This window comes from Chlorocebus sabaeus, chromosome 23, assembly GCF_047675955.1.
Source record: "Chlorocebus sabaeus isolate Y175 chromosome 23, mChlSab1.0.hap1, whole genome shotgun sequence".
Lineage (NCBI taxonomy): Eukaryota > Metazoa > Chordata > Mammalia > Primates > Cercopithecidae > Chlorocebus > Chlorocebus sabaeus.
The window spans coordinates 25,157,356-25,229,444 of record NC_132926.1 but is presented as its reverse complement, the minus strand read 5'-3'; the positions used below and the strand labels follow the sequence as shown (position 1 = coordinate 25,229,444).

General features: G+C 43.3%; 1 protein-coding gene across 6 annotated transcripts; it reads right to left on the bottom strand.

Annotated features, from left to right (window-relative positions):
• Positions 1-19,394: 19,394 nt before the first annotated feature.
• On the bottom strand, positions 19,395-51,521 carry HAVCR1 (hepatitis A virus cellular receptor 1). 6 transcript variants are annotated; one of them, XM_038005618.2, is made up of 9 exons: positions 51,182-51,521; positions 50,495-50,552; positions 46,196-46,528; positions 43,105-43,653; positions 39,783-39,890; positions 33,437-33,492; positions 28,120-28,234; positions 23,473-23,506; positions 19,395-20,056 (listed from the first exon to the last, which is right to left on the bottom strand). In XM_038005618.2, the coding sequence occupies exons 2-9, from the start codon at positions 50,538-50,540 to the stop codon at positions 19,912-19,914; spliced, it is 1,386 nt and encodes a 461-aa protein (XP_037861546.2). In that variant the 5' UTR covers positions 50,541-50,552; positions 51,182-51,521; the 3' UTR covers positions 19,395-19,911. The 6 variants fall into 6 exon arrangements, with proteins under 6 accessions (XP_037861546.2, XP_072866660.1, XP_072866659.1 ...); XM_073010559.1 differs by having other exon boundaries at positions 39,783-39,887; positions 51,182-51,439; XM_073010558.1 differs by having other exon boundaries at positions 51,086-51,414.
• Between the last annotated feature and the right edge of the window lie 20,568 nt (positions 51,522-72,089).

The following is a 72,089-nucleotide window of genomic DNA, read 5'->3' as shown; positions in this document are numbered from 1 at the left end:
AGATAGAGGAAACAGAATGTGCAAAGACACTCAGCTGAGAAATAACTTGGAATTTCCTAGACATATAAAGAAAGCTGGTATGACCAGAAAACAGTGAGTGAGGGAAAGGTGATGTGGGCCATACTTGAATAACTACCAGAAAAAAGCCATATGACACGGGCCAAAGGAAGAACTGGGGGTTTATTCTAAGGACTATGTCTAGATAGATTATGTAATATAATTCACATTTTAAGGTTGTTGCTTTGTCAGAAATGGAAGAATAATGGCCTTATAGTCCATCAAGACCTCCTCTTGTTGGCTATTATCAAAAAAGGCATCAGTGAGGCTGGGAATGGTAGCTCACACCTGTAATCCCAACACTTTGGGAGGCCAGGAGTTTGAGACCAGCCTGGGCAACATGCAAGATCCTGTCTCTACAAAAAAAATTTTATAAAATAAATTTTTTTTAATGGCAGAAGGGCTCTTTTCACTCTAAGGGGTCATTTCAGTTACCTATTGCTACATACAAAACACATCAAAGCTTAATGGCTTAAAACCACATTATATTAATATTTCTCATGTTTCTGGAGCATTCTCATTTGGGGTCACTTATGCAGTTGCTATCAGATGATGACTGGGACTGCAATCATCTGAAGTCTTGACTGGGCTGGACATCCAAGATGGCTCCCTCCCATGGCTTGCAGTTGATACTGGCTTTTGGCAGAAAACTCAGCTGGGCTGTCAACTACAGTATCTACCCAGACTCTTCATCTGCCTTGGGCTGCTTTCATTATGACAGTTGGGTTCTGAATAAGAGCATCAAACAGGGAGCATCTTAAGAACAAGTGTTACAAGTGGTCCAAGTGAAAGCTGCAAACCTTTTGTTTTAGACAGAGTTTCACTCTTATTGCCCAGGCTGGAGTGCAGTGGCACGATCTCGGCTCACTGCAACCTCCACCTCCCCGGTTCAAGCGATTCTCCTACCTTAGCCTCCCAAGTAGCTGGGATTACAGGTGTGTGCCACCATGCCTGGCTAATTTTTGTATTTTTAGCAGAGACAAGGTTTCACCATATTGGCCAGGCTGGTCTTGAACTCCTGACCTCAGGTGATCTGCCCACCTCAGCCTCCCAAAGTGCTGGAATTATAGGTGTGAGTCACTGCACCTGGCCTGAAAGTTGCAAGGCTTCTTATGATCTAACTTCAGAAGTTCCCATAACATCACCTCTGCCACATTCTATAGATTGAAGATCACTGCGGCTAATCCAGATTCAAGGTGAGAGGAATTATATTTCACCTGTCAATGACTGGACACTGTGTTAGTTATCTACTACTGGTAAAAACAAATGAACAAAAAAAAAAGCAACTATACTGACTTTAAATCACATATATTTATTAACTCATAGTTTCTATGGGTCAAGAATCTGGGCAGGGCTTGACTGGGTCTTCTACTTTAGGGTCTCTTATGAGCAAGCAACCAAGGTATCTGCCAGGGCTGGGGTCTTATCTGGAGGCTCAACTGGGAAAGCATACACTGCTCATTTGCATGGCTGTTGGCAGATTTTAGTTCCTTGTGAGCTATTGGACTGAGGGGGCCTCATCTTCTTGCTAGCCATCACACAAAAGCTTCCCTGAGTTCCTCGCCATGGGGGTCTCTCCGTATGATGATATCTTACTGCATTAAAGCCAGAAAGCAAGAGAGCCATTATAGAAACTGGTAGCAACACAAAAGTTGCAATCTCATTTGCTTCATTCTGTTGGTTAGATGCAAATCACTAGGTTGGTCCACACTCATGAGTAGGGGATTTCACAAGGATGTGAATATCGGGAGTGTGAATCATTAAGGACCCTCTGAAAGTCTGCCCACCACAAGTACAAAAGAATGCAGGGCTGTCTTCAATCTGCCACAGGAGCTTGCTACTAAAGACTAAAAGGAGACTGGCAAATATTAATATATTCGACAATATTTACTGAGTGCCAGTTATGTGCCATTCAGGCATCAGAGCAGGCCCAAGAAATACAGGGATGAATAAGACATCACAACTGCCCCCAAGGAGATCATAGGCCAAAAGGAGAGAAAGACCTTTAAGGAAATTGCAGTGTAATAAATGCAAGAATAAAAATACATGCAATGGGGCTGGGCACAGTGGCTCACACTCATAATCCTAGCACTGTGGGAGGCCAAGACAGGAGGATCACCTGAGCCTGGGACTTCAAGACCAGCCTGGGCAACATGGCAAGACCCAGTTTCTATAAAAATAAAAATAAAAAACACATGCAATGTATAGAATGGCAAAGAGGATGATATAGAGGGGTCTGTCAGGAAAAGACGAAGCCTGACCAGGGTATTGAGAGGTGAATGGGAGTTTATGAGTTAAACGAAGTTACGCTAAGCCATGGAACTAGCATTGCAATAGAACAAAATGAGAAACAGCATTGTGTATTTATAGGATAATGAACCTTTTGGCTTGTCTGGAGGATAAAGTCAAAGAAACAGGAAGAACCAAGAGTGGAAAGTGACCCAAGAAAAGGTGTAGTACCAGGGGCCACATTAAGATGCATCAATTCTCTAGGTCATGAGGTAAAAGACAGAGTCCTCAGTAGGAGAGAAACATAATACATACATACTTTAATCTCATCTCTGCAGGGGTTGCATGGAGAATTAGCTGAAGGGAAGTGAAGGGAGAGTAGACAGGAGAGGCTAATGCAGTAATCTAGTACAAGTTAACCAAATTAGAACTGAAAGCACAGCTGTGGGGAATGGAAAGCTAGTTATGGATTAAAGGCAGTCATGGGATATAATCAATAGGCTGTACTTACTGCTTGTAGTGGATGAAAGAAGAGCTTTGGGAAAGAATGAAGCAAGTTGGAAAAATCCAGGCTACATCTTGTTTTTGGACTCAATGCTGTTTGTGGAAGAAGGAGGGGCTAAAAAAGGTTAAGTGCTCATCTGGACACAGAAGGCTGCAGCTGACTGTGAAATACTCAGGTGGAAATGTGAAGCTAGCAGTTTACAACTGGTTCTGTAGCTCAGGAGAGACACCTGACTGCAATAGAGATTTAGGACTCTCCAGTGAGTAGGGAGAAGATGCCTAGAAAGAAGTACAAAGCAGGAAGAGTCCTGAGGGACATAAACACGAAAGGACATAGAAAAAGAGGATCCAGCCACCGCTGCTCAGAACAAATGTAGAAGATGTGTTAGTTTGTTTTGCGTTGCTATAAAGACATACTTGAGGCTGGGTAATTTATGAACAAAAATGTTTATTTTGGTTCGCCATTCTGCAAGCTGTACAAACATAGTACCAGCATCTGTTCAGCTTTTGGTAAGGCCTCAGGAAGCTTTTACTCATGGCAGAAGCCACAAGGAGAGCAGGCATGTCACATGGAGAAAGAAGGAGCAAAAGAGCTGCCAGGCTCTTTTAAACAATCAGCTCTTGCATTTACTATTAGAGCAAGAATTTCCTCATTACCACAGGGAGGGCACCATGCCATTCATGAGTGGTCTGCCCCCAGGATCCAAATACCTCCCACAAGGACCCACTTCCAACATTGGGGATCACATTTCAACATGAGATTTGGAAGGGACAAAAGTCAAAATGATATCATTCTGCCCTGGCCCCCCAAATATCATGTCCTTCTCACATGGCAAAATATAATAATGCCTTCCCAATAGTCCCCCAAAGTCTTAATTCAATGCAGCATTAACTCAAAAGCCCCAAGTCCAAAGTCCAAAGCCTCATCTAAGACTCAAGGCAAGTTCCTTCCACCTATAAGCCTGTAAGATCAAAAACAAGTTATTGATTTCCAAAATACAATGGTGAACAGGCATTGGGTAAATATTCCCATTCCAAAAGAGAGAAATTGACCAAAGGAAAGGGGCAACCGGTCCCATGCAAGTCTGAAACCCAGCAGGACAGACATTAAACCTTAGATATCCGAAGTAATCTCCCTTGGCTTCACGTTTCACATCCTGGACACACTGGTGGGAAAGGTAGGTTTCCAAGGTTTGGGCAGCTTCACCCCTATAGCTTTGCTAGGTATAGCTCAAGTGGCTGCTCTCATGAGTTGGAGTCTGATGTCTGTGGCTTTTCCATGCTAGGGTTGCTGGCTGCTGGTGGTGCCACCATGCTGGAATCTGGACGGTGGCAGTCTCATTCCAACAACTCCACTAGGCAGTGCCCAGCTGGGGACTCTGTATGGGGGCTCCAACCCGACATTTCCCCTCAGCATTGTGATAGTAGAGGCTCTTTGCAGGGAAGGGTTCCACCCCTGCAGCAGGCTTCTGCCTGGGCACCCAGACTTTTCCATTCATCCTCTGAAACCCAGGTAGAAGCTGCCAAGCCTTCTTCACTCTTGCATTCTGTGCACCTACGGGCTTAACACCACATGGGAGTCATCAAAGCTTATGGCTTGTGGCTTCCAGGTTGCATTCTCTGAAGTGGCAACCAGAGCTGAACTTGCAGCCCTTTGAACTCTTTTTTAGTCATTCTAGTCTCTCTAGCAAGCAATCGCTTTGTAGCCTGTTTGAATTCCTCTCCTAAAAAAGCTCTTTCTGGGGCCAGGCGTGATGGCTCATGCCTGTAATCCCAGCACTTTGGGAGGCCAAGGTGAGGGGATCACGATGTCAGCAGTTCAAGACCAGCCTGACCAACATGGTGAAACCCCATTTCTACTAAAAATACAAAAAAATTAGCTGAACCACACTGGGATTACAGGTGGTAGGTGCCTGTAATCCCAGCTACTTGGGAGGCTGAGGCAGGAGAATTGCTTGAAACCGGAAGGCGGAGGTTGCAGTGAGCCGAGATTATGCCACTGCACTCTGGCCTGGGCAACAAGAGCAAAACTCTGTCTCAAAAAAAAAAAAAAAAAAAAAAAGCTCTTTCCTTCTATACCACATGGCCAAGCTATAGATTTTCCAAACTCTTACACTCTGCTTTCAACTATAAATTCCCACTCTGAGTTACTCGTTTGCTCCCACATCTGATCATAGGCTGTTAGGAGCAGCCATACCACCTCTTGAATGCTTTGCTGCTAAGAAATTTCTTCCACCAGATACCCTGTCATCACTCCTCATTTTAACCTTCTACAAATCCCTAGGGCACAGACAAAATGCAGCCAAACTATTTGCTAATGTGTAACAAGGGTGACCCTTGCCCAGTTTCTCATAAGTTCCTCATTTCCACTTAAGACTACATCAGCATGGCCTTCACTGTCTGTATTTCTATGAGCATTTTGGTCACAACCACCTAACAAGTATCTAAGAAGTTCCAAACATTCCCTGGTCTTCCTGTCTTCTTATGAACCCTCCAAATTCTTCCAATCTCAGCCCAGTACATAGTTTCAAAGCTGCTTCTACATTTTCAAATGTCTTTATAGCAACACCCCACTCCTTGGTACCAATTTTCTGTGCTAGTCTATTTTGTGTTAATATAAAAGAATATCTGAGACTAGATAGTTTATAAAGAAAACGGTTTATTTTGGCTCATGGTTCTGCAGGCTGTACAAGCAAAGCATGAGCATCTGCTTATCTTCTGATGAGGCCTCAGGAAGCTTTTACTCATGGCGGCAGAAGGCACAGAGAAACAGGCATGTCACATGCCTAAGTCACACATATCCATCTATCAATCAATGCAAGTTTTTTCTTACTCTTAATTTTGTTGAGGTGTAGTGTAAAAACCATAAAATGCACCAATTTAAATTAGTTCTTAGTATATCCGTAAAGTTGTACAATCATCACCACTATCTAATATAAGAACATTTTTATCATCCCAAAATGAAACTGCATATCTCTCTATATTTCATTAACAGCCACTCTCTATTCTTTCCTCTTTTCAGCCCCCTCAAGCCAGTAATCTTCATTCTGTTTCTGTATTTTCCTAGTCTGGATATTTTATGGAACATAAAATATACTACATTGTCTTCTGTGTCTGGCTTTTTTCACTTAGCACAATGTTTTTGAGGTTCACCTACGTTGTGGCATAAATAAGTATTTCATTTCATTTTATGGCTGAGTAATATTCATTAGACGGATATACCAAGTTTTATTTATCCACTTATCAGTTTGGGACATTTATTTCTGTTTTTTCCTTCTATAAGTAATGCTGGTATAAACATTTACGTTCAAATTTTTGTATGAACATAGGTTTTTTTGTTTTTGTTTTTGTTTTTTTTTTTTTGAGACGGAGTCTCGCTCTGTCGCCCAGGCTGGAGTGCAGTGGCGCAATCTCGGCTCACTGCAAGCTCCGCCTTCCGGGCTCACGCCATTCTCCTGCCTCAGCCTCCCAAGTAGCTGGGACTACAGGCACCCGCCACTGCGCCCGGCTAATTTTTTTTCTATTTTTTAGTAGAGACGGGGTTTCACCATGGTCTCGATCTCCTGACCTTGTGATCCGCCCGCCTCGGCCTCCCAAAGTGCTGGGATTACAGGCGTGAGCCACCGCGCCTGGCCTGAACATATGTTTTTAATTCTCTTTGATATATACCTAAAAGTGGAATTTCTAGATCACATGGTGACTCTATATTGAACTTTTTGAGGAATGACCAGACTAGGCTGCTTTCCAAAGTAGCTGCATCATTGTACATTCACAACTGAAATGTATAAGAATGTTATCTTCTGGTTTTTGTTTGGTTGGTTTTGATTTTCCTTAATTACAGCTACCTTAGAAGATGTAAAGTAGTATCTCATTGTGGCTTTAGTTTATAGTTTCCTAAGAACTAATAATGTTAAGCAGTTTTTCATGTAATTATTGGTCATTAATATGGTTTTGTTTTGATTTGTTTTTGAGGCAGAGTCTTGCTCACCCAGGCTGGAGAGCAGTGGCATGAGCTCGGCTCACTATAACCTCTGCCTCCCGGGTTCAAGTGATTCTCCTGCCTCAGCCTCCTGAGTAGCTGGGATTACAGGCACCCATCTGGCTAATTTTTGTATTTTTAGTAGAGACGAGGTTTCACCATGTTGCCCAGTCTGGTCTCAAACTCCTGGCCTCAAGCGATCCACTCGCCTTGGCCTCCTAGAGTGCTGGGATTACAGGCATGAGCCACCGTGCCCGGCCTGGTCATTTGTTTATCTTTTTGGAGATATGCCTATTCAAGTTTTTGTCCATTTTTTAACTAATTATTTAGCTACCGGGGAGGCTGAAGTGAGAAGATTGCTTGAGTCTGGGAGGTGGATGCTGGACTGAGCCATGACCATGCCACTGCACTCCAGCCTGGGCAACAGAGCAAGACCCTGCCTCAAAAAAAAAAAAAAAAAAAAAAAAGTTTGAATCTATGAAAAACTAAGCAAAGCAAAAAAGTGTGAATCTGGCTGGGCGCAGTGGCACTTTGGGAGGCTGAGGTGGATGGATAGCTTGAGGGCAGAAGTTCAAGACCAGCCTGGCCAACATGACAAAATCCCCCCTCTACTAAAATACAAAATAAAAAGCTGGGCGTGGTGGCATGTACCTGTAATACCAGCCACTCAAGAAGCTAATGCAAGAGAGTTGCTTGAACCCAGGAAGCAGGGGTTGCATTGTGCCAAGATCACAGCACTGCACTCCAGCCTGGGTGATCCTGTTCATTTGGAATGTGCCAAAGAATCAAAGACTCCCAGCCTCATGTAACTAACTTATTATTATTATTATTATTATTATTATTATTATTATTTTTCTGAGACAGAGTCTCACTCTGTTGCCCAGGCGGGAGTGCAGTGGCATAATCTCGGCTCAGTGCAACCTCCACCTTCTGGGTTTAAGCAATTCTCCTGCCTTAGCCTCCCTAGTAGCTGGGATTACAGGCATGCACCACCACACCCAGTTAATTTTTGTATTTTGAGTTTTTAAATCTACAAACAACCTGCAGCTAATGCCATACATAATGGTGAAAAACTAGATGCTTTTTCACTAAGATTAGGAAGAAGGCAAGGATATTCCCTCTCACTACTCCTTTCCAACACCATACTGAAAGTCCTAGCTAATGCAATAAGACAAGAAAAACAAGTAAAAGGCATACAGATTGCAAAGGAAGCAATAAAGCTCTTTGTACACATGTGACATGATTGTCTATAGAAAATCTCAAAGAATTGACAAAAAAAAAAAACTCCTGGAATCAATAAGCAATTATATCAAGGTTCAGGATACTAGGTTAATATCCAAAGTCTATTGCTTTCCTATATGCCAGAAAGTAAAAACTGGATTTTAAAATTAAAAACAATACTTTATCACCAAAAGAATAAAATAGGTACATCTAACAAAATATATGCTAGAGCTGTATGAAGAAAACTTTAGAAAACTGATTAAAGAAATTGAAGAACTAACTAAATAAAAAGGTATACTATGTTCACGGATAGTAAGAGTCAATATTGCTGTCAGTTCTGTGCAACTTGATGTATAGATTCCAATCAAAATCTTAGAAAGTTGTTTTTGTGAAAATTGACAAACCGATTCTATAGTATATATGGAGAAGCAAAAGACTCAGAGAAGCCAATACAATATTGAGAGGTTAAAACGAAGTCAGAGGACTGACACTACCCAACTTTAAGTCTTACCATAATTGAACTACAATAACTTTGAGCTACAGGAATCAAACTGTATTATTGGTGAAAAAATAGACAAAGAGATGAGTGCAATAGAGAACCCAGAAACAGACTTATACATATATAGTCATCTCACCTTTGACAAAGAAGTAAAAGCAATAGAACTGAGCAAATGAAGTCTTATCAGATGGTGCTGAAGCAATTGGATGTCCACACATTAAAAAAGCGAACCTAGACACAAACTTCATTCCTTTCACAAAAATTAAATCAAAATGGATCATAGCCCTAAATGTAAAATGCCAAACTACAAAATTTGTACAAGATAAGAGAAGAGTATCTAGATAACCTTGGGGTTGGCAATGACTTTTTAGATACAACATGATGTATGAAAGAAAAAAGTGACAAGCTGGAATTTAATAAAATGTAAAACTTCTGCTCTGCAAAAGACACCCTCAGTAGAAAGACAAGCTATGTCCTGGGAGAAAATATTTGCAAAGGACATATCTGATAAAACATACAAAGAACTTTTAAAACTCAACAGTAAGATAATGAACCAACTGATTTAAAAATGGCCAAAAATTCTTAATAAACATTTTTTCAAGATATACAGCTGGCAAATAAGCATAGGAAATATGTTTAACATGTAATTAAGGAATGCAAATTCAAGCAACAATGCCATACCACTACATTCCAATTAGAGTGGCTAACATCCAGCACTAAATGCTAGAAAGGATGTGGGGCAATGGGAACTCTCAATCATTGCTGGTGTGAATACAAAATGGCTCAGCCACCTTGAAAAACAGTTTGGCAGTTTTTTACAAAACTAAACATTCTCTTATCAGACAATGCAATAATTGTGTTCCTTGATATTTACCTAAATCAACTGAAAACTTATGTCTACACAAAAGCCTGTGTGCACATGAATGTTTATGGCAGTTTTATTCATAATTTCTAAAACTTGGAAGCAACTAAAGCAAATGAATAAACAAAAATACACTGTGATACATCCAGACAATGGAATATTATTTAGCAATAAGAAGAAATGAGCTGTGTAGCTACAAAAAGAATGGAGGAAACGTAAATGCATATTGCTAATTGGAAGAAACCAATCTGAAAAGGCTACATACTGTATGACCCCAACTATCTGACATTCTGAAAAAGATAGAACTATGGAGACAGTGAAAAGATCAGATCAGTGACTTCCAGGGATTTGGGGAGAGGAAAGGATGACTAGGTGGATCTGTAAGATTTTTAGGGCAGCAAAACCATTTTGCATGATACTATAATGGCAGGTACATGTCATTATACATTTATCAAAACCCATAGAATGCACAACACAAAGCATGAACCCTAATGTAAACTATGAACTTCAATTGATAATGATGTGTCAATGCTGATTCATCATTTGTAACAAATATGCCACACTGGTGGGGAATGTCAACAATGGTGGCAAAATCATGTGTGTGTGTATTGTGTGAGGAAGGTGACTATGTGGGAACTCTGTACCTTCTGTTCAACTTTGCTATTAGCCTAAAACTTTTCTAAAAATTAAAGTCTATTAAGTAATGTATGCATCAGTCATCATCAAAGTATTTTTTAGAGCTGGCCACGGTGATGCTCACCTGGAGTTCCAGCTACTCTGGAGGCTGAGGCAAGAGGATCGCTTCAGGCCAGGATTTCAAGGCTGTAGTGCACTAAAATCATGCCTGTGAATAGCCACTGCACTCTAGCCCAGGCAATATTGCAAGACCTCGTTCCTAAAAATTTTTTAAGTATTTTTAGGCTCAAGCAGGTGCTGGGACTTACAGGCAGAGCAAGCCCCATCTCAGCTGTCCACAGCACAAAATAGAGGTTACCCTAGAGCATTTCCTCACAGTCCAAAGGGGACTTTCTTATTTATTTTTACCAGTTTGTAGGGGAAACATTTAGTTCCTAGGAGGCCCAGGGACAAAGTCAGCTGAACAGCTGTAAGCCAGCTTCCTGGGAAGCTTTCCAAAAGCATGGCAGCATTTGGCTGTCTTGTTCCCAGGGGTGCCACCAACATCATGCTCTTGTAATGTGTGCTAGACATAGGACACACCTGTGGTCACCAACCTCTTGCCATTTTTCCTATTTGGTTTTTCATCTGATCTAGCCTATTGTGGACATTTTCCTGTTTAATTCTGTGTCTTATGTCCTTCCAGAGCACTTGACACACACAACATGGAAACAGGATGTCATCTCCCCTTCCCAAGTCTCTCAAGGTCGGTGGTTCTCAATCTCAGCTACCTGCTCAAGTCTCCCGGGGAAGGCTGGTCACGGGGCTCATGCCTGGAATCCCAGCACTTTGAAAGGCTGAGATGGGAGGATCTCTTGAGCCCAGGAGTTCAAGAACAGCCTGGGCAACATAACGAGACCCAGTGTCTCCAAATAAAAAAATTAGTTGGGCATGGTGGTGTGCCTGTAGTTCTAGCTGCTCGGAGGCAGAGACAGGAGGATCGCTTGAACCCAGGAGTTTGAAGCTGCAGTGAGCCTTGATCACACCGCTGCCCTCCAGCCTGGACAACACAGCAGGAATCTGTCTCAAAAACATAAAAAATCTGGGGAGATTGAAAAAATTTTAATACCTGCGACCCACCTCCTGAAATTCTGATTTAATTGATCTAGGCATGGGTAGTTTCTCAACCTTCCTAGATGATTCTAATATGCAGCTAAGGTTGCAAATTACTGATCTCAGAGAGTCATTGAGATTCACGCTGGCTCCAGCCAGTAATATAAATAGACTTGTAAAAGAGTTTTAAAGACACTCTTCCCTGCTCTATCCCATCCCTAGAGTACACAGGAAGGTTCTTAGAAACATTCTTTTATCAATTTACTTTTTATTTTTATTTATTTGTTTGTTTGAGGCAGAGTCTCACTCTGTCACTCAGGATGGAGTGCAGTGGCACAATCTCGGCTCACTGTAACCTCAGCCTCCTGGGTTCAAGCGATTCTCCTGCCTTAGCCTCCTGAAACTAGCTAGGATTACAGGCGTGAGCCACCACACCTGGCAAATTTTTGTATTTTCAGTAGAGACGGGGTTTCACCATGTTGGTCATGCTGGTCTTGAACTCCTGACCTCAAGTGATCTGCCCCCCTTAGCCTCCCAAGGTGCTGGGATTACATGGGTGAGCTGCTGCACCTGGCCTTATCCATTTATTAACTAATTTTAATAGACATATATATATATATATATATATAGAACACCTACTAAGTATAAGCTAGGTGCTGAGAAAATACAGACACTTCCCTTGAAATGTTGAGTAAAAAAAAGCACCATCAACGTAAATATCTCTAATACAAGGGACAAAGTTATAGGATCACCACTTATGGTTTTAGTTTGCACAGCACAAAAATCCTAAGTCACACTCCTTTTTACAAGCTCTGTCCTGACTCAGGGCTGTGTCAGCCAGAAAGAAGAGGAAGGCCTCTTTGTAATTTACCCTAAGATGCCCCAAAGGCTAGACGAAACCCTGGCCTCATGCAGAATAATCTCAGCTAGGTACTAGCACCATGCCTAGAATATGAGAGGTACTCTATTTTTCATGTTTATTGAATAATTAAAAAGGGCTGCCCAGAAGTATTCAGAGGAGGGGATTAATTCTGTCCAGGAGGATTAGGACCAGAAGGGCTGAAGCAGTGATGCTGGAGCAGGACTTTGAGGAATGACATGCCCCTTGGAGAACCAGAGGACAAGCATTTCTGGCAGGTGGGATGACCCACGGAGTAGAGAGTGGATATCTGAGGCATTTATAGCCTTTGAAACATAGCAGGAAGGGACTCCATGAAGCAGGCAAAGTGAGTTGGGGATAAGCAGTGGAGGGCTTGCTGTGGAGTTGAGAATTTTACCAAATTGGGAGCAGTTGCAGGATTTCCAGCTAAGATGTAATGCAAACAGATCTTGGCTTTGAGATCATGCTGGTGGCCCTGCAGAGGAAGGACTCAGGAGCGACTGGGGTAAGGCACAAGTAACCACCCAAGACTCCAAGTAAGAGTTGGAAAGGTACTTAGTAGCCATGAGAATCCCCAAGGGAACACTACAATTAGATTCCCAGGAGTTCTGAGTTATAGACTGTTTCTCCTTCAGCCCCATGCACGCTGTGCTCACATTCTGTGTCTAGGCTACCAAGGGCACCCTCATGTTTTCTAGTTGGCTATCATTACTTTTGCAGTGGGTAGAGCAACGGCCTTTGTGTATGTATCCTTAGACAATCTAATGCGATCAATAGTCAAAGAAATAAAGTTTTGAGAGAGCCTGGGCAACACAGGGAGACTCTGTCTCTACAAAAATACAAAAATGAGCCAGGCATGGTGGCACATGCCTGTAATCCCAGCTGCCCAGGAGACTGAGGTAGGAGGATCGCTTGAGCTCAAGAGTTTGAGGCTGCTGTTAGGGTTAGCCATGATCACACCACTGCACTTCAGCTTGGCAACACAGCAAGACCTAATCTCTACTTTAAAAAAAAAAAAAAATAGCAGGGCATGGTGGCTTTAAGAGGATATGACTTCTGAGACCCTCCAAAACTGTTTACAATTAATGGCAAAAGGGCTAGGTGCAGTGGGTCATGCCTGCAATCCCAGCACTTTGGGAGGCCGAGGTGGGCAGACTGCTTGAGCGAGCCCAGGAGTTTGAGACTAGCCTGGGTAACAGGGTGAAACTACATCTCTACAAAAATCACAAAAATTAGCTGGGCAAGGTGGTGCACACCTGTGGTCCCTGCTACTCGGGAGGTTGAGGTGGGAGGACACTTGAGCCCAGGACTTCAAGGCTGCAATGAGCCATGATCACACCACTGTACTCCAGCCTGGGTGACAGAGCAAGACCCTGTCTCAAAGGAAAAAAAAAAAAAAAAAAAAGCAAAACGAAATCAACGACAAAAGAAACCCTTAATCAGAGGGAGATCAAATGACTAATTGTCATTCCCTTCCTTCCAGAGAGCTACGAACCTGTAAGAAACATCCACAAACTAAACCATGAAAACCAGAGTGTAAATAAGCTTCCCCTACATTTTTTGGGTCTTCCTATATTTTGGAGACTCCAAGTAATTTTATTTAGCCTCAGAAGTGACAGTGCAAAGTTGGGCATGGTGGCTCACGCCTGTAATCCCAGCACTTTGGAAGGTAGAGGTGGGCGGATCACCTGAGGTCAGGAGTTCAAGACCAGCCTGGCCAACATGGTGAAACCCCATCTCTACTAAAAATACAAAAATTCACCAAGCGTGGTGGCAGGCACCTGTAATCCCAACTACTTGGGAGACTGAGGCAGGAGAATGGCTTGAACCCAGGAGGCGGAGGTTGCAGTGAGCCGAGATTGAGCCATTGCACTCCAGCCTGGGCAACAAGAGCAAAACTCCATCTCAAAAAGTAACTAAATAAACAAAAGTGGCAGTGCAATACCCAAAGTCCCCTGCAAGAAAGAATTTGTGTTCATTTCCTGAAATTTACATCTGAAATAAGTAGAAGTAAAGGACGATTTTATGCTCTTATTTCCACACATTCTCTCATGAAGTCTGAATGCTTTTATTGAAATGTAAAATATTTTATAGTAGCTTGTCTTCTGTCACTTAAACAAAAATTATCAGGTCCCATCTGTACTGCTAAACCAGAATGTCTAGAAATAGGGCCGAGAAATGTGTATTTTAACAAGCTCCCAGCTGATTTCACCTATTGACTCTCTGACTTCAGGTATCTACCTAAGCTTTGCCCTGTTCACATTGCTTTGTTGCTATTATTCACTCAAATTATTTTAGATTAATTAACTTTAACATTTTACTCATCCTAATCAATATCCATTAAATCATGGGTTTGATGCACCTTTAAAAATACACATCAAAAACTATTTTAAAAATCCATTTGTGGACTGAATAAGATCAGCTCCTGTACCACCCCACTACTGCCTCCCAAAGCGGCAAGTTTGGGCCCAAATCAATTAAAGCCAAACGTCGGTGCCATTTCCCTCTTTTTTCACAACCCCGCTTGCTAGGCCTGGGGATGTCTCACAGCCCTGTGGAAAGCCCCTTGCTGCCAAGAGGTTCCCTTCTCCCCCTCTTTTTCCCCTGCCTATATCCTCCTGTCACCTCAACAAACCTGACTCTTGAGCTATACCTGACTTAGAATAGTGTCACTGAAGCATGTTAGTGAATGTTAGCATGTAATTTGGTGATGGGTAGCAGGTTTAGCCTTTAATATGCAAAAGTGGTTTTCTAAGAGTGGGACTCTTTTCCAAGCAGACATGTTTGTAGAGCCCTTTTCCTTTCTTTTTTAAATTTTTAATAGAGATGGAGGCTCACTTTGTTGCCCAGGCAGGCCTCGAACTCCTGGGCTCAAGTGATCCTCCAGCCTTGGCCCCCTAAAGTGCTGAGATTACAGGTGTGAGCCACCGTGCCTGACCTATAGATTCCTTTTCATCCAGACACCTTGTGCATCTCTTCAGCCTCGCTTCTCTTCATCTCTCCTCACTCGCTAGTTTTTTAATCATTGGAACACAACGTCCTCTCTTTTAATACACAAGCTTCCTGCTGCCCCACAGCCTTTGCATTTGTTTTCCTTCCACTAGATTTTCATGTGGCTGGCACCTACCCATTTCTCTTGGTTTCAGCTTAAATGTCGCCTCTTTCCTATAAGCAGCCGCTGACCAACCAGCTAAAGCTACACCACTTCCTATCCCCCAACAAACACCTCTACCTCAGTAGTTCTCAACTGTGCCTGAGGGGACGTTGTTGGTTGTCACCACTGGAGTATGTGACTGGCATCTAGTGGGTGGAGGCCAGGGATGACGCTAAATACCTTAGAATGCACAGGACAGCCCCTACAACAGAGATTTCTGTCCCCAAATGCCATAGTTGAGAAGTCAGTGTCTATCACAGGATTATTTCTCTTAGTAATAAACAGTATCAGAAGTCATGGGTTTTGTATTTCTTCCCTAAGCTCCTTAGAACCTGGAGTTCAGGGTTGTTTCGTGAAGAGCACCTGACACCTATGTGACTTGCCACAAATTGATCCACTTTGACTAGAGCTCACGGCAAGTTGCAGATGCCTGACCCAGACTAAAGGATGAGCCAGAGAAAATGTCGAGTTGGTTTTCAAATTTGTTCCATTGTTATTTTGTTAAAACAAAGCTGTTTTGTTTTCAAGAGACAAACAAACAAAAACAACTTTTATTAATGAGCACGCATACAAATAAACCTAGACAACCACCAAGAGTCCCTCACAGTTTCACGTATCCACAGAATTATTTCATCTTTAAAGCCATCAGTGAAGGATTAGTTCTGCTGCTTGTTTAAGTTGTGCAAAATTTCTCAATGTAAACATACAGTCTTTTTTTTTTTTTTGAGATGGAGTCTCGCTGTGTGGCCCAGGCTGGAGTGCAGTGGCCGGATCTCAGCTCACTGCAAGCTGCGCCTCCCGGATTCACGCCATTCTCCTGCCTCAGCCTCCCAAGTAGCTGGGACTACAGGCACCCGCCATCTCGCCCGGCTAGTTTTTTTGTATTTTTTAGTAGAGACGGGGTTTCACCGTGTTAGCCAGGATGGTCTCGATCTCCTAACCTCGTGATCCGCCCGTCTCAGCCTCCCAAAGTGCTGGGATTACAGGTTTAAGCCACCGCGCCCGGCTCTAAACATACAGTCTTAATCATACCAGTGTTCTAATGTCCCAAGACTGATTGTAGGTAATGGAATCTCAACAACACCTTAAATAATAATAATAAATTCAATGTAATCTACAAGATTAATATATTTAAAGGAAAATAGTTCATTCACTAAATTCCTCCCCTTTCTTCCTTCTTACCTATTCTCCCTCTCACTTGACAATTTTTTTCTACAGTATATGACAATAGCCAAATTACCCAGGATCAACCGTTTCAAAAAAGAAATGTTATTTTAAAAGATACCATACAGCAAGAGACTTATAGGTGTAACACCACTGAAATTATTTACTAAACCCTGGCCGGGCACGGTGACTCACACCTGCAATTCCAATACTTTGGGAGGCTGAGGCAGGCAGATCACTTGAGGTCAGGAGTTCAAGACCACCCTGGCCAACATGGTGGAACTCTGTCTCTACTAAAAATACAAAAATTAAGTGGACATGGTGGCTATCCCAGCTACTCAGGAGGCTGAGGCAGGAGAATTGCTTGAGCCCGGGAGGCGGAGGTTGCAGTGAGCCAAGATTGTGCCACTACACTCTAGCCTGGATGACAGAGCCAGATTCTGTCTCAAAAGAAAAAAAAAAAATTATTTACCAAGCTGTGTTTTCGTAGTGTTTTTTAATTCTCCAAACTGCTTCAGTATCTGTAGTGTATTTTACATTTCAAAGACTTCTCACATGTAACATTTCATTGGAATTACCACTGTATGTCATAGTTGATATGGAAATTATTACATCTAACAGATGAAGAAAATGTAGACATAAAGAACCTTTCGCTCTAATGTCATCCAGTGTAACTGCTAAGAGTTAGGATTAGACTTAAATCCTATTCCTAATTCTGTATACTACCCTAAACTCCTAAGCCCCCATACATTGTACTTCACAGAATGCTACTAGTCACTGTGCTCATGCGTTCCAACAAGTTTTGGAAATGTTGTGTTAAGCAAAGCTAACCAGATTCCCGGAGTCTTTATCATGCATCATAAATCCCCAGGAAGGATCCAGAGAATAGAGCAGGTGCCATAAAGTTAAAAGCCCCACACCTGCCAGCCAGGTAACAAAGGTGAGCATGCAGTAAGGACTTGGGGATTAGAGGGCCATCTAGTGGGGCCCTGGTCACATAGCAATCCAGTCCAATCTTGCCAGGTCTTTCCAGAGAAGCTACAAATCTTGACTTTAATTTTCAAATCTCCAGTTTTGTGCATGTTGCCTTAAATTTGAGGGGAAAAAAAAGACACTACAGTTTAAAAAATATATATAAAATTTTTGACCAGATCAGGCCAGCCACATTTGGGAAAACTGAAATACCATACATCACTATCTTATTTGCCCACAGAATTTTCCTTCAAAGGACCTATAATTTCCTAGAACAATAACAGTGTCAAAAATATTGCCTCTGACTGGGCACGGTGGCTGATGCCTGTAATCCCAACACTTTTGGGAGGCCAAGGTGGGTGGCTCACCTGAGGTCAGGAGTTGGAGGCCAGCCTGGCCAATATGGTGAAACCCCGTCTCTACTAAAAATAAAAAAATAAGCCGGGCATGGTGGTGGGCATCTGTAATCCCAGCTACTCAGGAGGCTGAGGCAGGAGAATCACTTGAACCTGGGAGGCAGAGGTTGCCGTGAGCTAAGATTGCACCATTGCATTTCAGCCTGGGTGACAAGAACAAAACTCCATCTCAAAAAAACAGAAACAAAAAGTTTCCTCTGAAAGCAAGTATCCTGTTGTCCCAGACAACTATGGTATGGGTAGCTCTGAACCTCAACCACGAATTATTTCAGAGTTTACTCAAACTGAAATTGAAATTAATACCCAGCCTTAACTATTCATGTAGAAATGGGTTTTTTTCTGACAAATCTAGCCCTTGCAAATCTATACTTTTGTTTTGTTTTGTTTTGTTTTGTTTTGTTTTAAGATGGAGTTTTGCTCCTGTTGCCCAGGCTGGATGCAGTGGCACTATCTCAGTTCACCACAACCTCCACCTCCCGTGTTCAAGTGATTCTCCTGCCTCAGCCTCCCAAGTAGCTGTGATTACAGGCATGCACCACCGTGCCCGGCTAATTTTGTATTTCTAGTAGAGACGGGGTTTCTCCATGTTGGTCAGGCTGGTTTCGAACTCCCATCCTCTGGTGATCCACCTGCCTCAGCCTTCCAAAGTGTTGGGATTACAGGTGTGAGCTACCATGGCTGGCCGGCAAATATATACTTCTAAACAATTATACTGGTTTAGTATAATTTTTTTTATATTGTTTTTTATATTGACTAAAGATACCCTTACAATAAGCCTAACTGAATTGTCAAAAAAAAAAAAAAAAAATACAGGAATTGATTAGATATGAGAAAGACACTTTGCCTTTCCAAAACAATTTTATATTTTTTCTTTTCTTAAATTTTTTTCGTAATAGAGAGGGGGTCTTGCTATGTTGCCCAGGCTGGTCTCAAACTTCTGGGCTCAAGCTATCTGCCCACCTTGGCTTCCCAAAGTGCTGGGATTACAGGAATGAGCCACGGCACTAGCCTCCAAAACAATTTTAAACATAAAAGTGGTTTGGAGACTATTTAAAATTTGGGTCAAAACTAGTGGGTTTCAAACACTTGTATCTGCAATGTAACTTGTAAGGCAGAAAAGGCAGCCCTTTCCCCACTCCAGCCTTTTTTTTTTTGCTTTTATTTCTGACCTTCTTGGTTCTAAAAATTTGTTCAGAAAGCCTGGTGGTTGTTTAAATGCTTAGCACTGTGACACACATGTGATAAAAATTGCATAAATGGGCTGGGCATGGTGGCTCATGCCTGTAATCCCAGCACTTTGGAAGGCCAAGGCGGCTGGATCGCCTGAGGTCAGGAGTTCGAGATCATTCTGGCCAACATGGTGAAACCCTGTCTCTACTAAAAAAAATACAAAAAATTAGCTGAGCATAGTGGCGAACACCTATAATCCCAGCTACTCGTGAGGCTGAGGCAAGAGAATCGCTTGAACCCGGGAGATGGACGTTACAGTGAGCCAAGATTTCGCCATTGCACTGCAGCCTGGGCAACAAGAGCAAAGCTTCATCTAAAAAAAAAAAAAAAATTGCATTAATGTGTTGAATCACCTGGCAAATGATTTTCTTTCCCTGGTGTCTACGTGTTCCATACTATTGTTGCCTCTTTTAACTGGTAAAATAGCTACTCCAATTCAGAGATCCAGTACTTAATGCATCACATGTCCAGAGTCATGAAAAAACAGCCATACCTGTTAGGGTGAATTAAACTCACTTTATTTCCCCATGGAGGCAATTAAAACCCATGATTTGAAACCTTTGGAAAACACAGGAAATGCAACATTTGGAAGTATCATATAGAAACAAGAGATTATCATGTAATGCTTCCAAATGAAGTCTCACATCGGATTTGCTGATTTTTAAGACAGATTTCCCTCTTCTGCACAGCTTTGATGGCCAAGACAGAAGTTCATTTGCTATGTTTCCAGTGACTATTCTCTCTGATGGATACAGGATTTATGGGGTCTAAAGAGAACATACAATTCTAAAGTGTTCATGTTTGACAGAGAACTCTACAATGATCAGAAGGATTGATTGAACCTGTTTTAGCACAAAAAATTAGGACTACATTAATGATGAGGCTGACTATACACAGTTTGGAGCAAGAGAGTTACTCTACCCAGTGTCACTGACATGTTGGAAGGCCAGATGAAACTGAAACAGAAAAATTGTCTTGGAGTCTCAAAGACGTCCGATATGTTCAGTCTTCTGCAGTCATGGGCGTAAACTCTCAAAGAGCACCACTGGGTCTTGGTTCATGGCATAAAGATTATTCTCAATGTAGATATTGTCTTCTGCGTGGACTTCCTTTTTAACTGCATTTTGCAAAGTTTTAAATTGATGGTTGCTAAATGAAACACTGTAGAAAGAGTTGTTGAAGAATAACATGAGTAAGAAAAAAAAAAAGCAGACCACTTCTCACATATGAGCTGCACTTTTGTTTATGATCAGGCAATATCAGGTATTCGAGACTATAGGAGCCCGATTCACACAAAGAATAAAATAAATAGTGCTTTTCTAGAGTTGTAAAAAGTGGGGCTCTTATTATTAAGTTGAAGAAAAGTCTGTTTAATAAGCAGTTAGATAGACAACCTAAGAATTGAAAAACTCAGACTGGTCTCTTTGAAACTCACATAATAGAATACAAAAATGGAAAATCTAAAAATACAGAGCTGTGACATCAAACTAAGTGGCTGAATCAAGATGCACATTTTCAAATGTGGCTAAGAATTGGGTGACTGGTGTTTTTCCAACTGTGGCTTGTGATCCTTTAGAGAGGGTTGTTAATCTACTTAGCAATCTACATCCTATATTCAAGATAAAAACAGAATAGAGAAACATTGCATATAGTTAAATTGTACTGTTTCACAAGTGTACACTGGATCATAGTGTTAAAAATCTTCCTGTGCTGGGTGCAGTAGCTCATGCCTCTAATCCCAGCACTTTGGGAGGCCATGGCAGGAGGATCCCTTGAGGCCAGGAGCTTAAGGCCAGCGTGAGCAACATAGCGAGGCTCCATGTCTACGAAAATTTTTTTTAATTAGCCAGATGTGGTGGCTTGTGCCTATAATCCTGGCTACTCGGGAGGCTGAGACAGGAGAATCACTTAAACCCAGGAGATGGAGGTTGCAATGAGCCGAGATCACACCACTGCACTCCAGCCTGGGCAACAGAATGAGACTCTGTCTCAAAAAAAGAAATCAGTAGAAAGAGTGGAAATACAAGTGAGGGAAGAATGTGGACTTAATTTTAACTTATGTGTAGCGTTTTGATGTAACTGTTTATTTTTATATAGTATATTTGTATATAGTGACTATTTGTTAACAAAGCCTGCCCCCAAAATATGGACCTTGTCTTCATTCAGCTGCAGATGAAACACATGTCCACACATTTAAAGAACTGTGAAAAACAAAGCTCCACTGTGGTCCCTCAACAGGTCAGTCATCCATGTGTGAAGACACTTAGTTTAAGTGTCAATGAACTCAAATGACTCAGTGTGATAGAACTGCCGAGAAGATAATGTTATGAGGAAATGTTCATAATTTGTTAGTGTGGGTTTTGTTTTTTTCGTTTCGTTTTTCTTTTTTTTTTTTTTTTTTTTTTTTTGCTTTTTTAATACTTTACACATTTCTCTGTCATTCCAGAAATATTTATGAGCATGGATTCCTGAGACTGAGTCCTTTATATGCTATGTGATGTGACCTTAGACGTCACTCAATATTTCTGAAACTGTTTTCCAATCTGTAAAATGAGAATAGTGCCTCTCTCACAGTTTATTGCTGTAAAGGGCTTGATTGCAATAACAAAAGTCGATATATATGAAGCACTTACAATATGCCGGGCACTGTTCAGACAGGTTCTGTGGATTGGCTTGGGTAATTAACTCAGACTCAGGAAAGTCTGTGTACAAACATCCAGTGAAGGAGACCTAGGCTTAATAGATGGAAGCCTAAGTAAGAGGGATGGGATTCTGAATTAAAGAAAGTCCTTGCTTAAATCTCAACCTGTACCAAAGGAAGCAGGCTGGATGGCTTTAGAACTAGGTAGTTGTCTCCTACCATTACAGGCAATGGGGCAGATGGCCTCGGGGCATAGTTGCAGTAAAGGGTATTTAAATTGTAACTGGTGCCGGGCGCAGTGGCTCATGCCTGTAATCCCAGCACTTTGGGAGGCCAAGGTAAACAGGTCACCTGGGGTGAGGAGTTCCAAGACCAGCCTGATTAACATGGCAAAACCCCGTCTCTACTAAAAATACAAAAATTAGCCGGGCATGGTGGCAGGTGCCTGTGATCCCAGCTACTCAGCAGGCTAAGGCTGGAGAATTGCTTAAATTCAAGAGGTGGAGGTTGCAGATCGCACCATTGCACTCCAGCCTGGGCATCTCAAAAAAAAAAAAAAAAAAAAAAAAAAAGTAACTGGGCAGCAGGATAGACTGAAAGGTCTTTTTTTTTTTTTTTTGGAGACGGAGTCTCGCTCTGTCGCCCAGGCTGGAGTGCAGTGGCCGGATCTCAGCTCACTGCAAGCTCCACCTCCCAGGTTTACACCATTCTCCTGCCTCAGCCTCCCAAGTAGCTGGGACTATAGGCGCCTGCCACCTCGCCCGGCTAGTTTTTTGTATTTTTTAGTAGAGACGGGGTTTCATCGTGTTAGCCAGGATGGTCTCGATCTCCTGACCTTGTGATCCGCCCGTCTCGGCCTCCCAAAGTGCTGGGATTACAGGCTTGAGCCACCGCGCCCGGCCTGAAAGGTCTTTAAAAGCAAATTCAAGTGCCTGCAAGGCTAGACAGCTAATATAGATCAGTGGAGCAGGCTGGGTAGGGAGCAGCAGGGAATGATGGAAGCTATAGAAAACTGGAGGCACTTGCCCTACCTCAGTACCTTTGCACTCACTGCTCCTGCAGCCAGGAGTATCTTCCTCCAAATTAGCTGCCTTTCCTGGTACTCAAACAGGCCCTTATCCTGTTCTATAGTCCCCAGGCTGTTTATCTGTAAGGACGTAAAAGAACCATGCTTATTTGCTTACATGGTTTTTGTCTGTTTTATTCATCTCTTTGGAATATGATAGTCAATAAACACTCAGTAAGACAAAGCATTGAATATGGTGAAACCCCATCTCTATTAAAAATACGAAAAAATGGCCGGGTGCGGTGGCTCATACCTGTAATCCCAGCACTTTGGGAGGCCGAGGCAGGCAGATCACCAGAGGTCAGGAGTTTGAAACCAGCCTGACCAACATGGAGAAACCCCGTCTCTACTAAAAATACAAAATTAGCCGGGTGTGGTGGTGCATGCCTGTAATCCCAGCTACTCGGGAGACTGAGGCAGGAGAATCACTTGAACCCAGGAGGCAGAGGTTGTGGTGAGCCGAGATGGTGCCATTGCACTCCAGCCTGGGCAACAAGACCGAAACTTGGTCTCAAAAAAAAAAAAAAGAAAAAAAAAAGACAAAGCATTAAATGAAATAAAAGAGCAAACTAAAGCAACAACTCATTCAATGTTTAGTCCCGTCGAGCAAATCTTGCAATTTAGTTATCTTGCCCTATGGGGTTTGCTTAGGACTGAGATGCTCCGTCTGTACCAGCTATGTCACAACTCCAGGGAAATACACAAAGCTACAAATATCACTGGAAGGTGTAAATAATAGAATTGCTCATTAAAGTAGACCATCAGGATCCAAGGTATATGATGGAGAGTTTAAGAGAGAGACAGAAATCTGTTTTTATTTTACCAGAATAGGAACCTCAAAAGTATTGATAGAAATACTTTCAAGCTTACCTTAGTTGTTGAATCTCCTTTTTGAAGAAATACTCTAAATTACAGGGGTGGGGAGAGAGGAGTTGAAGAGAAAATTAAACATCTCAGCAAGAGTTTATAATATTTTTTCAATCAAGTGTATTATTTCTGTTATTACTTGGATTTTTCCCTGGTACCTTGAGGTATCTCCTTCCCATGTCCCTTTTGATTCTGTAGGACCCATTGTTTGATTCTGTAGGACCCAAACAAGCCATTTACTGTCCAGTATCTCAATTTCATTAATGCTTTGGTGTATTCATCCGCATATCCTCCCTAACTTTAACGCAATTCTTAAATTATCTTTCATTTTTAAAAAATGAATAAGTCCAAGATCCTTCTGATAGGCTGCTAAACAACAGGCATCGACCAAGATTTGTTTCAGATGAACTGGGTCACAAGGCCATATGCTTTAAAAGTCACCTCTATCAAAGGATACCTTTGCAAGAGTTTGTACTACCAATCATCTGTCTCCTAAAGAAGGAAATAATGAGTTATTTTTGCTTAAGGAGGAAAGCACATTTTGAGGTCATTAGGGTTCAGAATACAAAACCCTCAAACAGGCTTCTTTGGACTTCAAAGTGAGAGTACCTGAGGAGGAGCATATGCAGGGAAGGGCTTTCTCTGAAGCTCCCCTCTCTAGCTAAAGGCCAGATCCTCCAGAAGATACTCTGTTGTTGCAAATCCTTTCCCCAGATATCTCATCAATGGTGGCAGGGTTGGGGGGGATGGGGGAGGAGAATTGATGCACATCACAGGAAGACTAGAGCTGACAACACATCCAGAGTCCAGAGGAATTTGTCCTGCCCTATAGTCTGTTCTTTGGGCCCATTCATCTCCCCTAAAAATCATTTACTCTTCCTCTAAAATTGCCCACATCCATCACTTTTCTCTCCCCTAAGAAAAGGGTATTTAAGGCCGGGTGCAGTGGCTCATGCCTATAATCCCAGCACTTTGGGAGGTGGAGGCAGGTGGATCACGATGTCAGGAGTTCAAGACCAGCCTGACCAACATGGTGAAACCCCATCTCTACTAAAAATACAAAAATGATCTGGGAGTGGTGGCATGCGCCAGTAATCCCACCTACTCAGGAGGCTGAGGCAGGAGAATTGCTTGAACTCGGGAGGCAGAGACTGCAGTGAGCTTGAAGAGGGCCAGTCCCTCTACACCTGTGGGTATTTCTCATCAGGAGGGATGAGAGACTGAGAAAAGAAATAAGACGGGCTGGGCGCGGTGGCTCAAGCCTGTAATCCCAGCACTTTGGGAGGCCGAGACGGGTGGATCATGAGGTCAGGAGATCGAGACCATCCTGGCTAACACGGTGAAACCCCGTCTCCACTAAAAAATACAAAAAATTAGCCGGGCGAAGTGGTGGGCGCCTGTAGTACCAGCTACTCGGGAGGCTGAGGCAGGAGAATGGCGTGAACCCGGGAGGCGGAGCTTGCAGTGAGCTGAGATCCGGCCACTGCACTCCAGCCTGGGCGACAGAGTGAGACTCTGTCTCAGAAAAAAAAAAAAAAAAAAAAGAAATAAGACACAAAGTATGGAGAAAGAACAGTGGGCCCAGGGGACCGGCACTCAGCATACGGAGGACACACGCTGACACTAGTCTCTGAGTTCTCTCAGAATTTATTGATCACTATCTCTACTATCTCAGTGAGGGGGACGTGGCAGGACTATAGGGTAATAGTGGGGAGAGGGTCAGCAGGAAAACATGTGAGCAAAGGTCTCTGTGTCATAAATAAGTTTAAGGAAAAGTGCTGTGCCTTGATGTGCACATAGGCCAGTTTGACTTTACACAAGCATCTCAGTGCAGTAAAGAGCAGTATTGCCACCAGCATGTCTCACCTCCAGCCATAAGGCGGTTTTCTCCTATCTCAGTAAACAGAATGTATGATGGGGTTTTACATCGAGACATTCCATTCCCAGGAATGAGCAGGAGACAGATGCCTTCCTCTTATCTCAAATGCAAAGAGGCCTTCCTCTTTCACTAATCCTCCTCAGCACAAACCATTTATGGTTGTCGGGCTGGGGGACGGTCAGGTCTTTCCCTTCCCACGAGGCCATATCTCAGGCTGTCTCAGTGGAGGGAAACCTTGGACAATACCCAGGCTTTCTTGGGCAGAGGTCCCTGTGGCCTTCCGCATTGCATTGTGTCCCTGGGTACTCGAGACTGGAGAATGGCGATGACTTTTACCAAGCATACTGCCTGCAAACACGTGTTTAACAAAGCACATCCTGCACAGCCCTAAATCCATTAAACCTTGAGTCAACGCAGCACATGTTTCTGCGAGCACAGGGTTAGGGTTAGGGTTACAGATTAACAGCATCTCAAGGCAGAAGAATTTTTATTAGTACAGAACAAAACGGAGTTTCTTATGTCTTCTTTCTACACAGACACAGTAACAGTCTGATCTCTCTTTCTTTCCCCCACAGAACTGAGATCACACCACTGCACTCCAGCCTGTGTGACAGAGTGAGAGACTCTGTCTCAAAAAACAGGAAAGAAAAGGGTATTTAAGCTCCAGTCATCTGGCCCTTTCTTCCATCTCATATTTTGTGTGGCTTCTGTACACATACTAAATATGTATTCCTTTTCTCCTGTTAATCTCCTAATAATCAATTTTTTACAGTGTACTCAAGTACTTTCAGAGGGAAAGTTTGAACTTCCCTGAAAGGTATTTTACCCAATTTCTAAATAATCACTTTGACTACCCAAGCTCCAAAATAATTATGTAAAAACTTCCTCAAATTTGTCAAACATACTCTTAATTTTCTGATTGTCCTCTGCCCAGATCCATGAACTAGATCAGTTATGGCTTCAAATACCACATCTTGCAAAACAGCTAACTAGGGTTCTTTTACCGGAGGCAGGTTATACTGAGACAAACACACACACACAATCAGCAGAAGGGAGACGTGAAGACATGAAGTGGTTGCTTTTTGAAAATTTTTGTTTTACTGTTCTAGTCTTTGTCTTGCTATCAGTTTCCCCTCCCAATGTCTCATGTGCCTCTTCTGCTAAATAAGTGTTGTAAAATTTTAACAATATCACCCCCACAGTGACAAAAATTAGATCTTGTAGGGTGGAGAGACTAAATCTTATATATCACAATGGTGTGTTGACTGCCAGATCTCAACACTACCCAATAAACTCCTATTTCTTGATACAGTTGGCCCTCGATAGCCACAGGTTTGGCATCCTCAGTTTCAACCACTCACAAATTAAAAACTTAAAAAAAAAACAAACAATAAAAATAATACACAACCATAATAATACAGATAAAAACAATACAATATAACAACTATTTACCTGACATTTACCTCGTATATTAGGTGTTCTAAGTAATCTAGAGAAGATTTAAAGTATATTGGAGAAAGTGAGTAGGCTATGTGCAAATACTATACCATTTTATAAGGGACTTGAGCATCTGCAGATTTTGGAATCGAGGAGCTCTGGAACCAATCCCCCAGTGGTACTGAGGAACATCTGTATTGAATTTTTCTTGGCCTGGCATTGTGACTCATGCCTGTAATCCTAGCACTTTGGGAGGCCAAGGCATGTGGATCACCTGAGGTCAGGAGTTTGAGACCAGCCTAGCCAACATGGCAAAACCCCGTCTCTATTAAAAATACAAAAATTCGGCCGGGGGCCGTGACTCACGCCTGTAAACACAGCACTTTGGGAGGCCGATGTGGGCGGATCACGAGGTAAGGAGATCGAGACCATCGTGACTAACACAGTGAAACCCCGTCTCTACTAAAAAATACAAAAAATTAGCCAGGCGTGGTGGCAGGCGCCTGTAGTCCCAACTACTTGGGAGGCAGAGGCAGGAGGTAGACGTTGCAGTGAGCCAAGATCGTGCCATTGCACTACAGCCTGTGAGACAAGAGAGAAACTCTGTCTCAAAAAAATTCTTATAGAATTAAATTTTTTCCATAGGGGAATATTAATTGAAAAATAAGTTTAAAAAACAGTGGTTTTAAGTGAAAACTCTACTAGAATGTAAGTTCCATGAGACTTATAAAGATTTATGGCAAAAGGATCTTTCTAACTACGATTACAGTTTAAGATTGCTGTGCCCTTGTCGTGTGCCAGGAACCATTCTCAGTGCTTTTTCTTCTTGTTCTTTTCCTTTTATTTTAGAGACAATGTCTCACTATGTTGTCCAGGCTGGTTTTGAATTCCTGGGCTCAAGCAATCCTCCTGCCTCAGCCTCCCAAAATGCTGGGATTACAGACATGAGCCACTGGTCCCGGCTGGTGTTTTTTTTTTGTTTTTTTTTTCACATTTTTTTAAAAGAGATGGGGTCCCACCATGTTGCCCAGGCTAGTCTTGAACTCCTGGGCTCAACCAATCCTCCTGCCTCACTCAGCCTCCCAAGTAGCTAGGATTACAGGCATACGACCTCCCATTCTTAGTGCTTTGTAGGTCCAAATGCATTTAAACTTCATTTGCCTTCCCCCTTGAGGTAGATGGTATTACCATGTGCCTTTTACAAATGAGGATTTGGGGACAAAGGGAAGTCGTGTGAAATCAAAATCACATGGCTTATGAAACTAGTGAACCCAGGCAAATTGGCTGTACATCCCTTGCTCTAGTCCCTTAGGAACAATCTTGAAATGACTTACTTTTGGCAATGACGACACCCAAAACAGCAAGAAGCACCAAGACAGAAATACAGACTCCAGCATAGATTCCTTCAGTGGTGTTGACCATCTGTGGACTATGTTCTGGGGACAATTGCTAAGGAAACAACAACAGATCAAAAAAGCATCTTGTTAGAAAATTATGAAGAGAAAACGTTTCCCAGAATCACTTACCCAGCCGTATTTACCTGTATTGGTGCTTGGGGACTTCTGGAACATAAGGGTAAGACCAAATGATCTGAGTTTATAACCCTATGGTGAAAATCTAGGACAATCTGAAATTCAAAACATATTTTACAATGATGGGGGTTTTCTCTAGCTTGCTTGAGGTCGTATTTACATAGGTGCACACATTTGTCAAAACTAAAACTATATGCTTAAAATGGGTTTGTATGTAAATTTTTTAATTTACTGTTTTGAAAGTCAATAGGTTATTTCCATAAATACATCCTTTTGTGATATTAAAAAGAAACAATGTCGGGCGTGGTGGCTTATGTCTGTAATCCCAGCACTTTGGGAGCCCAGGCAGGTGGATCACCTGAGGTCAGGTGTTCAAGACCAGCCTGGGCAACATGGTGAAACCCCATCTCTACTAAAAATACAAAAATTAGCTGGGCGTGGTGGTGCGTGCCTGTAATCCCAGCTACTTGGGAGGCTGAGGCAGGAAAAATTGCTTGAACCCAGGAGGCAGAGGTTGCAATAAGCCAAGATTTCGCCACTGCACTCCAGCCTGGGCAACAGAGTGATGTGATGTTATCTTAATGTGCTCAGTTATTGAATTTTGTCCTTGATTATAGTCCTTACTTGTCTTTTTACCTGTAATTGAAGATTCTGTCTCTGTCTATATAAATAGATTTGAGAGTAGGTGCACACAGACATGGCTATGATTAACAATTCAATGCTATACAATCATGCAGAAATGTAGAATTGTCTAAGTCTTCTGGTGCCTATCACAAGACATCATTACCTCCTGGAATAGGGCTGAAATGTGCCAGGTGTCATGCTAGTCCCCCTTTCATGGCTTAGTTCTAATCCTAAAGAGAGTCTACTGGGTAGGTATTTTAATAGAAGGAAAGGGGAGAATCTGAGTGAAGGCCAAGGCTTCTCATTTATAAAAGCTTAATCTCTGGAGTTAGAATCCCAGGTCTTGGCCAGGCACGGTGGCTCACGCCTGTAATCCCAGCACTTTGGGAGGCCGAGGCGGGCGGATCACGAGGTCAGGAGATCGAGACCATCCTAGCTAACCTGGTGAAACCCCCTCTCTACTAAAAATATAAAAAATTAGCTGGGCGTGGTGGCAGGCGCCTATAGTCCCAGCTACTTGGGCAGCTGAGGCAGGAGAATGGCGTGAACCTGGGAAGCAGAGCTTGCAGTGAGCCAAGATGGCCACTGTACTCCAGCCTGGGCGACAGAGCGAGACTCCGTCTCAACAACAACAACAAAAAGAATCCCAGGTCCTCTACTTAGTCACTATGTGCCCATGGACAAGCTGTTTAGCCTCTCTGGACCTATTTCTATATCTAGCAACAGTAGATTCAATAGGGTTCTTTGCAAGGGTACTTTTAGGTACTTCCTGGTAAACACTATGAATATAGTGGAGTAACAGCATTTGAGCCATGCTTGCTTAGAAGTGGCATAGTCAGTGTCTGGGAGTGCAAAACTGCATTGTTATTACTTTACCTATGGGGTGGGAGGGAAATGTAATGTGCGTAGATGGAGAATGGGGTTTCAAGAGGCAGGATTTGTTTTCAGTTTTTAATTATAATACACAAATACTGCATGCTCATTTTAGAATGTACAGCTAAGCATAAAAAAGGAAAACTAAGAAAACCATAACCAGGTCAGGGACAGTGGCTCACACCCATAATCCCAGCACTTTGGGAGGCTAAGGCAGGAAGATAGCCTGAGCCCAGGAGTTTGAGACCAGTTTGGTAAGACCCTGTCTCCAGAAAAAAATAAAATTAGCCAGGCGTGGTGATGCATGCCTGTGGTCCCAGCTACTTGGGAGGCTTGTGGTGGGAGGATCACTTGAGCCTGCGAGGATGAGTCTGTAGTGAGCTGTGATCGTGCCACTGCACTCCAGCCTGGGCAATGGAGTGAGACTCTGTCTCGAATAAATAAATAAACCATAACTTTAACATCCAGAAATGAGCACTTTTGCCATTTTGCTTTATATACTTTTCTAGAATTTTATCCTTCTAGGATTTTTTCTTAACAGAAATAATTACTATATTCTATATGAACTATAGTACATCATAATTGTATCCTATTTCAAAAGTTGCTTCTTTCATTTAATAATGTGTTATAACCAACATATTATAACATGCTATAACCTATGTCAGTAAATGCACTGCAATGACTACGTTCTTATGCTCTGTCGCCCAGGCTGGAGTGCAGTGGTGCGATCTCGGCTCACTGCAATCTCCAACTCCCAGGTTGAAGTGATTCTCCTGCCTCAGCCTCCCAAGTAGCTGGGATTACAGGTGCCTGCCACCACACCCAGCTAATTTTTCTATTTTTAGTAGAGATGAGGTTTCACCATGTTGGTCAGGCTGGTCTGGAACTCCTGACCTCAGGTGATCCACCTGCCTCAGCCTCCCAAAGTGCTGGAATTACCATGCCTTGCCAATGACTACATTCTTTATGCCAATACATGGACGTGCTTAACTAAGTAATCTCTTACTATTAAACATTTAGGTTGTTTATAACATTTTCATGATTATAAATATTAACAATGAACATTCTCCTCATACATTTTTATATATTAGTTCAATGTTTTCCTTAAGATAGAGCCCAGGAAGATGACCTACTGGGTCAAAATGTATTCTGCATGTTTTCAAGATACCTGGGAGAAGACATCTTGACATCTTCAGTCAAGGCACAGAAAGCCCAAGTTTCTGCTACTGCCAACCTTGAACCTGCCTCTCAATTGTTTTCCCTTGCTTCTAAACAGAACTATTCTGTAGGTAACTGAGACCAAGATTAACCCCACTATTCTGAGGGGTTTTTTAAATCCAGCACAAGTCTAGCTATATGTCAACACATTAAACATGTACATCGTGGCAGTTCTGATATTTCGCCAGTATGTCGGATCAGTCAGTGCATGCCATACAAGTTGCTAAATTTTTAAATGTTACTCCTATGTAGTGGCATTCACAATGTCACTAAGGTATATAGCATAAGGTCATTTGGCTCTACACTAAATAGCCCCGCTTTGGGCCGGGCGCGGTGGCTCAAGCCTGTAATCCCAGCACTTTGGGAGGCCGAGACGGGTGGATCACCAGGTCAGGAGATCGAGACCATCCTGGCTAACACGGTGAAACCCCGTCTCTACTAAAAAATACAAAAAACTACCCGGGTGAGGTGGCGGGCGTGTGTAGTCCCAGCTACTCCGGAGCCTGAGGCAGGAGAATGGCGTGAACCTGGGAGGCGGAGCTTGCAGTGAGCCGAGATTCGGCCACTGCACTCCAGCCTGGGCGACAGAGCGAGACTCCGTCTCAAAAAAAAAAAAAAAAAAAAAAATTGCCCCGCTTTGATCATTTTGAATTTTTTATACAATGATCATGATCGGAAAGATTATTCTCGGGCCAGGTGTGGTGGCTCATGCCTGTAATCCCAGCACTTTGGGAGGCCGAGGCAGGCAGATCACTTGAGGTCAGGAGTTTGAGACCAGCCTGGCCAATATGGTGAAACCCCATCTCTACTAAAAATACAAAAATTAGTTGGGTGTGGTGGTGCGTGCCTGTAACCCAAGCTACTTGGGAGGCTGAGGCACAAGAATCACTTGAACACGGGAGGTGGAGGTTGCAGTAAGCTGAGACTGAGAAACTGCACTCCAGCTTGGGTGATGAAAGTGAAACCCTGTCTCAAAAAAAAAAAAACCTCAGAAGGATTATTCTCATAACCTCAGGCTTTTTTTGTTTGTTGCTTCAAAAAGTTACTTGCACCAATTAAAAGGCAGGTTGTTTCTTACAGGAGCCAAAAGAAAAGATCTCATTAATAAATCTATCTAACTTACACGGACGCAGAAGACATTGATGAGTATCATAAGACTAGATCCCTTAAATTTTTCTCAAGTTCACTGAGGAAAAAAGTATGGGAACATTTTACAGAATCAAAGTTATTATTTAGAATTTTGTTATCTTAAAAAGTCATCCTGGGCCGGGCATGGTGGCTCACGTCTGTAATCCCAGCACTTGTGGGAGGCCGAGGCGGGAGGATCACTTGAGATCAGAAGTTCAAGACCAGCCTGGTCAACATGGCGAAACCTCATCTCTACTAAAAACACAAAAATTAGCCAGATATGATCGTGGGCGCCTGTCATCCCAGCTACTTGGAAGCCTGAGGCAGGAGAATCACTTGCACCCAAGAGGAAGAGGTTGCAGTGAGCTGGGATGGCGCCAGTGCACTCCAGTCTGGGTGACAGAGCAAGACTCTGTCTCAAAAAAAAAAAAAGAAAAGAAAAAAAGAAAGAAAAAAAAAGTCATCCCATGGGGAGGTTTTTGTATAGAAAAAAATCAATAGAAGTTTAAAATTTCTACATAAAACAGTCATTAGGTAGGGGAAATATATTAGGGAATAAACATGTTAGTTTCACTTACATTTTACTTTTGTTTGGGGTGGCCTCTACTCCACCCCATCAAAGCATGCTGTTTCCCTATGGATAACTGAATTCCTCCTTGGTGTGTTATCTTAACTTGTTCTCCTTAAATTAGCTCATTCGGCCCCGGCATGGTGGTTCATGCCTGTAATTCCAGCACTTTGGGAGGCCGAGATAGGTAGATTGCCTGAGGTCAGGAGTTTGAGAGCAGCCTGGCCAACATGGTGAAACCCCATCTCTACTAAAAATACAAAAATTAGCCGGGCGTGGTGGTGTGCGCCTGTAGTCCCAGCTACTCGGGAGGCCGAGGCAGGAGAATTGCTTGAACCCAGGAGGCGGAGGTTGCAGTGAGCCAAGACCGTGCCACTGCACTCCAGCCTAGGAGACAGTGATGCTCTGTCTCAAAAAATTCTTTCTTCCCCTATTTTTGCCCAGCAGAAAGTGTATGTACTATGTATCTAAGTACGCTATTCAGTAACATATGGCTCTTTGGGCATCCCTAACAAACTGGGTCGCCTAAATGAACTTTTCAAATTAAAGCATCCTATTTAAGAGTCAAATTATTTTCTTCGTCTTTTTTTTAATAAGAAAAAAAAAAATCTGTGGGTTAGTCTTACAGAAATAGTCTTTAAATGTAACTTGCTTCCAGGGAGATATACAACTGAATCTGGCTAATCAAATAGGGGCGAATATGCTTACAGTTTGATTGTTATTCCAAAGGCCATCTGAAGACTCTGTCACGGTGTCACTCCCATCTACTCAACAAGAAGGAAATTTAATTAGAATTACAAAAAATAGTGAATTTTCACTGCAGACACTAAATATATTCACATTGCCTTCTGGTGATGAAAAGTTGAATGATAATATGATCAAATGCTACAGGCATTGCAAGAGTCATACCAAGTTATTAATGTTGTATTAATTTCTCCTGGAAAGTTGTATTTCTTAACTTTTCTGTCACAGGCTCTTTGAAAATTGACTCTTTTTTTTTTTCTTTATTAAAAAAATAATGCATGTGTACACAAACTGTATCTACTATTTTAGGGTAATCACAGAAGCCCATTCATGGAACCAGGTTAAGAATGCCATTTAAAGGCAATCAATACTTTTATGCTATCTAAACAGCTATAAATGAATGGTCAGAGGCATGTACATCCAAAACCAGAACCACCCTCATCAGAATGGACATCATATTGGTTTTACGTTCAGAATGAGTAAAATATGCCATCATATCAAAAACAGGTGGCATATAACTCCTGTGTTGTTGCCAATGTGCTTATGCTTTGATCTAGAAGTGCTTTCGAAAATATATCAGCCACCAGATCAATGCATATTATGCCATATGAGGATTAAGATTTTATGTAATATATAAGATACACTTCTCTTAGAGTTGAAATTTAAAAATTTCAACATGTTTTAAAATATCTGCTTTGTAATAGACAGTACATTCTCAGCCAGGCACGGGTGGCTCATGCTTATAAACCCAAGTCTTTTGGGAGTCCAAGGCAGGTGGATCACTTGAGGTCAGGAGATCAAGACCAGCCTGGCCAACATGGTGAAACCCCATTTCTACCAAATATACAAAAACTTAGCCAGGCATGGTGGCACATGCCTGTAGACCCAGCTACTCAGATGGCTGAGGTAGGAGAATCCCTGAACCTCGGAGGCAGAGGTTTCAGTGAGCCAAGTTGGCACCACTGCACTCCAGGCTGGGCAACAGAGTGAGACCCTGTCCCAGAAAAAGAGTGTATTCTGTTGGCCTTCCTAGACAACTATAGGTCCAGTTCAGAACTGTCTTCTTACTGAGCATATACCATGTAGTGAACACTTTACATTCTACCAGCCAGTTAGTTCCTTAATTGCATTTTTGTGGATGAAGAAACACACAGGAAATGGTTAAATGATGATTTCTAATTAAGTGACAAGAGCCTCTGCTGATAACCTACACACACATTGCACTTCCATCAAATGGAAATACTTAGGTCTATGAAATTCTGTAACTGGTGACAATGCTATAGTTATACATGAATAAACTTGGACTAATATCTCCCCAAAATTTACATTACTGTGTTTACATTTTACTGCTTCTGAGGCTTCCTAGGAAGCCAAAGGCAAGGCCAGGCTCAGTGGCTGAGGCCTGTAATCCCCGCACTTAGGGAGGCTGAGGCAGGCAGATCACTTAAGGTCAGGAGTTCAAGACCAGCCTGGCCAACATGGAGAAACCCCATCTCTACTAAAAATATAAAAAAGTAGCCAGCATGATGGTGCACGTCTATAATTCCAGCTACTTGGGAGGCTGAGACACAAGAATTGCTTGAACTCAGGGGGTGGAGATTGCAGTGAGCCAAGATTATGCCACTGCACTCCAGCCTGGGCAACAGAGCGAGACTGAGAAAGAAAGAAGGAAAGAAAGACAGAAGGAAAGAAAGGAAATGAAAGGAAAGGAAAGGAAAGGAAAGGAAAGGAAAGGAAAGGAAAGGAAAGGAAAGGGAGAGAGAGACAGATGTAGGTTTATGCAATATATAGAATCTCAGCTCTGTGACTGGTATTATGACCTTAAGTAACAGTTTCAGGAAGAGGATGGGGTGATGCAGAAAAACAGCATGGACCGGAGTCAGATAAAATTTGAGTTTAATGCTGACAATGTCTATAGCAATGTAACTTTGATACTCAAAGTCCTTTTCATACACACAGGTATGTATGTATGTATGTATGTATGTATGTATAGGTATATAAAGGGGTGTGTGTGTATGTGTGTATACAGTAGTGCCCCCTTACCCACAGGGCATATGTTCCAAGACCCTCAAGTAGATGCATGAAACCAAGAATAGTACCAAACCCTACAGATACCATGTTTTTCCTATATATACATACCTAGGATAAAGTTCAATTTACAAATTAGGCACAGAAAGAGATTAACAACAAATAAATAATATAATAGAACAATTATAGAAATAAACTGTAATAAAATCTATGGGAATTTAGTCTCTCTCAAAATATCTTAGTAGTTTAGGAACATGGTTAACTGCTACAGAAAAGCAAAACTGCAGATAAGGGGAAAACTACTATATATACATATTTCTAGCTAGAGTACGCATGAACTACAACCTATTAATAGTACACAGCCCATCAAGTTGTTACAATTAAATTAGATGATGCATGTAAAGTGGTTGGCACTAAGCTATTATTATTATATAATGGGAAGAGGAGTGGGAAGAGGGGAGGGATAGATATTATGCAATGCAATTTCCAAATATCATATACTCTCTAATCATCCAAAGAGGAATGTTCAACAATTTTCTTGTGGGCACAAAACTAGTAACTCGTAGCTGAAATGGAAGTTGTGTGTTTCCAAAGCAGATTTATAGGGCCTCCTCAATCTGGCAAAAGCATTAAATATGGCCTGCCTTGAAAGAATTAAACAAGATAATATATCCATTTCCTGGCACATCCATCTGTCAAAGGTGGGTAGTGGGCCATATGACAGCTCCATTCCTTTCCAGACCTAATATTCCTTGCTTCCATGAGGCTTTAGGCAACTGAAGGCCAACTCAGGCACAGTAAGAACTTGGCCCATGAGCCTTGGATACACGGCCAAAATGGCAGCAGCCACACAAATCCCGGTGATACAGCTGCTCCACTGTCTGTTCCACCCTGGAAAACTCTACCTTGACAGGTTTCACTGACATGGTATTTCAGAGAATGATTCCCCGCTCCTACTTTCTTCCTCCTTACACTCTCAAAGAGTGGGGTGCAGTTGCTCCTACTGCTGTTACCTTGTATTTTTATCTATTTTCATTTTGTTTTTGTGCCTGGAAACAGTTTGCGCTAAGGATTACACTTTCAAAATGCAATGTCACCATTATCTAATCCCAACTGAATGAGTCCCTATGTGAATCACACTGCAGGTCCATTTTAAATTAACCAGCTACCAGGAATGATTGGCAAAAAAGGTAGGCCATGCAGGCTGGGGAGCAGCTGCCTACAGATTGGCAACTGCTGAGTACAATGAGTCATACACACAAGGAGGCCTGCAAGGCATGACCTTGCTTGGATGCCACACAAGGGCACAGAGCCAGCTCAGCATCACAGAGGAACTCAGCACAGGGCACTCCCAGAACTTACCATTAAGGGGAACAAGGAGAGTTAGCTGGGAAAGATGACAGGTTTCAGCATCACCTTTCTCCATTACAGGGAAAGACAGGTCAATTCTACACTTCCAAGGAGCAGAGACTCTAAGAGGCCTGTTCAGACTTGGAAGAATAGTAAGGATTGCTTGGAGCAGAGTAGCAGGATCTCAGAGGGGCATACCTCTCTGATGTTGGTGTGGGTGTCCTCAACCCATCTGTCTGAGTCTGTTCAGGCTGCTATGATAAGATAGCTTAGATTGGGTAATTTAAACAGAAATTTATTGCTTACAGTTCTGGAGGCTGGGTAGTCCAAGATCAAGGCACAGGCTGATTACTCAATCTAGTGAGGGTCCTCTTCCCTGTAGATGGTGTCTTCTATTTGTTCGCATAACGGGGAGGGAGCAAACAAGCTCCCTTGGGCCTCCTTTTGTTTAATTAATTTATTTATTTTTTCTCTACCATCAAGAAAATGTACCTTCAGCCTTTTATAAGAGCACTGATTCCATTCATGAAGGCAGGACTCTCATGACATAATCATGCTCCGAAGGCCCCAGTTCTTAAGACTTGCATTGGGAATTAGCTATCAACATGAATTTAAGGGTGTAGTGTTATGAGATTATATACAGATAGATAGATGTCCGTGCACAGTTCCTGGCTCATAACTCCCATATCCCTAATTACAGTCTTTTGTTATAATAAGTAGGTTTGACCTTAGGAAACAATCTTTGACTTTCTCCTGCTCTCCTTTCACCTGACAAGGCACAACTTTAATTTCCCCTGCCTTTCTGATTGTGGATCATAAGATACTTCCCAGAGAGAGTCCTTCCCTGTGCCCCTGGGGGATGGAATGTTGATGTCTTGAAGTTCCATAAAAACCCAAAAGGGCTGGGTGTGCTGGTTCACACCTGTAATCTCAGCACTTTGGGAGGCTGAGGTGGGCAGATCACCTGAGGTCAGGAGTTCAAGACTAGCCTGGACAACATGATGAAACCCCATCTCTACTAAAAATACAAAATTAGCCAGGTGTGATGGTGCATGCCTGTAATACCAGCTACTTGGAAGGCTGAAGCAGGAGAATCGCTTGAACTTGGGAGCAGAGGTTGTGGTGAGCCGAGATCGTACCACTGCACTCCAGCCTGGGTGATGACAGAGCAAGACTCCGTCTCGAAAAAAAGAAAGATAAAAGAAGACTAGGTTTGGAGAGCTTCCAGATAGCTAAACACTTGGAGGTTACTAGAAGGTAGAGTTCCCAAGGAAGGGCATGGAACCCTTTCCCATGTACCTTGTTCTGTGCATCTCATCATCTGTATCCTTTGCAATATCCTTTACAATAATCTGGTAAACATAAGTGTTTCCCTGAGTTCTGGAAGCCACTCCAGGAAATTAATAGAACCCAAAGAGAGGGTTGTGGGAACCCCGACTTGAAATGAGGCCAGAAGTTCCAGAGGCCCGAACTTGTAACTGGTGTGTGCGGTGAGGGTGGGAGGGGGAGTCTTGGGGACTGAGCCCCTAACCTGTGGGATCTGACCCTCTCTCCGGGTAGATAGTGTGAGAATTGAATTGAACACACAGCCGGTGTCCACTGCTTGGTGTATGGGGAAAAAACTCCACACATTCAGTCACGGAAGTCTTCACCTGAGTTGATGATTGTTGTTGAGGTGGTGTGAGAACAGAGAGAAAACCCAGTTTGGGACTTTTCCCTTAATAGCGAGGACACAAACTTTCAAATCATAGCACCATCTGAGAATGCTCATGTAAATATAAATCTGATGAGTCAGCAGAAGCCTCCTGGTACTTTTTAAGGTCTGGGACTTGTCAGAAGCACAGGGTCTGGTGTTTGAGCTAAACACCAGAGGGCTGGATCTAACTGTTTTAAGGCCCTGGCCCAAGGAATCAAGTCAAAATAATATATTCGGATTCAAGACTGGTTGATCTGATTTCTAAAAACAAAGTAATATGCCTGTGGATGTTTCCAAATCACATAAGCTGCCTGTGCCAGTCAGGCATTTGGATTCTTGACGTTCTAAGGAATAATAATAATAGCTGCTATTAGATTTATCACTTACCCCCTGTAACTATGTCGCAAATCTTTCATCCCATTTGATTCTCACAAGCATTCTGCAAGATCATGGTATTACATCCTTTTTACAAATGACAAAACAGCTGGGCATGGTGGCTCATGCCTATAATACCAGCACTTTAGGAGGACAAGGCAAGCGGGTTTCTTGAGCTGGGGAGTTTGAGACCAGCCTGGTCAACATGGTAAAACCCCCTCTCTCCTGAAAATACAAAATTAGCCGGGCATGGTGGTGCATACCTGTAATCCCAGCTACTTGGGAGGCTGAGGCAGGAGAATGGGTTGAACTCAGGAGGCGGAGGTTGCAGTGAACCAAGATGGCGCCACTGTACTCCAGTCTGGGCGACAGAGCGAGACTCAGTCTCAAAAAAAAAAAAAAAAAAAGGGCGGGGTGCGGTGGCTCACGCTTGTAATCCCAGCACTTTGGGAGGTGGAGGCGGGTGGATCACGAGGTCAGGATATCAAGACCATCCTGACTAACATGGTGAAACCCCGTCTCTACTAAAAATACAAAAAAATTACAGCTACTCGGGAGCCTGAGGCAGGAGAATGGCATGAACCCGGGAGGCGGAGCTTGCAGTGAGCCGAGATCGCGCCACTGCACTCCAGCCTGGGCAACAATGCAAGACTCCATCTCAGGAAAAAAGAAAAACCGCACACACAAATGACAAAACATTCAGAAAGGGTGGATATTTGTACAAGTCAAAGGACCCGTCTGTGTGGCTGGTATTGGCACTCAAGTCAGATCAGTCATATTCCAGAGCATGCGCTCTCAACAAAGTCAACGGTTATCAAGGTTTGAATGATCCCAGCTGTTCAGGAAAGAGAACGCAGTTACCTGTTGTGTAAGAGTACAATGGTGAGCTGGTGGGTTGTGTCCTTGTTGCTCCCAGCAGTGTCACAGGGTGGGTTTCTGCTGGCTGAGCTGAAGATGGTGAAGTGGCTACTGGAATGAAAGGAATGGAAGAATGGTTCCATTTGTGGAGGAAAATGTGCACCCCAAGAAAAATAAAGAACAAAACTAGAATCAGGAATTACCATCACCTTTCCACAGGCCCTTCTCCTGGCCTTCCACAGTGGGCATGCAGGGCTCCTACCCACCCACTTCTCAACCTTTCGGCTCCTCTTAGAAATGTATTCCAAGATGGCCTTCAGGCATTGCCCTGCTGTCTAGTTATTTCATTAACACAAGGAAATGCGATCTAGATAATGTTCTAGCTAGTCTTATCAATATAAGATTATCTCACACTTTCTATACCCCCAGGTTCTCTCTAAATACACAAAGCCAACAACAGGGCATTTTATGCAGAACACCCAATTAAGCTTTTATTTTATTCATACAAGTATTTCACTTTCAGAAAACGGCGGGGGCGGTGGGGGGGGGAGCTTGGGAATTTGCACTAACATGCTCTAACCCATTCACAACAGCCCCATTCTAGATTTCCTGGCCTTACTGAAGTTCAATTATCCACACATCCAGTAACTAACAGAACAGATACAATATTAATTCCTTGAGGTCTCTTAAAGCTGACAATATTGCCCAATGTCAGCCTTGGTAATGATTTGCAACCCTAAAGGTAAGGTTCCTGGCAGACCCTGACCCCAGCTCCTTCCGCATCTGCATTCTAGTCATTCCTTTAGGGGTGATTTCCTGTGTTTTCTGACTCATCTTCCACTTCTCACTGGAAAGCTTCCATTAGGAATTCTCCAGCATAGGGCTACATTCCCCTTTCCTTTCCTGAAATCTCTCTTTTATTTCCTATCAGATATCTCACCTTATTTGCAAAGTTGATCACTTGCCTCTTTACAAAGCATTTACATGATTCCCTTCTCTTAGAGCACCACAGAAATTTAGAGTCAATTAGTGACAGTGACTGGACGAATTCCAAAACCTGGGCTTTCCTTATTGCCTCTCACTGGTCTGTTTCTCCTTCCCCACCACAGTCTCCATAACTTTACTTTTCAACATCACTCTTTCTCCTGTTCTCGACTGTTTTCCTGTGTTCCTCTAGTGCTCAAACCTGTAAGAGGATGTGGCTCTCTTTCGGAACAAAAACCAGAATAACACAGGAGAGTCATGTGGTCAGTCTGTACCCAGTTGAGTTCTGTGCAAAAGACCTCTTTAGCTTAACTTCTTTCCTAAGTTTGGGTCTTTATGGCATCTTTCTTTTCTCCGCTGCTCCTACAACCATACATACAATCGTTCCATGGATGTTTTAGGCAGCGAGCAGGTACTAGGGACACTGAGCAGGGAGGATTGGATGCAAAGATAAATGTCCCTGCATTCCATTTGCTCCAGGGTTCTCTCATTCTTGGACTGTAATGTTCAACTCACGCAAACTCTTTAGAAAACTATCCAGATAAGAAAAAGCTCAATTGATACCATCCTCCAGGTTATAGCCATAAAAACCAACTCTTAGGAGAAAGGCAACTTTCTCCCAAATCTCGGCTTTAAATGAAGTCAATGACTTGGGGATGTTCTCCAAAACAAGTCCACTAATCCATCCACCTTAGCAGACACAAGCTAAAAGTGAAATCAACATTGAGAAAGTCGACTGCCTGGAGCAAAACTGTTTTTCTTACAAACTTTATGGCTCTAAAAATCCAAGCTATGACTTAACGAACACCCTCTCTTCCAAACTGAGCTACTAGCCCAATCCTTCAGATCCCTCCTAGTTAAATACACACACAATTCAATGAGAGTCAAGGGAAATCAATATGTTCCATCAGATTTTTCCAGCTAAGAGGTTGTGACATTTGTTACTCCTCAGAATCCAGAGCCACCCTAAGGGGTCAATGGGTTTTTGAGGGCTTTGAGAATCTCCACTAAAAGTTATCTTTTAAATCCCAGAAATGGAAGATTTGAACCTATACTTGTCCTCAGAATGACAAGCTATTTCCCCACCTATAAGTCAAGTTATCCTCCATTTATATTAAATCTAATGTCTTATTTACAGGGAATTTGAAGTATCAACTATATGGCCTGAACTGAAAAAAAATAAACATGTACATTCGAAATCCCTGAAGCCCTTAAATCCAATGTTACTTTTTCCTAAGTATAAATTGCACCTTCTGCAATTTCCACTGTACATAAATAAGTTAAAGGACCTTTGAAGTAAAGATGTGTAAGTCATTGACTGCCCTGAAAAAACAGCATGGTTGTTTAAGGGTTTTTTTGTTTGTTTGTTTGTTTGTTTTCAGTAAAAATGTTAGATCAGGGCAAACTCATCCAAACATAAAACTCAGTGCTCATAATAGGAGGCATGATCCAGTAGTTAAAAGTACTGGCCCCAGTTCAAGCTAACAGAGAGCAAAACCTGACTCAACAACTTTGTATCTGTGTAAATTTATTTTTTCTTTCTCTTTTCTTTCTTTTTCACTCTGTTACCCAGGCTAGAGAGTGCAGTGGTGCCATCATGGCTCACTGCAGCCTTGACCTCCTGGCCCCAAGCGATTCCTCCACCTCAGCCTCCCAAGTAGCTGGGACTAGAGGTATGCACCACCATGCAGAGACAGGGTCTCACTATGTTGCCCAGGCTGGTTTTGAACTCCTGGACTAAAATTATAGTCATGAGCCACCGCACCTGGCTTCTATCTGTGTAACTTTCAACAATGAGCTTTTAGACTCTGTCTCAGTTCTCACAATTATAAACCACACCTGCAGTCAATATAATTGTCCTAAGAATTAAATGCATGAAGCATGGTGCCTCGTAAATAGAAAACAGTAGATGTTAACTTCTTTGAAATCAAGGTCTGCTTTCAGAATGGACTAAATGATCTCTCTTCAGAGCTCTTCATGAGGACAGAATCTCATTTATCTGACCTTGGTTCTCTGGCATTCTCTGTGTTTTCATCATAAAGCCATACGTAGCTGAATCAGATCCACACTATCCCTGTTAGATGTCCTACAATAAATGGTCCAGCTATTTTTGGTTAATAATCAATTTCTTTGAGAATCTGACAAAAAGCAATGGGTCCCCTCACTCCAAAAATGCTTATTGGTGCAAAAGATGCATATAACTTGGGAGTTGGGGAGGATCACAAATCCTGAGGAGACCCTGATTGAATCCCAGGTAAGACCTCTCACTCTAGACTGTGCCCTGGATGGTTTGCAGCTCCTCATTGGAAGGTCTTTGGGCTCCCAAACACATCTGTTTTACCTGGTTCATGGTTCTGCATGGGCAATGGTGTTGGAGGAACAAAGGTAGAAACCATGGTTGTCGTTGGCAGAGTTGTTGTTGTTGGAAGAGTTGTTGTTGTTGGCAGAGTCGTTGTCATTGGCAGAGTCATCGTCGTTGGAAGAGTCGTTGTCGTTGGAAGAGTCATCGTTGGCAGAGTCGTCGTTGGAAGGGTCGTCGTCGTTGGAAGGGTCGTCGTCGTTGGCAGAGTCATCGTCGTTGGAAGAGTCGTCGTCATTGGAAGGGTCATTGTCGTTGGAAGAGTCGTTGTCGTTGGAAGAGTCGTTGGAAGAGTCGTTGTCGTTGGAAGAGTCGTTGGAAGAGTCGTTGTCGTTGGAAGAGTCGTTGGAAGAGTCGTTGTCATTGGAACAGTCGTTGTCGTTGGAAGGGTTGTTGTCATTGGAAGAGTCGTTGTCGTTGGAAGGGTCGTTGTCGTTGGAAGGGTTGTTGTTGTTGGAAGGGTCGTTGTCGTTGTCGTTGGAACAGTGGTGCTTGTTCGAACGGTTCTGACAATTGGAGTAGTGACCCTGGCTGGAGTCAGAAATCAACATGAGAATGATCATGAGTCAAACAAGAAACAAGAGCCTCAGGCTGGAACCGTACCCTAGCACGCCAATGACAGACTGTCCCAAGGTGGAATTAACTTCCTGAACTCTCAATCTTGGTCATTGCCCAGCTAGAAACTGTGACAGGAGAGGGCTTTGGAGACATGCCCCTTCTTCCAAAAGAAGAGCAGATATATTGAAAGGTGCATGCATATTCAGAAATAAGAACAGATGCCTCATATTTGCACTGAAGCACTTTTCTGGGGTCAGGGTCTCACTCTGTCATCCAGGCTGGACTGCAGTGGCACGATCAGCTCACTGCTGCCTCGAACTCCCAGGCTCAAGCAATCCTCCTGTGTCAGATTCCCAAGTAGCTGGGACTACATGCAGGCATCACCACACCTGGCTAATGTAAAAACAAAACAAAACTTTTTTTGTAGAGGCTGGGCGTGGTGGTTCATGCCTGTAATGCCAGCACTTTGTGGGGCCAAGGTGGGTGGACTACTTCAGCTCAGGAGTTCCGAGTTCAAGACCAGCCTGGGCAACAGGGCGAAACCACATCTCTACAAAAAATAGCGAAGTGTGGTGACACATGCCTGTAATCTCAGCTACTTGAAAGACTGAAGCACAAGAATTGATCGAACCCCAGAGGTGGAGATTGCAGTGAGTAGAGACTGGGCCACTGCACTCCAGCCTGAGAAACAGAGCAAGACCCTGTTTCAAAAAAAAAAAAAGAATTGACCTTATCTTGCTCACCCTTATGAAGGAAACAATCCAAGTCCAAAAGCTAAGAGACTGCAAATTAAAGTTCCTCTTACTTAAAACGAAAATAGAGACATAGCTTATTAAGGTCATAGGTATTGGGTTCTATTATCATTGTAAGACCTTAGTGAAAGAAGATTCATTAAGAAAAAGCAATGGCTGGGCGCGGTGGCTCACGCCTGTAATCCCAGCACTTTGGGAAGCCAAGGGGGGTAGATCGCCTAAGGTCAGAAGTTTGAGACCAGCCTGGCCAACATGGTGAAACCCCATCTTTACTAAAAATACAAAAATTAGCCAGGCGTGGTGGCATGCGCCTGTAGTCCAGCTACTCAGGAGGCCGAGGCAGGAGAATTGCTTGAACCCAGGAGTTGGAGGTTGCAGTGAGCTGAGATGAAGCCACTGCACCCCAGCCTGGGCGACAGAGCAAGACTCTGTCTCAAAAAAACAAAACAAAAAATCAGCAGTAAGGCTGGGTGCTGTGGCTCACGCCTGTAGGCCCAGCCCTTTGGGAGGCCAAGACAAGTGGATCGCTTGAGCCCATAAGTTTGAGACCAACCTGGGCAACATAGTGAAACCATACCTCTACAAAAAAATTTTTAAAAATTAGCCGGGCATGGTGAGGCACCCCTGTAGTCCCAGCTACTCAGGAGGCTGAGGCAGGAGAATCGCTTGAACCAAGCAGGCGGGGGTTGCAGTGAGTAGCAATCACACCACTGCACTCCAGCCTGCTACCGGGGCAACAGAGTGAGACTCCATCTCAAAAAGAGAGAAAAAAAAAAAAAAAGGCCCAGTGTGGTGGCTTACGCCTATAATCCCAGCACTTTGGGAGGCTGAGGCAGGTGGATCATTTGAGGTCAGGAGTTCGAGACCAGCCTGGCCAACATGGTGAAACCTCATCTCTACTAATACAAAATACAAAAATCAGCTGGGTGTGGTGGCACCTGCCTGTAATCCCAGCTACTCAGGAGGCTGAGGCAGGAGAATTGCTTGAACCTGGGAGGCAGAGGGTTGCAGTGAGCCATAATTGTGCCACTGCACTTCAGCCTGGGTGACAGCGAGACTCTGTCTCAAAAAATAAATAAATTAATTAAAAAGGACAGTTCTTTAAGGTGAATAAATTCAGCTTGATAAAAATATTCACTGTATTTTACTATGGAACACTAAATGCTATTTCTTGGACCAATTACTCTGTTTGAAGTACATTCGGCCCTCCATATTTGTGAGTTCTACATCCGTAGATACAACCAAGACTTTGGATGGAAAATGTACAGGGGAAAAAGAAGGATATGTTGTCTGCTGTACTGAACAAATATGGACTTTTCTGTTGGTCATTATTCCCTAAATAATGCAGTATAACAACCAATTTCATAGTATTTACATTGTATTAGGGGTTATAAGTAATCTAGAGGTGATTTAAAGCATATGGGACTATGTGCATAGTTTACATGCAAATACTGCACCATTTTACATAAGGGACTTGAGCATCTGCAGATTTTGGTATCAAGGGGGTCCTGAAACCAGTTTCCCATGGATATCAAGGAACAATTGTACTGTTTTAGGAGCTAGTTTGCTGACTCTAGTCTGACCTTGAATTATGCTTGGCCTTGTAACTTCATCTACACAAAAATTATTCTATTTCCCAAGAACAAGAGTTTATTTTAAAACAGGACTTACAGGAACCTCCTCTTTCCCTATTAAGAAGAAAGAAAATTACTACCAAACAGAAAATTCAATTAACTAGCAAGAAATGTCAAAGAAAAACTTACGTGGCCCAATCTTCAATGATATGGTGATTTTCATGTCATTGAACCACCCACTGTGCTGAACACGGCAACAATATATGCCACTGTCAGACACAGCTGTATTTGCTATAGTCAAAGAGACATCCCTGCGTGAAAGGTTCCCCAATAGCTTATAGCGTGTCTCCTTCCGATAGGTGACGTGGGTTCCATTGGTCCAGACAATGCCATCTGGGCATGAGAAAACAGAACATGTGCCTCTATTCCAGCACATGGATGTGATAGCTCCGTTGTAGCGGCAGGGCAGTGTGATAGATAGACCTGCCACTCCATCAACATTTACAGAATCGGCTACAGAATCTGCAATGAAGAAAAGACAAACTGAGAATGAGCCTTAACATTTCCTCTTGGCTGGGCACGGTGGCTCATGCCTGTAATCCAAGAACTTTGGGAGGCCAAGGCGGGCGGATCAACCGAGGTCAGGAGTTCAAGACCAACCTAACCAACATGGCAAAACCCGATCTCTACCAAAAAAAAAAATACAAAAATTAGCAGGGTGTGGTGGTGGAATCCCAGCTACTCAGGAGGCTGAGGCAGGGGGAAGTGCTTGAATCCGGGAGGCGGAGGTTGCAGCAAGCTGAGCTCGCACCACTACACTCCAGCCTGGGCGACAGAGCAGACTCTGTCCTCCCACCCCCCCAAAAAAAAATGTTTCTCTGAATTTTTTTTACTTGTTTTACTTTCTTTAAAAAACTATTTTATTCATTTTTTAATTGTTTATTTTTTAGAGACAGAGTCTTGCTCTGTCACCCAGGTTGTAGTACAGTGGCGCAAAGATCTTGGCTCACTGCTACCCCCGCCTCCCGAGTTGAAGAAATTCTCATGCATCAGCCTCCCGAGTAACTGGAATTACAGGCATGTGCCACCACACCCGCCTAATTTTTGTATTTTTAGTAGAGACAGGATTTCACTATGTTGGCCAGGCTGGTCTTGAACTCCTGACCTCAAGTGATCCGCCCATCTGAGCCTCCCAAAGTGCTGGGATCACAGGCGTGAGCTGCCAAGCCCAGCCTTGTAAATTGACATTATAGCTGGAATTTTTTCCCCCTTTTTCCAAGTTAGCTGATATAGCTGGTTTTTTTTAAATTTGAGATTGCAAGCATTTTTTTATGTTACCATCCTTTTAATTTTTTTTTTTTTTTTTTAAACAAAGTCTTGCTATGTTGCTTGAACTCCTGGCCTCAAGTGATCCTCTGGAGTTGCTGGGATTACAAGCATAAACTGCTGCACCTGGCTTAGCATATTCTCCAACAGTATTGTTCAGGGGATATATTTACAAGTAAAACATTTTATTGGACTGTGTGATATTCAAGCTGTTTCTCATTATTACCAGTGTAAATAACTTCACATAACCTTTCTACACAAAACTTTTTACATTTAGTTTTCCTAATAGGATATAATTCTGAGATTATCAGTATAAAGCGCAGGAACATTTTCCATTTTTTCATAAACATGGCCAAAATCCTTTCCAAAAGGTTTGAACCAAATAACATTCAAGTAATATGAGTGTGTATTTCACCCTGTGTTTGTTAGATATCTGCTTACCATTGATTTTTCAATAGGTAAGAAATGCATGTGGCTTTTCAAAATGAAACAACACCAAAGGGCATACAGTGAAAGTCCCCCTCCCACTCCAGTCCCCAGTCTGCTCTACTAGATCCAATTGCTGCATCCGTTGAAAACAGCTTTTTGATGGGCACAGTGTCTCACACCTGCAATCCCAGCACTTTGAGAGGCCAAGGTGGGAGGATCTCTTGAGCCCAGGAGTTTATCCCAGCTACTTGGGAGGCTGAAGTAGGGAGATCATTTAGGCCCCAGAGAGGTCGAGGCTGCAGTGAGCCAAGAATGTCCCACTGAACTCCAGCCTGAACAACAGAGCAAGACCTTATGTCCAAAAAGAAAAGGAAAGAGAAAATAAATACAGTTTTTTCAATTTGCATTTACATTTCAAATTTTTAATTTTCAGCCAGGCACGGTGGCTCATCCTGTAATCCCAGCACTTTGGAAGGCTGAGGCAGGCGGATCACTGAAGGTCAGGAGTTCGAGACCAGCCTGGCCAACATGGTGAAACCCTGTCTCTACTAAAAATACAAAACTTAGTCTAGGCACAGCAGCTTACGCCTGTAATCCCAGCAGTTTGGGAGGCCAAGACGGGCAGATCACTTCAGGTCAGGGGCTCCAGACCAGCCTGGCCAACATAGCGAAGCCCTGTCTCTACTAAAAAAAAAAAAAATACAAAAAAAAAGTAGCTGGATGTGGTGGTGCGTGCCTGTAATCCCAGCTACTCGGGAGGCTGAGGCAGGAGGATCTCTTGAACCTGGGAGGCAGAGGTTGCAGTGAGTGAGATCATGCCATTGCACATTGCCCTCCAGTCTGGACAACAGAGGGAGACTCCGTCTCAAAAAAAAAAAAAAGAAATTATTTTTTGTATTTTTAGTAGAGACAAGGTTTCACCATCTTGGCCAAGCTGATCTTGAACTCCTGAACCTGTGATCCTCCCACCTTGGCCTCCCAAAGTGCCGAGTTATTTATTTATTTATTTATTTATTTTTTGAGATGGAGTCTCACTCTGTCACCCAGGCTGGAGTGCAGTGGTGCGATCTCGGCTCACTGCAAGCTCCACCTCCTGGGTTCATGCCATTCTCCTGCCTCAGCCTCCTGAGTAGCCGGGACTACAGGTGCCCGCCACCACGCCCGGCTAATTTTTTGTATTTTTAGTAGAGGTGGGGTTTCACCATGTTAGCCAGAATGGTCTCGATTTCCTGACCTCATGATCCTTCCACCTCAGCCTCCCAAAGTGCTGGGATTACAGGCGTGAGCCACCGCGCCTGGCCGCCAATAAATTCTTATTTACTTTTGCCTAATAGTAGTATCATTTTTTTTTTGGATTACACATACAATGCATGCTATTACAATTTGGTTATAGAAGTATATAATGAGAGGTTATCTTTCCGCCGTAATCCCAAAGGCACATATCACTCCAGAAATTTGTGTTTAAAATTTAGGATATACCTATTTCAATCTTTCCTTATCTCATAGAATGTTTTGAATTACAGTGTTTATTTCAAAATAAAATACTTAGGCCAGGTGTGGTGGCTCACGCCTATAATCCCAGCACTTTGGGAGACTGAGGTGGGAGGATCACTTGAGCCCAGGAGGTCGAGGCTGCAGTGAATCAAGATTGCCCAACTGGGCCAGGCGCGGTGACTCACACCTGTAATCCCAGCACTTTGGGAGACTGAGACAGGTGGATCACAAGGTCAGGAGTGCAAGATCAGCTTGGTCAAGATGGTGAAAGCTTATCTCTACTAAAAATACAAAAAAATTAGCTGGGAGTGGTGGCAGGTACCTGTAATCCCAGCTACTCAGGAGACTGAGAGAGAATTGCTTGAACCTAGGGGGCAGAGGTTGCAGTGAGCCAAGATCACACCACTGCACTCAAGCGTGGGCAACACAGCGAGACTCTCTCTCAAAAAAAAAAAAAAAAGATTCCCCAACTGCACTCCAGAGTGAGACCTCATGAAGAGAGAGAGAGAAAAAGAAAAGAAGGAAGGAAGGAAGGAAGGAAGGAAGGAAGGAAGGAAGGAAGGAAGGAAGGAAGGAAGGAAGGAAGGAGGGAGGGAGGGAGGGAGGGAGGGAGGGAGGGACGAAAGAAAGAAAGAGAGAGAGAGAAAGAAAGAAGGAAGGAAAGAAAGAAAGAAGGAAAGAAAGAAAGAAAAAGGAAGGAAGGAAGGAAGGAAGGAAGGAAAGAAAGAAAGAAAGAAAGAAAGAAAGAAAGAAAGAAAGAAAGAAAGAAAGAAAGAAAGAAAGAAAGAAAGAAAGAAAGAAAGAAGGAATTGAATGTGGCTGAAAAAATCGAAAGGCACAAAAGAATACAATAAGGATTAACCCTCCCTCCACCTCCCACCCTCCGCCCCCATCCTGCAGTACCCACTGTCACTATTTCCTATATACATGTGTCTATGCATATACATCTAACCAGTCCCTTTTTGTTTAAACACAAATGGCAGCATGTGACACACTGCGCTGCATCTTGCCTTGTTCATTTAGCCATGAATATTGTAATTCATAGCAGTTAAGCAATTTCTTTGGCCTAAAACTCTATTCTGGTCCTGCTCACTGGTTAATTCATAGCCATACAACAGTGCACAAAGAACATCTACTTTCATCCACCACCACCATCCCCTCCCCTTCCCCTACCCCATTCTCTGGGCTTCTAATCCCCCTCCATTCCCTTCTTCCCGCCCAGGGCACCTACTCACTTACCTGCCAGATGTAGGATGAGGCTTAAGATGACCACTTGAAGATGCATTATGGGATCCGCCTGAAGGAAAATGAGCAGACAGGCTGGTTGGTACACCCTACCAGATGGTATCTGATCAAGTCCTAATTCTCAGATTGCAACTTATCTTTGGATGATTCATATGAGCCTGCTCTGCTGGAAATGAGAGACCACATACAACAGCTTCCGAGCTCTGTTAGTTCCCTGCGGCTAAGAGCTCTGTGCCTTCCAAAGGACCGGGAAAGCTGTCCACAGAAACAGCCCCTGACTTCCCAGCTTCTTCCCCACACATAGGCTCCAAACTGACTCCTGGTCCTGATACAGGGGATCAGGGAACAAACAAAAAGGAGACTGGAAGCAGAGAACTAGCATGGCTCAATGGCAGCACAAGAGCAAAGGCCAGCCTTCCAGTGGCAGAGCTGCACTTGCTTTTCAGAGTAAACTGGGCCTCTGGTGGACGTGGGGCTTTTCCTGCTCAGTGGCTACAACGATTCATCCCCAGCCTTAACAGTGACATTGCCAAGTTTGCCGTTAGCAAGAGGAATTGACAGTGAATATGAATCACTGTGCCTAACCTTTCATGCCCCTGGACAGCGTGATTGAGACTGCAGCTCCTTACCATGGGATTTCAAGAGAATGCTTCAGGAAACAGAAGTCTGGAGCAGACTTACGTTCAGATCCAAGCTCTGTCACTCACAATGCTGGATAACCCTGAGCCTTCCTGAGTTCTCTTCAAACCTCTATTTCCTCAGTTGTAAAATAGCACTAAAAATGTTTCCTCTGTCTCCCACCAAGGATTGATATAATAAGCAAAAAGGGCCACGGAAGAACTTCGAAAACTAAACCTACGTAGGCACTAACAGCACTAGCTAAGGTTTTTGGAGAATACTATATAGCAGGGTCTGTGTCAAGCACCCACATGCGTTAAATCAGGCTGTTGACTTCTGCTCTTAATCATTAAACCATGCAAACGTAAGTAAGCTTGCCTAGTACTTCATTAACTCCTCTTCTGGTCTGAGATTTCGGTAACTTCCAAGGAGGCAGTGGTGCTCTGTATCTTGCATCTCATGACAGGGTTCATGAGGAAGTGGTCTTGGCTTACTGTGGCCATGGGTCGCAGGCTCCCAGGAGTGGGAACCCCTGACTCCAGCAGCCAGCAGCCTCTGTACTCTGACATGATGTCTGATGCTACTAACTGGTGACCCAGACACTATTTGGCCTACAAGCGTTTTGTATGGCAGCGTTTAAAAATTCATTTCTTGACCAGGCGTGGTGGCTTGCCCCTGTAACCCCAGCACTTTGGGAGGATGAGGTAGGCCAATCACCTGAGGTCAGGAGTTCAAGACCAGCCTGGCTAACGTGGTGAAACCCCGTCTCTACTAAAAATACAAAAATTAGCTGGGCGTGGTGGCGGGCGCTACTTAATCCCAGCTACATAGGAGGCTGAGGCAGAAGAATTGCTTGAACCTGGAAGGTGGAGGTTGCAGTGAGATCAAGCCATTGCACTCTAGCCTGGGCAACAAGAGCAAAACTCCATCTCAAAAATAAAAATAAAAATTCATTTCTTGCCAGGCACAGTGGCTCACGCCTGTAATCCCAACACTTTGGGAGGCCAAGGCGAGTGGATCACCTGAGGTAAGGAGTTTGAGACCAACCTGGGCAACATAGCAAGACTCCCTCTCTGCAAAAAAACAAAAAACAAAAAATAATAGTCAGGCCTGGTGTACTTGACTGTAGTCCCAGCTACTCAGGAGGCTGAGGCAGGAGGATTTCTTGAGCCCAGCAGTTGGAGGCTATGATTGTGCCACTGCACACCAGCCTGGGTGACAGAGCAAGACCCTGTTTCTTAAGGAAAAAAAAAGATTTAACAAAAAATTAAGCTAATTCAATTCAACCAGTCATTACTAACACATTGAGTTGATGGGACATGACTCAATATACTAAGGACGTGAAAAATCCAGAATTGTGCAATTGGGCAGGGACATGGGCAAGTAAGCAACTAATGAAATCAGGATGAATGAGGCAAAGGTAAATATATAATCAGATTACATCATTCCCCCACTTATAACCCTCTCATACCTCTCTCAGAAAAAATAATAATAATAATTCCTAAATCTTTACTCAAATTACTGAAGCCCTGGTGATCTGGCCCTGACCTACCCCATAGATTTCTTCTACCACTTTCTCCCCTGCTGACTCAGCCCCAGCCACTAGAGCTTTCTTTCCAACTTGCCTCAACCCTAAGGCCTTTTCCATGGCTGTGTTCTCCATCTAGCTCCCCGGTCCCATTTTCACTTTTTTCCTTTTCATTTTTATCCTGGCTTGAATGTTACCTCCCTGGACATTTCACTGGTCCTTCAATCTGAAGTAGCCAAGCAGTCCCTCTCACTATTATTATCTTATTTCCCTTAATCCATTGTATCTGTATGTGCAGTATATGTGGTGTCTGACTATAGTCCCTCCTGTAGAGTGCTGCCCAGTAGAATTTTGGTAATGGAGTTATTCTGGTAACGGAGTTATTCTGGAACTGATGAACCAAAGAGAGCCAAGACAGGGACATAGAGCCAAGGCTCTGAGATGTTACGTAACTGTACAATTCCATAGGATTTGAATTTGAATTCCATAGGATTGAGTCTGTCTCCAGTAGAATATTGGTAACGGAGTTATTCTGTGTGTCGTGCACTACAGCAGCCACTAGCCACATATAACTATTAAGCACTTGAAATGTGGCTAGGGCAATGAAGGCATTTTTAATTTTTTTTTTTTTTTCCAAGACAGAGTCTGACTGTGTCACCCAGGCTGGAGTGTAGTGTCACAACTCGGCTCAGTGCAACCTCCATCTCCTGGGTTTAAGCGATTCTCTTGCCACAGTCTCCTGAGTAGCTGGGACTACAGACATACGCCACCATGCCTGGCTAATTTTTGTATTTTTAGCAGAGGCGGGGTTTTACCATGTTGGCCACGCTGGGCTCAAACTCCTGGCCTCAAGTGATCCCCTCACCTCAACTTCCAAAAGTGCTGGGATTACAGGTGTGAACCGCCATGCCTGGCTTAAAATGTTTTATTTAATTTCATTTTAATTAAAATTTTGGATTGCTTGAGCCCAGGAGACAGTCTTCAGGGAGTTGAGATGGCACCGCTGCACTCAAGCCTTAGATGACAGAGCTTTCAAAAAAATAAATTAATTAAAAATAAAAAAGTAAAATTTAAATTGTCACACACAGCGACTGTGTTGCATGGCACCCAACTCCAGACCATAAACTCCTTTAAGGCAGTTTAAGTATTACTTGAGAGTGGGCATGGTTGCTCACACCTGTAATCCTCCCAAAGGAGGCCGAGGCAGGAGGATCACTTGAGGTCAGGAGTTCCAAACCAGCCTGGCCAACATGGTGAAACCCCATCTCTACTAAAAATGCAAAAATTAGCCAGGCATGGTTGCAGGTGCCTGTAATCCCAGCTACTCAGGAGGCTGAGAGAGGAGAATCGCCTGAACCCGAGAGGCGGAGGTTGCCGTGAGCCGAGATCATGCCACTGCACTCTGGCCTGGGCCACAGAGTGAGACTTCTAAAAAAAAAACAAAGTTATTAATTGAATATATAAACAAATGGAAACACAAACCCATAGAGAAACACCATTCATTTTGACGATGGGGTGTGGGGGGGTGAGAAGAATTTCTTAAAAAGTTACATGTGAGAAGAATGGGTGGAGGGTGTTTCAAGTAGAGGAAATGAGGAGCCAGAGAGAGCCAAGACTCTGAGATGTTACTTAACTGTACATTCCATAGGACTGAATTTTCTGACACACGACCATCTCCCATGAGAGACGCCTGTGTTCTAAAGACTCCCAAATAATATAGCACAGTGGGTTTTTTTTCATGAGCTATACAACCTCCATGAATCGCTACTCTTTAGGGCAAACTTCATGACCCCCTGAAGGATGCATCCCAGTTGTGGGGTGAAGCTGGAGGTGACAATACTTTGGCACCAAAGCTGAATTTCCAGCTGCTCACTAGAGAGCTGCATCTGTGTAAACCAAGATTAATGGCAGTGAATTGAAATGATTCAGAACATGGGCTGGGCGTGGTGGCAGGTGCCTGTAATCCCAGCTACTCGGGAGGCTGAGGCAGGAGAATTGCTTGAACCTGGGAGGCGGAGGTTGCAGTGAGCCAAGATCGTGCCACTGCACTCCAGGCTGGACAACAGACTGACTCCCTGTCTCAAAAAAAAGAGAAAGAACTCAGAAAGGAAAATAATTCACTGTTCTTTCCTGCAACCACCATTACTTCCCTGCTATCTCAGCGCACATCTTACCTCCAGCTCCGGCCTCCTGCAAGACACTTCAGCTGCTCATATTCCCCATGCTTTCACCACAGCAAGACCTTCTTAGGCCCCCTCCACAACTAGGGACTCACCAACTCCACATCATTGTACCTGTAAGGGTCTCCCTCATCCCCATCACTTTATATTAGGCCTCTATAATCCAGACTTCTACAATTCCCTCCAAAACTGTCTTCCTACCTTTCACTTCTCTTCCTGCCCTGCCACTGCCCTAAGCTAGTTATTTTCCTTCACTTACTCCTCTGATTTCATAACAAGTAATATGACGCTTTTTAATATATCTTTTACAAAGATATAAAAATTACAAGGTACCTATGTTTACCATAGAAAACATATAAAAGGCCAGGCATGGTGGCTCACACCTGCAATCCCAGCACTTTGGGAGGTCAAGGCAGGAAGATCACTTGAGGTCAGGAGTTCAAGACCAGCCTGGCCAACATGGCAAACCCCTGTCTCTACTAAAACTACAAAAATTAGCCAGGCATGGTGGCTCATGCCTGTAGTCTCAGATACTAGGGAGGCCAAGGCAAGAAAATCGCTTGAACCTGAGAGATGGAGGCTGCAGTGAGCTGAGATCACACCACTACACTCCAGCCTGGGTGACAGAGCAACATTCTGTCTCAAAAAAAAAAAGAAAAGAAAATGTATAAAAATACCAAAAGTGTGCTTATTTAACAATTATTTGTTGATGATCTGCAATATGTTAGAAATGATCCTATTTTTCTGGAATGTACCAATGAACCAAAGACCCCTGGCCTCATGTAACTTACCTTTTTTTTTTAAGATGGAATTTCGCTCTTGTTGCCCAGGCTGGAGGGCAATGGCACGATCTCAGCTCATTGCAACCTCTGCTTCCCGGGGTCAAGCGATTCTCTTGCCTCAGTCTCCCAAGAAGCTGGGATTACAGGCACGCGCCACCACACCAGCTAATTTTTGTAATATTAGTAGAGACGGGGTTTCACCATATTGGTCAGGCTGGTCACGAACTCCTGACCTCAAGTGATCCACCTGCCTTGACCTCCCAAAGTTCTGGGATTATAAGCATGAGCCACCACGCCCGGCCTCATGTAACTTACATTTAACTGAAAAATAAATATACAGATTTTTAAAACATCACTAAAATGTAATTTATCAGCATATTACAAGTTGATGAATGCTAATGCAAAAAAGGCAAAAGGATACGCAAGAGCAGGGTGAAGGTGGTTGGGAGTGGAGGGTTGAGGAGGCGCTGAGTTGCAATTTTAAGGTGGTCAGGTTTGAATAGTGTCTACTACTTTCACCAAGAAGTTGATTATTTGAACTAAGACAAAGAACAAGGGAGTTAGCCAAGACAGGAAAAGCTTTCCGTGGAGACAGGCAGGAAGGGCAAAGGTCCTAAAGCAGGAGGGTGCCTGGTGTGTTCACAGAGCAAGAGAGGCCAGCGTGACTGCAACCGAGCGAGGGACAGGGATCACAGAGGAGTGACGGCACAGCACAGACACGTGGGGCTTAGGAACCATTTTCTGAGGACATAGGCTTTCACCCCACATGAAAGGAAGCACCACTGCAGGGGCATAGGGTGATAAGATCTAACTTCATTTGACAAGGACCACTGTGGCTGCTAGATTGAGAAGCAGGGAGACCTATCAGGAGACTATGGCAAGATTCCAGAAGAGATGGGTTAGCAGTGGAAGTGGTCAATGAACTTTCCTCGCTCAGGCTAGAGTAGCCAGATATGATGTCTCACGCTGTAATCCCGGGACTTTGGGAGGCCAAGGTGGGAGGATTGCTTGAGCCCAGGAGCTCAGACCAGCCAGGGCAACATAGCGAGACCTCATTTCTACAAAAAAAAAAGAAAAATTAGCCAGGCATGCTGGCATGCAACTTGTAGTCCCAGCTACTCAGGAGGAGGCTGAGGCAGGAGAATGGCTTGAGCCAAGGAGGTGGAGAAGGTGGAGCAAACAGGATTTCCTGTAGGATATGAGGAGAAAGGGCCTAAGATGACTCCAAGGGTTTCGGCCTGAGCCACTGGAAGAGCTGGAGGTGCTAACCAATTGAGACAAGGAAAGCTGCAAAGGCTGGGCTCAGTGGCTCGCACCTGTAATCCTAACACCTTGGGAGGCCAAAGCAGGTGGATCACCTGAGGTCAGGAATTCAAGACCAACCTGGCCAACATGGCAAAACCCTGTCTCTACTAAAAATACAAAAAATTAGCCAGGCATGGTGGTGGGTGCCTGTAATCTGAGCTACTCAGGAGACTGAAGCAGGAGAATTGATTGAACCCAGGAGGCAGAGGTTGGAGTGAGCCAAGATCATGACACTGCACTCTAGCCTGGGCAACACAGCAAGACTCTGTCTCAAAAAAAAAAAAAAAAAAAAAACCTGCATGACCACAGGTTTTAGAGGAAATATTCAGGGTTTTAAGTATGTTGAGTTTGACATCTCTTAGACCCATGTGGAGACTGCTAGAGTTCAGGAGGGAGGTCTGAGCTAAAGATGCAGTTACGAGTTATTGGCTTAGATATGGTATTTTAAAGCCAGGAGCCTGAATGAGGTAGGAATTCAAAGGATGAGATTCAAAGGAATGCTTGATGCTAAGGACTAGGTCCTGGGGCCTTCCAGCATTAAAAGGTTAAAATGGAGCCAAGCATGTTGACTCATGCCGGTAATCCCAACACTTTGGGAGACCAGGGCAGGCTGATAACTTAAGGTCAGGAGTTCCAGGCCAGCCTGGCCAACGTGGTGAAACACCATCTCTAAATTTTAAGGCCAGGCATGGTGACTCACACCTGCAATCTTAGCACTTTGGGAGGCCAAGGTGGGCTGATCATTTGAGGTCAGGAGCTCCAGGCCAGCTTGGCCAACATGGTGAAACTCCGTCTCTACCGAAAATACAAAAATTAGCCAGGCGTGGTGGCACATGCCTGTAATCCCAGCTACTCAGGAGGCTGAGGCAGGAAAATTGCTTGAACCTGGGAGGCAGAGGTCGTAATAAGCCGAAATCATGCCACTGCACTCCAGCTTGGGTGACAGAGCAAGACTCTGTCTCAAAATAATAATAATAATAATAATAATAATTAATTGAAAAACATTTTTTAAAGGCTGAGGTGGAAGAGGCACCAACACAGAAATGGAAGCAGCCCAAGGAGGTAAGAGAAAAAGCAAAAAGGTCCTGGAAGCCAAGTGAAGCAAATGCATCAAAGAACAGGCTGCAATCATGAGTCAAATGCTGCAAAGGAAAGGGATAAGATTTGTCATAGACTGAGCAAGCTGGAGATTATCAGTGAGCACAGTACTTTATATTGCAGTAAAAAGATTACAAGGAGGAAAATCAGGAGATAATTGAATACAGGGAACGCTTTCAAGGAGTTTGCACTGAAAAAAGTAGTTGGACATGAGTGCCTGTAGTCTCAGCCATTTGGGAGGCTAACGGGGAGGGAGTACTTGAGCCCAGGAGTTTGAGGCTGCAGTGAGATATGGTAGCACTATATCCTGTGAGTCCCTGTCTTCCAAAAAAAAAGTTTTGCAAAAATGGAAGGAGAAAATCCTGGGTGTTTTTTTAAGTGATAAAGATAACACCATGTTTGTATGATCTGGAGACAATCAAGAGGAAGAAAGGGAAAATTTGCTGGGGCAACAAGTCAACAGAAGAGTGTGATCCTTTGCCCAATTAGAAGGTTCTAATTCACAACCAGGAATATCTTGTTGGTGCACACGCTAAGCAAGCACATATGTCTGGGGAAGCTCCAGGTTGACTGCTTCCTCAGTGAAGTAGGAAACAGTTAAAAGTTAGCAGTAAGGGCCGGGCGCAGTGGCTCATGCCTGTAATCCCAGCACTTTGGGAGGCCGAGGCGGGCGGATCACCAGAGGTCAGGAGTTCAAGACCAGCCTGACCAACACAGAGAAACCCCGTCTCTACTAAAAATACAAAATTAGCCGGGCATAGTGGTACATGCCTGTAATCCCAGCTACTTGGGAGGCTGAGGCATGAGAATCACTTGAACTCAGGAGGCGAAGGTTGTAGTAAACTGAGATTGCACCATTGCACTCCAGTCTGGGCAACAAGATCAAAACTCCGTCTCAAAAAAAAAAAAAAAGGTTAGCAGTAAGGATGGGGAAGAGGTTTGGGGAATTTGAAGACAGCTTTAGGAGAGCAAATGAAGTAGGAACAAATGTTTCACCACCTGGCAGCACTCAGGTTATCACTGAAAGTAGGAGGTCATGAGGTTGATGCTCTGTAGCTACCTGCAGCTGCAGGCTATGGGGAACAAAGAGAACACACATCAGCAGATAACTTCTTAATCTTCCCAGGTATTTCTCTAAACATCATTTCCCCTTCAAAGGCATTTGCCAGTGCCTTTAAGGCAAAGTCCATACTCTAAAAGCTACCCACCTTCCCAGGCTGGTCACACCCTGTCACTCTAAGCCTCACAAAGTTCCAAACACACCGAATTGCTTATACTCACTAATCTTTGCAAGCTTAATAATTTCTAACACATGAAACTACTACAAACCTTCAAAAATCAGAAACCCAGCCTGGGCAACAGAATGAGTCCCCATCTCTATGGAAAAAAAAAAAAAAAAAATTAGCTGTGCATGATTGCACAAGTGTGTGGTCCCAAGTATTTGGAAGGCTGAGGTTGAAGGACCGATTCAGCCTGGGTCAAGGCTGCAAGGAGCTGTGATTGTACCACTGCATTCCAGCCTGGGCAGCAGAGCAAGACCCTTTCTCTCTTTCTCTCTCTCTCTCTCTCTTTATTTTTATTTTTCGAGATGGAGTTTCGCTGTTGTTGCCTAGGCTGGAGTGCAATGGCTCGATCTCGGCCCACTGCAACCTCCACCTCCCGGGTTAAAGCAACCTCCACCTCCCCAAGTAGCTGGGATTACAGGCATGTGCCACTATGCACAACTAATTTTTTGTATTTTTAGTAGAGACAGCGTTTCACCATGTTAGCCAGGATGGTCTCCATCTCCCAACCTCAGGTGATCTGCCTACCTCAGCCTCCCAAAGTGTTGGGATTACAGGCATGAGCCACCATGCCCGGTGAGCAACACCCTTTCTCAAAACAGCCGGGTGTGCAATCCCAGCACTTTGGGAGGCCGAGGTAGACAGATCACTTGAGGTCAGGAGTTCCAGACCAGCCTGGCCAACATGGTGAAACCCTGTCTCTACTAAACATACAAAAAAAAAAAATTAGCCAGACATGGTGGCAGGCGCCTGTAGTCCCAGCTACTCAGGAGGTTGAGGCAGGAGAATCGCTTGAACCCGGGAGGCAGAGGTTGCAGTGGGCTGAGAAGGAGCCACTCCACCCCAGCCTGGGCAACAGAGCAAGACTGTCAAACAAAACAAAACAAAACAGAACAAAAAGTCAGCAGCAAGGCTGGGTGCTGTGGCTCACGCCTGTAGGCCCAGCCCTTTGGGAGGCCAAGGCAAGTGGATCGCTTGAGCCCATAAGTTTGAGACCAGCCTGGGCAACATAGTGAAACCATATCTCTACAAAAAAAGTTGTAAAAATTAGCTGGGCATGGTGATGCACTCAAGTAGTCCCAGCTACTTAGGAGGTTGGGGTGGGAGGATAGCTTAGGCTCAAGAGTTCAAGGTTACAGTGAGCTATGATTGAGCCACCACACTCCAGCCTGTGTGACAAAGCAAGACTGTCGCAAAAGTCAGCAGCCAGTACTAAGCTTCTGCTTTACTGAACATTATCTTTATATGGGCTTTTTTTTTTTTTTTACAATTTTTTTGGAGACAGACTTTTACTTTCATCCTCCACCTCCCAGGCTCAATCCATCCTCCTGCCTCAGCCTCTCCAGTAACTGAGACTGCAAGCATGTGCCACCACACTCAGCAAATTTTTCTATTATTTTTCAGATAGATCTCCCTGTGTTACCTAGGCTAGTCTCGGATTCCTGGGCTCAAGCAATCCCCCTGCTTCAGCCTCCCAGCGCATTGGGATTACAGGCATGAGCCACCACGCCCCCTAATATTTTTACTTTACAAATCATAAAACTACTAACAGAGCTATGCCCTCAGCAGTTCCACATTATTGCATAATAGCCATTTTACAGAAAAGGAGAGGCTCACCAAAAGTATGTGTTGCACCTAAAGTCACAGTTTCAAGTCAGCCTGAATACATATGGCTTGACACAAATGTACCACACAATTTTCTGCAGTTTTATTTCTTCGTCCTATTTCTCACACTAAACTTGCCCAGGTAAAGTTTAAATAAGGCCATTATTGCAGTCCATGATTCCATTTAAATAAAAGTCAATTTCTCAGGAAATCCAAAAAACTCTATTTTATGTAAATTTCCCTTAAATTTCTTGGCTTAATCATTATTGTCCTTACCTCTCATATAAAACCACGAAAGTCCAAGCAACTATATCCTCGTTTTCTCTTTGTCATAAGTTTCCAGAGGACCGCACTTACCAGTTAGTTAGAAGGCAGTTTTCCAGCTTCTCCTCCCTCCTCCTGGTCTGTTTGTAGCCCTCCTCCAAAGATCTTTCTAGATTAAGACTACATTCACTCAGAATTCCATTCTTTATCTCTTTGCCACACCCTCACATAAGAATACTGGGAAGCGCGTTTGAACATTACATTTCTCCAGTTGGCTGATTTTTTACTGGACTTGATCCACTTACAAATTTAAACAGATTACAGGGAGATTGTTACAGTACTTGTTCTCTACTGGGCATTTGTTTTGTTTTGTTTTTTGGGTTTTTTTTGTTTGGTTGGTTGTTTTTTTTGTTTTTGGTTTTGGGTTTTTTTTTTTTTTTTTTTGAGACAGAGTCTTGCTCCGTCGCCCAGGTTGGAGTGCAGTGGTGCAATCTCCGCTCACTGCAACCTCCGCCTCCCGGGTTCAAGCGATTCTCCTGCCTCAGCCTCCCAAGTAGCTGGGACTACAGGCACTCGCTACCATGCCTGGCTAATTTTTGTATTTTTAGTAGAGTCAGGGTTTCACCATGTTGGCCAGGCTGGTCGCTAACTCCTGACCTCCAGTGATCCACCCTCCTTGGCCTCCCAAAGTTCTGGGATTACAGGCGGAAGCCACCACACTCTGCTGGGCTATTTTTAAAGATTCAGCCAAGATCTGGATGTTAGGTCAGACTCCAGGATTGAAAAATGATACAGACTTTGTGAACGCTGGTGCAGGAAAGGACTTTAAACTACCTGAGGCCAAGTTTCCTCAATTTATAGTGAATAAAACAAGGTCCAAACAGTAGAATAGAGTGTGGGACCCATAGAAGTCACTGGAGGCAGAGGCAGAAGTAAAAGCCAGGTTAACTTTTCCTATTCCACTGTTCTTGTTACACAACAAACAGTACTTCAATAAATATTTATTGAGCACCCCATGCGAACAATGGAACATTTTGATTTTTATTTTCTTTTATTTATTATTTATTTATTTATTCATTTATTTATTTATTGAGACAGGGTCTTGTTCTGTTGCCCAAGCTGGAGTGCAGTGGCACATTCATGGTTCACTGCAGCCTTGGCTACCCCAGCTCAAGCGATCCTTCTGCCTCAGCCTCCTGAGTAGCTCAAGCACTCGTCCCACCTTGGCCCCCTAAAGTTCTGGGATTATGCGTGTGAGCCACCTTGCCCAGCCTTCTTATTCATTCTTTCTATTTTTTTTTTTAACCCATTAAGCATTCTCACCCCCAAGAACAAGGTGCATGTTCTTGGCACCTTTGTCGAAAATGAATTCACCGTAGGTTGTGGCATGCAGCTTTTACCAGATGGGATTAGAGAAGTTTTTTAAAAGAACTCTGTACACTCCCAAACCAAGACCACCACAGGACCTGGACACCGTGTTGAACTGCCTATGACATTAAGTAACGACTATGTAAAATGTATGCTGAGTTCTATCAAAACATTGTGCTAGTGGTAGGCATTGTGGCTTTTAAAAATGTTGATTCTGCTTAATAATGATATATGTTAATAAAATGCCAGCTTTTTATTGGGAACTTAGACATAGAAATATTTTCAAAACATATGGCTGGGTGCGGTGGTTCACACCTGTAATCCCAGAACTTTGGAGGCTAAGGTGGGAGGATCACTTGAAACCAAGAGTTCGAGTCCAGCCTGGCCAACATGATGAACTTAGTATTTAGTATTTTATTTTATTTTATTTTATTTATTTTTGAGACGAAGTCTAACTCTGTCACCTAGGCTGGAGTGCAGTGACACAATTTCGGCTCACTACAACCTCTGCCTCCCAGGTTCAAGCGATTCTCCTGCCTCAGCCTCCCAAGTGGCTGGAACTACAGGCTTTTGCCACCACACCTGGCTAATTTTTATATTTTTAGTAAAGATGGGGTTTCATCATGTTGGCCAGGCTGGTCTCTAACTCCTAACCTCAGGTGTTCCACCCACCTCAGCCTTCCAAAGTGCTGGGATTGCAGGTATGAGCCACTGGGCCCGGCCAGTATTTAGTATTTTAGACACTACTAAAAAAAGAAGAAAAAATAGCCAGCAGTTGTACCACATGACTGTAATTCCAGTTACTCTGAAGGCTGAGCCACAAAAATTGTTTGAACCCAGGAGGCAAGGGTGCAATGAGCCAAGATTGCACCACTACACTACAGCCTGGGTGACAGAATGAGACTCTGTTTAAAAAGAAAAAGAAAAGAAGTATTTCCAGGAAATATTAAATTAGGCCGGGCATGGTGGCATGTGTCTGTAGTCCCAGCTACTAGAGAGGCGGAGGCAGGAGGATCACTTGAGTCCAACAAGGTTGAGGCTGCAGTGAGCTGTGATTGCACCACTGCACTCCAGCCTGGGTGACAGAGGGAGACCCTGTCTCAAAAAAATACAAAAACAAACAAAAAAAGGAAATATTAGATCAAAAACAGCAACACGGTGGCTCCTGCCTGTTATCTCAGCACTTTAGGAGGCTGAGGTGGGAAGATCACTGAGTCCAGGAGTTTGAGACCAACCAGGGCAATGCAGTGAGACTTTGCATCTACGAAAAATAAACAAAAATTAGCTGAGTGTGGTGGCGTGTGCCTGTAGTCCCAGATACTTGAGAGGCTGAGGTGAGAGGAAAACACAATTTAAAACACACACACACACACACACACACACACACACAACTACCACCACCACCGCCACCACCTATTTTATAGGAATCCATTTTTGCAAAAACACTACAATGAAATGACAGCATATGTATGTATATATGCATATGTACCTATGTGGAAAAGTTACGGGAAAGAATCTATGAAACTAGTCAGGTCAGCATATCCTATCTGGTAGAGAAGCAGGCTGAGAAAAGAGGAACTTTCAGTTTGAGGCTATATATTTATTTCTTTGTTTGTTTTGTGATGGAGTTTCACTCTTGTTGCCTAGGCTGGAGTGCCATAGCACGATCTCACCTCATCGCAACCTCTGCCGCAACCCGGCTAATTTTGTATTTTTAGTAGAGACGGGGTTTCTCCATGTGATCAGGCTGGTCTCAAACTCCCGACCTCAGGTGATCCGCCCACCTTGGCTTCTCAAAGTGCTGGGATTACAGGTGTGAGCCACCGTGCCCAGCCATTTATGTACCATTTCAGTATTTTACATTCTTGTTTATATACTATGTACTGTTTATATACTATGTACTGTTTATATACTATAAACTGTTTACTGTTTATACACTGTTTATATACTATAAACTATGTACTGTTTATATACTATAATGCATGCAAAGTGTTTTAACAACAACAACAAAAAGCAAAACCCAATCCCAAAACAGTACATTCTTGCAAAAGTACAGTTCTTTTTTTTTTTTTTTTTTTTTTTCCTGAGACAGGGTATTTGTCTGTCACCCAGGGTGGAGTGCAGTGACACAAACATGGCTAACTGTGGCCTCAACTTCCTGGGCTCAACCAATTCTCCCACCTCAACCTCCTGAGTAGCTGGAAGGACAGGCACATGCCACCAGCCACCACACTCTGCTAATTTTTTTATATTTTGTAGAGACAAGGTCCCACTATGTTGCCCAGGCTGTTCTGAAACTCCTGGGCTCAAGCTCAAGCAATCCTCCTGTCTTGGCCTCCCAAAGTGCTGGGATTACAGGTGTGAGCTACCACGCCCAACCATCAGTGGAAGTTCTTTTACATTCACATAATATACTTCATTTTTCACAGCCTAACTACAATCATCCTTTTCTTTAACCCAGAAAGACAGAGAGAAAAGATAGCAACTGAAGTTGCCAGAAGATAGACTTAAGACATCACCAAGCATCTAGAAAAACAGAAGATTATGAAATAATGCTTTAATAAACATAGAAGCGCTACACCACAAAGCACATGTTCTTCTACAAAGAAAATACATTGGCTCACTATAGTTGACCCTTGAACAACATGGCTTTGAACTGCAAGGGTCCACTTATTCGCAGACTTTTTTCAATAAAAGTTATACCAAGTGTGCCTGCATTTCCTGCCTCACCTTCCATCTCTACCTCTTTCACCTCTACTCCCTCTGGGACAGCAAGACCGACTCCTCCCCTTCCTCCTCCTCCTTCACATTGAGTTTACTCAGTGGAAAGATGATGAGGATGATCCTGATGATGAGCAGTAAATATATTTCGTCTTCCAGAGGATTTCTTAGTAACATTTTCTTTTCTCTAGCTTACTTTAAGAATATAGCATATAATATATATAATATACAAAAATGTGTTTTAATAGGCTATTTACATTATCTGTAAGGCTTCCTGTCAACAGTAGGCTGTTAGCAAATTTTTTGGAGAGTCAAAAGTTATATGCAGCCCGGGGAACAATGGTTCATGCCTGTAGTCCCAGCACTTTGGGAGGCCAAGGCAGGAGGATCACTTGAGCCTAGGTGTTTAAGACCAGCCTCGGCAACATGGCAAAACCCTATCTCTACAAAAAAAGCAAAAATTAGCCAGGCATGGTGGCACACACCTATAGTTTCAGCTACTAAAGAGGCTGAGGTGGGAAAATTGCTTGAGCCCAGGGAGGTCAAGCCTGCAGTAAGCAGTGATCATGCCACTGCACTCCAGCCTGAGCAACAGAGTGAGACTGTCTCAAAAAGAGAGAAAAAAAAGTTATATGCATATTTTCAACTGCACAGGGGATCGGTGCCACTAGCCCCCATATTGTTCAAGAGTCAACTATGTATATTTATTTCAGGGACTGCTGTTTGAATCTGCGTCACCTCTGTCACTTTATGCATTCACCCATTTATATTTACTGAACACTTGCTATGTGCCAGGCAACCTTATTCTATGAGACTCATTTGCAGTTTTACAGAGTTAAGTTAGGCAAGTGGTAAAGCTAAGGATTTGTATTTCCAGAAATTTTTATTTAAAGACATCACCAAAAAGCCCTTTTCTGTATCATTCAGAATTAGCGTGTGGGTCTGCCATAGGTTTATTGCCTTTTATTATAACTATATTCTTGGGGATCAGGCTGCCCTGCTATATTCTGACTTCCTTGAAGGAAAAACGTAAACCTTTTTGTGGTGCCGGTGTCACAACTTGTGTCTGCAATACAGCAGGCATATGTTCATTCATTCATTTAGTCTACAGATACTTATTCCACACCCACAGTGAGCCAAGCATTATACGAGGCCCCTGGGATAGGACATGAATGATAGAGTTTACTTTCCAGTTGAAGGTTGGGGTGGATAGATCACACACATAGAAAAATCTAAGCAAGAGAATTTTAGATTGGAACAAGCTATGTAGGAAATAAACTGAATTAGAGATGGGAAGACAGTTACTTAGATTTGGTGGTTGGGGAAACGCTCTTAGATGAAATTTAGGCTGGGCACAGTGGCTCACACCTGTAATTCCAGCATTTTGGGAGGCCAAGGCGAGCATATCACTTGAGGCAAGGAGTTTGAGACCAGCCTGGGCAACACGGGGAAACCCCATCTCTTAAAAATACAAAAAAAAAAAGTTAGCCGGGCGTGGCAAGGTGCACCTGTAGTCCCAGCTACTCGGGAGGCTGAGGGAGAGAATCGCTCTTGAACCTGGGAGGAGGAGGTTGCAGTGAGCTGAGATCACGCCACTGCATTCCAGCCTGGGTGACAGAGCAAGACTCTGTCTCAAAAATAAGTAAGTAAAATTAAAAATTTAAAAAAAAAAAAAAAAAAGAAATTTAAACTAGAAACCAAAAGATGAGAAAGGGGAAGTTTTTTACAGTCTAAGAGAAGTATTCTGAAGAGAGGAAATAGCTGCTGAAAAGGGGCTGGAATCAGAAAGAACTTGGGCTGTTCTAGAAGCAGAAACATCAGTGTGGCTGAAACAGAGAGTAAGGAGTGGTTGGTGAGGTCAGCAGAATTTCAGTTCAATGGCAAGCTATTGAAAGGTTTTAAATAAGAGTAATTGAATCCAGTTAATGACTTAAGAAAGAAAAAGAACGACAGGCACGGTGGCTCACGCCTGTAATCCCAACACTTTGGAAGGCCTAGGCAGGCAGATCATGAGGTCAGGAGTACAAGACCAGCCTGGCCAACATAGTGAAACACCATCTCTACTAAAAATACAAAAATTAGCTGGGTATGGAGGTGTGTGCCTGTAGTCCCAGTTATTCAGGAGGCTGAGGCAGGAGAATCGCTTGAACCTGGGAAGCGTAGCTTGCAGTGAGCAGAGATGGTGCCACTACACTTCAGCCTAGGAGACAGAGTGAGACTTTGTCAAAAAAAAAAAAAGAAAAATGAAAACGAAAAAGAAAATACTTAGGCTACTGTGCGAGGAGAATGAACTACCAAGAGAGCAAAAGTGGACTAGGTGGCTACCAATTAGGAAGCCATTTCTTGGATGGATCCATGGACAAATGGAAGGAAGGAAGGAAGGAAGGAAAGAGAGAAGGGAGGAAAGAAAGAAACAGATGAATGAGAGACAAAAATAACTCTGATTACAGGTTGGGCCCGGTGGCTCACACCTGTAATCCCAGCACTTTCGGAAGCCGAGGTGAGTGGATTACTTGAGTTTAGGAGTTCAGGACAAGCCTGGCCAACATGGCAAACCCTGTCTTTACAAAAAATACAAAAATTAGCCAGGCATGGTGGTGAGTACCTGTAGTCTCAGCTACTTAGGAGGCTGAGGCTGGAGGATTGCCTGAGCCCAGGAGGCGGAGGTTGCAGTAAGCCATGATCAAGCCCTTGCACTCCAGCCTGAGTGATAGAGCAAGATCTTGCCTCAAAAAATAAAAATAACAAAAGAGCAAGCCTCGTGACAGTCACTTGACCTAGATTTTTTAGCTTAAACTGGTTTTTAAGTCAAATTTCAAAAAGCAAATTCAAATTATTTTTAGTGAAGGAACATGCTGGAATTAAAATGTGGTTTTCTAAAATGATTACCTTGAAACAGATGGTATATATTTAGCTATACACTTGCTGGCATATTGGTTTAAAATACATATTACTGTTTTAGAGTCATAATGCTTCCACCAGCATCATAACCTTTGACAAAGCAATTCTATATCTAGAACTCTATACCTTGAAAATACACAAATGCACGTAAGTTTTTGTATAAAGGATGTTCCTTGTAGCCTTATTTGAAACAGAGAAAGACAATAAATATCTTTCAATAGGGAAATGATTTAATAGAACATATATGTTTATTCTACTCAATACTATATAGCTATCTAAGTAAAAGGTATTCTCCTAAATATTCTGACATAGACTAATAGCCTTCTACAAATAGTAAAAAAAAAAAAAAAAAAAGGCCAGACTCAGTGGCTCACGCCTGTAATTCCAGCACTTCGGGAGGCCAAGGCAGGCGGATCACAAGGTCAGGAGATCGAGACCATCCTGACTAACACAGTGAAACCTCACCTCTACTAAAAATACAAAAAATTAGCTGGGTGTGGTGGCGGGTGCCTGTGGTTCCAGCTACTCGGGAGGCTGAGGCAGAAGAATGGTGTGAACCCAGGAGGCGGAGCTTGCAGTGAGCCGAGATCGCGCCACTGCACTCCAGCCTGGGTGATAGGGTGAGGCTCCGTCTCTTCAAAAAAAAAAAAAAAAGTACGTTACAACCTATATTTGTTTGTGTGTATGTGTGTGTGTGAGAGAGAGAGAGACTGGGCATCGTGGTTCACTGTGACTCATGCCTGTAATCCAGCAGTTTGTTATTTTTGGAGGTTCTGGTTTTGGTTTGGTTTTTTTAACTTCTACCCGAGAGCTACTATGCAATCTCAGTATTTTAAGAGGCTGAGGTGGGAGAACTGCTTGAGCCCAGGAGTTAAAGGCCATCCTAAGCAACATAGTGAGACCCTCATCTCTATTTTTAAAAAACAGGGCCAGGTGCAGTGACTCATGCCTGTAATACCAGCACTTTAGGAAGCCGAGGTGGGAGGATCACTTGAGGTCAGGAGTTTGAGACCAGCCTGGCCAACATGTTGAAACCCTGTCCCTGCTAAAAATATAAAAATTATCCAGGTGTGGTGGCAGGTGCCTGTAATTCCAACTACTTGGGAGGCTGAGACAGGAGAATCACTTGAACCTGGTAGGCAAAGGTTGCAGAGAGCCAAGATCACACCATTGCACTCCAGCCTGGGCAACAGAGGGAGACTCCGTCTCAAAAAATAATAATAATAAATAAATGAGAGAGAGAGAGGGAGAATAGAGAATGGTGCAGATCTGCGCTGTCTAATACCGTAGCACTAGCCACACATCGCTACTGAGCACTTAAAATGCAGCTAGTCAGAACTGAGATGTGCTTTAACGGTAAAGTGCACACTGAATTTTTACTGAATTCTGAAAACCACAATGAAAACTCTCTCCCCCATTTTCTTTTTTGAGACAGGGTCTTCCTGTGTCACCAAGGTTGGAGTGCAATGGTGCGACCTTGGCTCACTGCAGCCTTGACCGCCCAGGCTCAAGCAATCCTCCTACCTCTCAGTCACTCAGGTAGCTGAAACTAGAGGCACATATCACCATACCAGGCTAATTTTTGTATTTTTGTAGAGATGGGGTTTTGCCATGCTGCCCAGGCTGGTCTCAAACTCCTGGACTCAAGCAGTCTGCTCATCTCAGGCTCCCAAAGTGCTGGGATCACAGGTGAGCACCATCACGCCCAGCCCTCATTAATTATTTTTATCTTTATTCCATGTTGAAATGATAATAGTTTTGATGAATGGAGTTAAATAAAATATATTCTTAAAATTAATTTCACGGCCAGGTGCGGTGGCTCACGCCTGTAATCCCAGCACTTTGGGAGGTCTAGGCAGGAGGATCACAAAGTCAGGAGTTTGAGACCACCCTGACCAGCATGGTGAAATCCCGTCTCTACGGCCGGGCATGGTGGCTCAAGCCTGTAATCCCAGCACTTTGAGAGGCCGAGACGGGCGGATCACAAGGTCAGGAGATCGAGACCATCCTGGCTAACACGGTGAAACCCTGTCTCTACTAAAAAATACAAAAAACTAGCCGGGCGAGGTGGCGGGCGCCTGTAGTCCCAGCTACTCGGGAGACTGAGGCAGGAGAATGGCGTAAACCCGGGAGGCGGAGCTTGAAGTGAGCTGAGATCCGGCCACTGCACTCCAGCCTGGGCGACAGAGCGAGACTCCGCCTCAAAAAAAAAAAAAAAAAAGAAAAAAGAAATCCCGTCTCTACTAAAAATACAAAAATTAGCTGGGCGTGGGGTGGTGCGTGCCTGTAATCCCAGCTACTCAGGAGGCTGAGGCAGGAGAAATGCTTGAACCCAGGAGGTGGAGGATACAGCGAGCCGAATCCCACCACTGCACTCCAGCCTGGGTGATAAAGCAAGACTCTGTCTCAAAAAAAAAAAATTAAAATTAAGTAATAATAATAATATGCACATTTAAATAGATGAGCTCATACCACCACCACCACATGTGAATAGTTTAAATAGCCTTTTATTTTTTTCAATCTCACTGCTCTTTTTGTAAAAAGAGTCACACCTTAAGCAGAAGAAATTGGAATGTTAATTCACAAGAGATTCACGACTATGAGTAGGTGAGTGATCTGGAATAACCTTTGCAAATGCAGTCTGTATGGCTGAGGAAAAGATACAGAGGCGCTATTAGGTTGGTGCAAAAGTTATTACAGTTTTTGCCATTACTTTCAATGGCAAAAACTGCAGTACTTTTTGCACCAACCTAATAGAAGCCTAAAATTAACATTTCTGATTGATACTCTCCCTTGCACCGCTTTTCCATTAAAAATCAAGCAAAAGCCAAGCCCTCCTAAAGCTTAAGAACCTCCCAGCCAACTGGGTAGCTGCCTCTCTCCTTTGTCCCACTTTCCAACTGAGTTCCAGAAAACGATGATAGAAAATCTTAAAAGTGACTGCTCTAGGGCATCTCTACTTATCTCTAGAAGCATCCAGACTTTTTCAATAGAAATCAGGAGACAAAATTAATTTGTGTTCAATTTAATTTTTTAAATCAATACATTATCATCAGAAGTAGACAGGAGGACCCTTTGAACTTCCAAATATATTTCGAGATGATGGAAATGTTTTATACGTTGCTTGGGGTGGTATTAACATAGGTGTATATTTGTGGAATTTTTTATTTTATTTTATTTATTTATTCATGTATTTCTTTTGAGATGAAGTCTCGCTTTTGTCCCCCAGGCTGGAGTGCAATGGTGCGATCTCAGCTCACTGCAACCTCCACCTCCTGAGTTCAAGAAGTTCTCCTGCCTCAGCCTCCCGAGTAGCTGGGATTACAGTCGCCTACCACCATGCCCAGCTAATTTTTGTATTTTTAGTAGAGACAGGGTTTCACCATGTTGGCCAGGTTGGTCTCAAACTCCTGACCTCAGGTGATCCTCCCACCTCGGCCTCCCAAAGTGCAGGGATTATAGGCATGAGCCACTGCGCCTGGCCTATTTGCGTAATTTAAATTGTCTGCTTAAAATGAGAGCATTTTGACCAGGCGTGGTGGCTCATGACTGTAATCCCAGCACTTTGGGAGGCAGATCACTTGAGGCCAGGAGTTTGAGACCAACCTGGCCAACATGGCAAAACCCTGTCTATACTAAAATACAGAAATTAGTCACTGCACTCTAGCCTCAGAGACAGAGGGAAACTCTGTCTCAAAGAAAAAAGGAAAAAAAGAGAGCATTTTATTGTATGTAAATTGTACCTGTTTAAAAATTTATCTGCATGACTGCAGAACGAATAAAATTAATAAAAACAAAAATTCAATAAGTGATTTCCATATATATATTCACTCATAACATTTAAAAAAACAATTTTCATTTATATAAATTGATTTGATGTTATCTGAATTGATTACTGAGCAATTGACCTGCTTGGAATTTCTGCCTTAGGAATTC

Coding starts and splice junctions, on each gene's coding strand:
- HAVCR1 (XM_073010556.1), bottom strand. Junction 43,654..46,195: donor ATCATTGAAGATTGGGCCAC/GTAAGTTTTTCT, acceptor TTCTGACTCCAG/CCAGGGTCACTACTCCAATT. Junction 39,891..43,104: donor CATGCAGAACCATGAACCAG/GTAAAACAGATG, acceptor CTTTCATTCCAG/TAGCCACTTCACCATCTTCA.